Here is a 72,089-nt window from a genome sequence, read left to right as displayed (position 1 = left end):
AAATTTGCAATAAAGGACATAGACATAGGATATAACAGGGGGTGGAGGCTCAAGGTGGTGGAGTCCTTCATAATAATTCTAACTTTCACCCAGTTGATGTATCTCTCAATGGTTCGTGTGGGTCTAGTCAGCAGCAAGTACGGTCCGAGCTATCGTGATTCCAACTATGGCATCCCAGGCAATGACCCCTTGCAGAAAGGCGGCACTGGAGTTGCTGGAACTAGGGTCTGAGTACATAGGGTTCTTTCCTGGGTTCTATGTCGCAGATTTCTTGCAGAAGATGGGTTTAACCTCTTCTTAAGTTTACAACTTTTCTTCTCCTTTTTGCAACAGGCAAGGAGTATTCTATGATGCCAAACAGGAACAAGTCATTGGGTTGGTGTTTCCTAATTTTGGTCTCACCGTATTGGTTCCTAAGACCACCATTGGCAAGCTCGACAAGCTTCAGTTTTTGGATCTCAGCAGTAACAAAATACCTTAACTTGTCTAGAACTGGTCTCATGGGTCACATTCCCTCTAAATTCTCACAATTTAATAGCTTGAATACCCATGATCTTTCTAAGAAGCATCTCACTGGTAAAATTCCATTTTTGAGTGTAAATAGTTTCCAATTTTTTTATGTTTCTCGCAACAATTTAAGTGGAGCAACTCCACTAAAAAACCAAAATGGATTAAATAAATAAGATTTAATCTTCAAATTAAAAATAAAAAACAAACCCAAATCCCAAAAATTAGAACAGAAAAAAAAAATTCAAAAGCACAAGGTATTCTGTTTGTTGTCGAACGCAAATCTCCGTCGAACCTAGATCGCCATTGCATCTGCTTCACCGATCGCCAATGAAGAACAGAGAAAGAGGGAGATATCGAAGAGAGCAGCGATGAAGCAACTAAGTTTCCTTTCCTAAAGCATTTCTTTTCCACACAAACGTCAACGTCGTCCCAGTGAGAGAGATTCAATTGGGCTCCACATGCCACGTGTCAAATTATTATAGGAGAGGCTCATATCCATGTGGAGGGTCCGGCTCCCCTTATAATTTCTCGAAAGATAGGCAAATATTTAATATTGAAAATAGAGGACCATGACGTCTCCCCATCCGATGTCGCCGCAGGTGTCCTTAGTCGCTGCATCATGGCCATCTATTGCAATCACTCCACCATACCTTCATGGACCCATCGGCTGAGCCGGTGAGGACAACCCCACTCGAAATCGGAAGCAGCATCTGTTAGGAATTCTGGTATGGAACCGTCGGCAGCAGCACCTCCCCATGCAGCTTATGTTGACATTGAAGAATGACGGCCACCTGCTCTGCAGACTTTGCTGAAATTGCAAGCCATCGTCTTTGATTTTTCACTCCCCCCTTGTGTATATATATATATATATATATATATATATATATGTGTGAGAGTAAGCTGTGTGTGAGTAGTAGTGAGTTGTGAGAGGTGTGAAGTGTGTTGTGCAGAGAGTTGAGGTGTGATAGAGAGAGAGAGTAGAGTTGAGCAGTGTGGCTCCTCCTCGTTGTATTTATTCTCTAGTTTATAGTGCAGTGGTGTGTGCTCCCGTGGACGTAGGTCAGTTTGGACCGAACCACATAAATCCGGTGTTCCATTGTGGATGTGCTTGAATTTTTCTTCGTGTGTGATTGTTGCACTAGGTTTAATCCCCCAACAATTGGTATCAGAGCCAGGTTGGAGTAAAATCGTCAGATCGAGAAAAATTCTGAATTTTGACCCTCTGTTCAGTAGCTCGAAATTTGATTTTGAGGCTACCATCGAACTCCTCTCGACGAGACGAAGCTAACAGAGGTAACCGGAGCTCTAACAGAGCTCGGACGCCCTTGCACGCGCTAGCATGTGCCACCCACGTAAAGGACGTGTTTCCACTCGCCTTCACGCGTCGGTAGAGGAACGACAGGTTCCCGTATGCGCGCCCATGCGTCTTCCTCGCTCGGATAAAGTCAACCCGACCCCTTGGGAACTTGACCCGATCTGCATACACACTCACAACGGGTTGACTCGTGACCCGATCAGCCAGAACCGGATCCGACCCGCAGGAGAAACCCGCCACGTCAGCTTCGGGGCCCATGCCACGTCAGCAGTGGACCCATAGTGCCACGTCATCAGTGGGCCCCACAGTGCCACATCAACAGTGGGCCCACATGCCACATCAGCAGACTGTCCCACTGCCATGTCAGCAGGGTTGACCGAGTTTGATCAAGTTTGACCAAAAGTTTGACTTGGCTTTTCGAAGCCATTTTGGATCCGTTTTTCGAGTGACTTAAGCCATTTCTAGGGTTTTCGACCGTTCCAGATCCAACCGTGCTATCTGATTGAGCTAATTCCATCTCTAGATCTGAAAATCGAGATGTCAAATGAAAAGAGCTCTCACATCGAGATGTTTGACGGTACTAACTTCGGTTTCTGGAAAATGCAGATCGAGGACTTCTTGTTTGGTAAGGAGTTGCACTTACCACTGATGGAGAAGCCAGAATCCATGAAGGAGAGCGAGTGGGAGTTGTTTGACCGAAAAACTCTCGTAGCCGTGAGGATGACGTTGGCAAAGTCTGTTGCCTTCAACATCAAGCACTTGACAACCACCAAGGCCCTTATGGATGCGCTATCTAACATGTACGAGCAGCCATCAGCCGCGAACAAGGTACATCTCATGAAAATACTGTTTACAATGAGCATGTCTGCAGGTGAGAGTTTCAACAAGCATTTAAATAATTTCAACGAGCTGTTGGATCAACTCACCTCGGTCGGGATTACCTTTGATAGTGAGATCCATGCCCTATTAATTCTGAGTCAGCTGCCTGAGAGTTGGAAAGGTATTGTCACTGCGATTAGTAGCTCTGCAGGAAAATCGAAACTGAAATACGACGAGATTATCAGCATGATTTTGACAGAGAAGATCAGAATGCAGTCAAACAATGACTCCACTTCAAGTTCAGCTTTGAATATGGAAAGCCAAGGAAAGGGAAGCGGGCATGGACGATCTAATAATCGTGGCAGATCCAGGACTAGGCGGTCCAAATCCAGAGATCCCAGAGGTTCCTAGGGCGCAAAGAATGTTGAGTACTGGAACTGTGGAAAGACCAGACATTTCAAAAACCAGTGTAAAGGTTCGAGAAAGGAATCTGAGGCAAAGACAGAAGCAAATATTGCTTTCGAGAATGATGAGATGTTGATTTGCTCTTTGGAGAGCAAGTAGGAGTCTTGGGTCTTAGACTCCGGAGCCTCATATCATGCCACATGTTGCAAAGATTGCCTAGAGGAGTACACACCAGGTGATTTCGGTAAGGTGTACCTTGGCAACGATCAACCTTGCGACGTAATCGGCAAGGGAGTTGTGAAGATCAAAATAAACGGGTCAGTATGGAAGCTAAAGGATGTCAGATATATTCCAGACCTGAGAAAGAATTTGATCTCAGTTGGTCAGCTGGCAGATGAGGGATACATGACGAAATTCATTGGCGATGAATAGAAAGTTTCAAAGGGTGTACTAACGATTGCGCGAGGTAACAAAAGCAGAACACTTTTTTTAACCTCCAATGCCTCCATGTTTATTTCAGTTGCTGCAGGAAATGACGACAGCAACATCTGGCACCAACAACTTGGTCACATGAGGGAGAAGGAACTCAGGGTGATGCACTCAAAGGGAAAATTGAGTGGTCTACAGTCAGTGCAGATTGACATGTGTGAGGATTGCATAGTCAGGAAATAGAAGAGGGTCAGTTTCCAGATAAACACCTGTGCCCCAAAGAAGTGTGTCGGGACACAACAGCAGAATGCCGAGAATCCTCAGGCGGAGGAACCAGTGGAGCAGATCGTCGCACCACCATCTCCTACTCCAGCACTGGAGCTTAGGAGATCTACTTGGCCTCATATACCAGACGGAAGGTATATAGATTACTTACTTCCTACAGATGGAGGAGAGCCCGAATGCTGTGATGAAGCATGTCAGGCAGGAGATGTAAGCAAGTGGGAGCTTGCAATGAAGGACGAGATAAAGTCCCTCACCTCCAACAGAATGTGGAAGTTGCCCAAAGGCCTTCACAACAAGTGGGTGTATAGAATTGAAGAGGAGCATGATGGCTCCAAAAGGTACAAGCCTCAGTTGGTAGTCAAAGGCTTTGAGCAGAAGAAAGGGATTGACTACACCGGCATTTTTACACCAGTTGTGAAGATAACAACCATCAGATTAGTCCGCAGAAATCTAGCAGACAGGAAGGTGGTGACTAGAGAGAAACTAAAGTTGTGCTCAACTTCAGTTGGTTTTCATGCTTGAAGACAGACATGAGCACATCATTCGTCTATACACTGGTTGAGATGCTACCTCCGTCTCCAAGTGGGAGATTGTTAGGAATTCTGGTGTGGAACCATCGGCAGCAGCACCTCCCCATGCAGCTTATGTTGACATTGAAGAATGACGGCCACCTACTCTGCAAACTTTGCTGAAATTGCAAGCCATCGTCTTTGATTTTTCACTCCCCCCTTGTGTGTGTGTGTGTGTGTATATATATATATATATATATATATATATATATGTGAGAGTAAGCTGTGTGTGAGTAGTAGTGAGTTATGAGAGGTGTGAAGTGTGTTGTGCAGAGAGTTGAGGTGGGATAGAGAGAGAGAGTAGAGTTGAGCAGTGTGGCTTCTCCTCGTTGTATTTATTCTCTAGTTTATAGTGCAGTGGTGTGTGCTCCCGTGGACGTAGGTCAGTTTGGACCGAACCACGTAAATCCGGTGTTCCATTGTGGATGTGCTTGAATTTTTCTTCGTGTGTGATTGTTGCTCCAGATTTTATTCCCCAACAGTATCAGAGATGAACCCACTCAAAATTAGCGGGGTTGTGGAGGAGGAACTGAGGAGCCCGTCGTTTTCTTCTTTCTTTTTCCCATTTCGGCAGCCAGAATCATCTCTCCCCCATCTGTAACGTCTGACAACTCCCGCTCACGTTGTCGTCGCTGAGTCATTACGTCGGAATCATGGTTTCCATGGATAAGCAGTACTTGCAGACGGACTCAAATCCTTCAACCTCCGGGAACGTTAAAGCCATTGATCACCGGTGGAACCAGCATGAGACATCATTGGGCGATTTGGGTCCTCATATTTTGTGCTTCCGCTACTTCTTCTTCTTCTAGAATATGTTCTTCGTCCTCTGTGTGCGGTTGTGCTTGTGCAGGGGAATCATTCATTTGCCTTGTTTCAAATGATATTTTTGATTCGACGAGGTGAAGACTCATGGCGGAGATGGATTTGCTACCGTGGCGACGGGGGTTCGACGAGGACTTACGGTGGCTAGGGCTCATAGCAGCGGCGTCGGCCTACGTTAGAAAACACATCACCGGGGAAGTGTCCCATGCAAATCTGTTTTTTCAAAAATATTTCCCAAATCTCGCATTTGCAAGATCTGTTAAATCTCGCAGTCCCAACTTGCGAGATTACGTAAACCTTAAAATGAGAATTTTTTTTTCAAATAAAAATAAAATTTTATTTAACATTTTATAAAATAGTAAAATTAAAATGGAAAAAAACTTTATTTGGAAGGCTGTCAAATAACTCAAATGCCATCATTTTCTATAAGAATCCCAATTTCATTTAAATACTATCAAATATGAACGGTCACTAAATTTAAATAGGGATTTGAAATTAGGCAATAAAATTTACATATTAGAATGTCATTTAATCCGCAATAATCCTTTCTATTAATGATAAAATGGATAATATACTATTGTGTATTGAACAAACATACCCATTTACCATTTTATTTACTTTTATTGTTATTATGAGGTTAGATATTAAAATTTTGTTAAATAAAATTAAAATCACTATAATGTTGATGAATTTTCTTGCCTTTTATAATACTAAAATTAATTGGAGTAGCTAACTAAAATGGTAGGAGAGCATTCCATCAATTACAAAGTTGGTCGAATGAAAATTTAGTAAATAATGTATTAAAAGTTCAAGTAGCAATTTGAATTTGTCATCAAATTTTAGTGATTGTTAATGAAATATACTTACCCTATATTTGGATAGGTCTTAGATTTAGATTTGAATAAAATATGATATAAAATTATATTAAAATTTATCCAAATTCATCCAAATCCAAATTCAAAATTCGAAATCCATATTCTCAAACGCAGTGTTAATATGATCATTTAAAATTTTATTATGTATAGACTTTTGACAAAATAAATTTTTTTATGCATCATATTTAATGCCTCCTTGCATTTTTGTGAGTAAATTTTTTCATTCAGAGTAGCATGGAGCTCTAATTTCATGCTTTGATGCTCAATTAATCAAGAATGGAAGCTTATCCTTATTTTAATTTAAAATTAAACAAAAATAGGGTAAAAAATAAGGCCCAACCCCATTGGACATGCAATGAAACTTCTTTTAAGTTTAAAGGGGGGTGGGGTGCAAAAAAATCCTAACCTTGCTCTCTTTAAAGAGCTTATGGCTCAATGCAAGGGAAGGAAAAGGGAGCATACACATTCAACAAAGAAGGGGCTTAGGTTGTAGGCCAAGTACTAAAGCCCAAGAATTGCCCTTTGGTCCTCCTAATCATTGGGATTTTGTCAACAAGTGTGAACCTAAAGTCCACGCCTTGACAACGATGGTCTATGTAAAGAATGTATTTATTGACATTTATCTTGTGCTTTGTAGGTTCATAGAATCACTATTAACCTTTTTTCTTAGTCTATCTAATTACTATTGATTAATTAGTCTTTAACAAATCTTAGGGTCCAATAAACTAACAGTTTCTAATCTACATTTTAGAACCACATTTAGGAGTTTGGTTATATGAAGGGAAGATACTAGCATCCCCTACATACTCATCCTTTTGAATTGTATTATGATAGATTTGGGTTATTCATACATTAATCAAGATTAACTTTTAAATCGTTATTTATTAAGTTATCTTTCCTTTAAATATTATTCCACCTCACAACCATTGAGTAACCCATTAATGTTGTAAGACTTCTCGTACCTCCAAAACCACACGAAAAACTATGTCTGGACCTTAAATAAAATGTAGTGCGGTATTATATTAAAATTTGTCCAAATCTATCCAATCCAAATTCAAAATTCGAAATTCGTACTCCCAAACGTAGTGTTAATGTGATCATTTAAAATTTTAATATGCATAGACTTATAACAAAGTAATATTTTTTATGCATCATATTTAATGCTAAAATTTAGCAAACATATTTAAAAGTATTTTTGTTTTGCAATTTAAAATTTAATAATATTAGAACATTATTTCAGAAACCAAGGACTCAATCGTATGGATATGTAAAATATAGGATTTCTATTCTTAGTAGGAAAAGGAGGGATGAAATGAAAATTGAATTCATGTAGTAGGAGAAAATTTTCATTTAGGAATTTTAAATCAAACTTCTAAGAAACTTTGATTTTTGATTAGTCCAACACAAACTCTTTTTGACTGACTACAATAATGATCATTTTTCGAATTTGGTTTATCATTTACGAGGCACAAATGAAGGACAAAATTCTAAAAATGCTCATTTAATATGTCCAATTATATACCTTAATTGCATTAAACATAAAGCAATTAAAGAAGCTTCACTTTTTCACCCGAATGCTATTTGAAGCAAGTCTAAAATATGTACAATAATTTCAAGGATTAATGGCATGATAAGAGTTTTTTTTTTTTTTTTGGAGCAATGATGTAGACTTGTAGTTCATGAAATTTGGTTAAGTGGGGGCTACTGTCAAAATGATGGGTCCCTTAGAAACTTTTTGATTTTGAATTTATTTGTACTGCTGATAAGTTGGTTCATATTGGAATCTTTTAGAGGCCATTTTTCATTTTTGTCTCTTTCAATTTGTTTCCATCCATTAAAAGCTCTTAGGGTACCAACTTGTTAGTCTATTTTCAATTCTCATATTGTTACAAAGTTTTTTTTTTTTTTTTTTTTTTCAAATAAGGGTATGTGTTAGGAGGTTTGTGAGCTCGATTGGAACTTTTTAGCGGCAAGTTTTTATTACCACTAAAAATTGAAAGGTCCTGTTTGGTATATTGTCAAAAAAATATAGAAATGAAAATAAACAATAGAAAGTAAAAATTAACGATCTAAATATTTTTAATAAAAAATTTAATTTTAATTAAATTCATATTCATATTTATCTTTAAATCAAATAAAAATTAAAAATAAATAATTCAATCTATAAATGTCAATTTTAGATATTAAAGTACTATAAATATAAATTTCCTTAATAAATGAAAACCATGTATTTTTAATCTATAAATGTCAATTTTTTAACAATGAAATCACTTTTCACACTAATGAAAACTACTTATATTTGTTTGATGTTTTTGCAATTTATATTTATTAAATTATACTAGTAATAGTTTAGTTATTTGTATGCATGTATTATAAGTTATAATATTTGAATAATAATATTAATATTGACAATTTAATAAATTAAATATACCATTTTATTATGCTATAGAATCTCCCTCTCTCTCTCTCTCTTTTTTTTTTTTAATAAAGGCTTTGTCCAGACTAATCTGTAGCCTATGTCAGTCGTGCCCTCAACTGGCACCTAAATCTCTTTCATAAATTAGATAAAAATAACTTTAATATTTAATATTTAGAAATATTTAGTTATTTGTTTTCATATATTATTAGTTATAATATTTGAATAACAATATAAATCTAGACAATTTAATAAACTAAATATATCATTTTATTATTTTTAGATAATATATATATAGCTAGGGGCATTTTAGTCTATGTATATATATATTAGGTTTACTATATTCTCTTTCTCTTGTAAGTGTGTAATGGAATGGATTGCAGCCGACGCTCGTCTGCGTGCGGCTCTCTCTCTCTCCTTGTGATTGTATCTTGCATGGACATTATCATGGTATCAGAGCGGTCGATCCTCTTCGTGTATATTTGCCGCTAGGTCGTCATTGTCATCGTCGTTCAGTGGTCATTCTGCAGACGCCGTCGTCCTCCTGCAAGTTGTCGTCATCATCAGAGAAGGCCGATCTTCTTCGTGAATATTCGTTGCTAGGTGTTCCAGGACATCACCGTCGTTTGTCCGTCGCTGTTCGGAGTCATCATCGTCGTCTGTCCGCTGCCGTTCGGAGTCATCACCGTCGTCTATCCGTTGCCGTTCGGAGTCCTTCTTCCCGGCACTGAACTCTCCCTCGCTGCACCGTCATTGTTCGGAGTTCTTTCTGACAGCACGACTGCTGGTCTGATTTCAGTCGCCGTCGCAATCTGATGGCTCTTTCCTTCGCCCTCGATTTAAGTCTTCTTATTTGAAATTTTATGTAAAATTTTTGCGCTGTAATCGAAATTGTCTTTTTCCCTTCTCGTTGTGCGAGTCTCTCAGCTTTGATTCAGATATGCAGCTTTGGTATCTCGGGGAGTTAGAATTCAAATGTTATTGTTCGGGGGGCGGAGGTGCGGGAGTGCGGATCTGCTGGCGGTGAGCCTGTCTTTTGTATTTCTTCTGTGTTTGATCCTTTGATTCTTGGATTTTTATTCGAAATTCGGTTTCGTTGGTGGTGTTGTTGGTTCTGTGATTCGATGTTGGTGTGGAGCAGTTTGACGTCAAATTATTGGAGTTTGATTGGTTTGGTGGCTGTGATTCGATTTCTGACTCAATTTCAAACTTAATTTGCAGCGATTAAGGCTGTCAGCTTCACAGTTCTTTTTATTTGAAAATGGTTGTTGATTCGGTAGTTAGTAAACTAATGAAGTCTCAATTTTGGCTTGCCATTAATAAGTGTAGTTTTTGCAAGTAAAAGGATCATTGGAAAGCTCAATGCTCATTATTATGAAGGGACAACAACAAACTTTGAAGACTAGGCATTCTCACATTGCAGACACTATATCATCAGAAAAGTCGTCTTCCACCATGCCTACACTATCTTTTATTGCAGAATAGTTACAGAAGCTTCTTTCTACATCAGAGCCTAATGTCTTATCTGTTTTTTTCTCCATAGGTTTGTCCTCTTCATCCACTTTAAGTATATCTCTGTCTACTGGGGTATTTGACTCTGGTGCTACTCATTATATGTCAAGTAACATCCATTTATTTACATCAATATCCTCTACCTTGATACCTTCATTTGTTTTGGCTGCCAATGGTACCCTTATGCTATTGATCATTACTGGGTTTATCATTTCATCCTGTTTGTGTCTTTCTGATTTTTATTGTATTCCTCAACTTTCATTTAATTTGATTGTAACCAACTTTGTGATTCTAGATATAGTGTTTCTTTTACTCCAACCTCATGTTTTGTGCAAGATCTACATTCCAAGAAGTTGATTGGAACATGCCATAGAAAGGGGAGGACTATATGTGTTAGAAGAGCTTCGACTCAAGGAATTTGTTAGTTCTAGTGTTGACTTGTCTTCATTTCATTTAAGTTCCAATTCTTCTACCTTTTATTTATGGCATTCACGCCTTGGACATGTTTCTAGTTCTTGACTGAGATTTTTGACCTCCACAGGTGTCTTAGGAAATTTATCTTCTCATGATATTTTTAATTGTAGTGGTTGTAAGTTTGCAAAATTCTCTACTTTGCCATTTAATAAAAGTACATCTGTAGCGATCCGAATAATTATAATATTTAAATAATAATAGAGAGGGAGGAAATAGAGATTGGAAAGGAAAAGAAAGAGGCAGCAGACCTCGTCGACGAAGGTACGTTTCGTCGACGAGAAAATACCGAGAGAGGTTTTGGGAGATTTTGAATTTTGTCAACGAGGAGAGATTTCGTCGACGAATTTTCTATTTACCTCGTCGACGAGGTGACGTGGCTCGTCGATGAAGGCTAGTGCATAAATAGTGTTAAACGCGATTTTTCAGCTTAATCTTGCAGAAACTCTCTCTTTCACTCCCTTCAGTTCCCCAACCTTCTCTCTAGTTTTTTGGGTCCATTCTTCACCGGATCGACGATCTGAAGCCACCACGACACTCTTGGGAGACTTTTCTTCAAATCTGTTGGAGTGAATCGTTGGTGGGGCTGAGTTGGAAACCATCCCAAATCTAGGGTAAGACTTTCTACTCAGTATTTGGTTTTTTGACAGTTATAGAAAGCGTAGTATGTGTAGAAATACTAAACTTTAGTTCTGAAAAATGTCGTTTTCAGGGTGTTGAGCGGGGAACCCTGCGGGTGCAGGAGTATTTCTCTTAGGGGATTTTCAGGAATCAGATAAGAGGATAAACTAAACTAATCATATTATAAAAATGAATGTATGTTATTACATCATTTGATTTCAGGAAAATAAATATATTTATATATGCTTTATATTTGGTAAATACTGCTGAAAATGATGGTATGTTAAATATATGAAAAACCTATTTCGTGTGTCATGAGTGGAAATTATTATGAAATACTGTTTTCTAGAAATATGATAAAGATATGGATTTTAATAATGGAAAATCGGTGTACGGGCCGAGATTTTTATATGTTTGCCGACGTACGGGCCGAGCTATGTGTATGAATTGCCGATGTACGGGCCGAGCTATGGATATGTTTTGCTAGCGTACGGGCCGTGCTATGTATATGTTTTGTCAGTGTACAAATGAGCTATGAATATAATTTGCCAGCGTACGGGCTGAGCTATGGATATGATTTGCCAACGGATGAGCCAAGTTATAGTAAAATGTGAAATACCGGCATATGGGTCTATGATTTTCATGATATACGTATATATGCAAAATGATATGATGATATTGATATGGTACTAATGGTATGCAATATCCATGTATCACAGTTTCAGTGTATGATATATGTTATCAGAACCTGGTTGGCTTGGTCTAGGCTAGCACTTACATGGTGCCAATGCTATGTGTTCATGATTTATCATGATATTTGTATTAACGCCACTATAGAGAGTGGTGTGATATTGGATGGTCGATGTGGTTTTAAGAAGTGTGAGCGCCCCTAGAGTACGAACCAGGTCTGGCAAACCCATCGGACTTACAGACTGTACTTTTGACTTGGTAGTGATCGGCCAACCATTGTCAGGTCCCGCCTTCGGGCCACACAACCCAGTCATGTGGGGGTAATACATGACAACAGTCAACTAACCTACTAGGATTATTTTTATATTATTATTATATGAGATAGGTTATGCTATGAGAATACATTATGTTCTGTCATGTTTTGATTATACATGTTTTTCCCAGAAATGATATATTTACAGTTTTATTGGTTATGTTTATGATTATATGTATATCACAGAAATGCTAATGTTGCCACACATTAGTGTTAATTTATTTCCCTTACTGAGAGGTGTCTCATCCCAAAATTTTATAAACATTTCAGAAGCCCCTGATAGGAGAGCGGGTAAAGCTCCGCTGATTTAGTACTGTTGATCTACCCTCTCTGAAGGGTAAGTTTTGGTAGGGACGGTTGGATTTTGTGGAAATGTCCCTAGATCTTTCTTTTGGGATATATATACTTAAATACAGTGGATGTAGTGACTCTAGTATTATGATGAATGATTTTATATTTATGATATTATAATTATATGTTTCCTATTGTTTAGGCTTCCGTTATGTGTTCTGATGTATCCCTAGTACCCACAGGTCTAGGTGGATTATGATCAACTAAGGTTTGTGATATTGGTTTTAGTATAATGTAAAAAAAAAACTATGGAGATTAAGCAGGTCGTCATAGTTTAGTATCAGAGCCTAGGTTGTTAGGTTTTGTAGACTTTAGAATGCAGCGGAAACGATTCCAGAGTATAGGAAATGATTTAAGGTTATTCTACAGTCTAGAGGTAGGACTTCCGTGATAGTTTTTGTGTTTTTCTTAAGGTGACAATTTCAAGAAAATCATAATAAGCTATTGTTGGATTGTGTTCCTAGAATGTAGGACTGGGGTTAGAAATAAATTAGAAACGTTAGAATAAAAGGTTAGGTTAGACGGGTAAATTATAAGGATAGAATTTCTAAGTTGTGTTTGTTGTTTTCAGGATGGATTCAGGAGGAAGTAGTGTCCATGTGAGTGGCAGTGATGGAGTAGGGCCATCAGGTGCAGCTAGGACCGACTCTGAGGTGGTATTACGTAGCATGGCTCAGCAGGTTATGACTGAAATCGCTAGGAGCTCCAGAGAGCAGGGTGGTCTGCTGGCAGGCCATGGGTGCACTATAGAAAAGTTTACGAAGATGAATCCTCCGGCATTTTCAGGAGGAGTCGATCCTGTAGCTGCTGAGAATTGGATGCAAGAGACCGAGAAAGTCTTGGCCGTATTACAATGTACCGAAGAACAGAGGGTTCTCTTTGCCACCTATAGACTGACACGAAAGGCTGAGAGGTGGTGGACTGTAGTGAGACTGCTGGAGCAGCAGAGGGCGACTCCGATAGCCATGATATGAGACCGGTTTAAAGAGTTGTTTTTTGATAGATATTTTTCAGCTACTGTTAGGGAGGCTAAAGTGGAAGAGTTCCTGAATTTGAAGTAGGGACAACTATACATCCAACAGTATGTGGCGCGTTTCATCAAGCTCTCTCGTTTCGCCTCGTATATTGTTCCTAATGAGGCGAAAAAGGCGAGGCAGTTTGACAGAGGTCTAAGGCAGATTATCTTCAAGCAGGTAGTAGTACTTTGGATCCAGAATTTTTCTGAGTTAGTCGATAGAGCAGCCTTGGCAGAAGTTGGTGAGCGTTTGGATGTAGAGGAGCAGAGTCAGAGGAAGAGATCTGCATCTACGGGCTATCAGTAGGGTCCTAGATAGAATCAGTGGAGGAGAGGAAATCATGGCAAAGGACGGAGATAAGAGACTGGAGGACGCGAGGTTCAAGCAGTGCAGGGTCTCCCTGTTTTCCAGACTTGTGAGAGGAGACACTAGAGAGAGTGTCGCGCAAGTGGAGTTGTCTGCTACCGCTGCAGTAGGTAGGGTCATATGGTGCGGGACTGCCCTACCCCACCAGATGCAGTTTCAGCTCCCAAACCATACTGGGAAGGTTATCAGGCGCCACGTGGGGGCCAGCAGAGGAATATGACTGCAGCCAGGGTGTTTACTCTGACGTCAGGTGAGGCTGAGACAGCAGGTGACGGGATGACAGGTATGGTTATTATGCTTTCTTTTAAAGTTATTATAGTGACCCGAAAAATAATAGCATTTTAAAAATAAGAGGGAGAAAAAATAGATACAAAAATAGAAGGAGGCCGTAGACTTCGTCGATGATATTGCATTTTAGAGATAATATTAAATAATCAAAATTTCAGAAAAATTTCCAAGCTTCGTCGACGAATATAGGGTTTCATCGATGAAGGCCTTAAGGATTTCGTCGACGAACACAGGGTTTCGTCGATGAGAAAATACCGAGAGACGGTTCGGGCTGCTCTGAATTTCGTTGACGAATTTTGTGAAGGGCTCATCGACGAGGTGACGTGTCTCGTCGACGAATCTAGCAGTATATAAGGCGAGAAACCGGAATATTTCTTATTTCTCTCGCCGCTCTCTCTCTCCTACGACTCTCTCTCCCTTCTCTCTTCATTTTCGGCCCCACCAATCGCTGAACCGACGATCTAAAGCTACCACGACGCTCCTGGCGGAGTTCTCTATGCATTTACCGGAGCAGATCATCGGGAAATCGGAGTTGGAAATCATCCCAAATTAAGGGTAAGGCCTTTTAGTCTCCTTTTGGCCTTGTGGTAGTTATAGGAAATGATACAGGCAGAAAAATACTTATGTTTAGTTCTGACAAATATTGGTTTCAGGGTGTTTTGTAGGAGGCCCTGTGGGTATCGGACTAGAGTACAGTAGAGGTTTTTCAGAAATAAGGTAAGGGATATATACTATGCTAGGAAATTTCTAAATATTATGTAGTGTATTTATTTATGAAAATTATGTACTCACGTATGGTGTGGCTTGAGAATATGTATGTAGTATGAGAGTATGTTTTATGAATTGTAGTTTCATGATTTTATGTATTTCAGTGCTATAATTATGTGAGTTACAGTACCATGATTTTACGAATTTTAACACCATGATTATACGAATTACAGATACAATATTATGATTACGTAGTTCTAGTACAGAGTTTAAAGCATGCCATGTTTTCTATTACCATAACATTCAAAGTATACAGACAGAGCATTTACAGAATATATAGACAATTATACAGAGATAGCATCGAGATGCTATAGTTATAGTATATACATAACAGAAAGATAGCGTTATGGTAATTTTGAAAACATGATGAAAACAGTGAAAGAGTATATATATGAATATGTATATAGTATTAGACCCTGTTGGACCATACAGTTTACAGAGTATGGTACCGTAGCTACATGTAGTATACAGTTTATAGAGTCCAACTGCCTATTCAGATAATAGGCTGTAGGTCGATTATATAGTGCCCTTGACGTGGACAGGCTCTCCATCAAATATAGGTAGAGGTGGGAAGATTGACCGAGGGAGTATAGTGATTTACCTGGTCGGCCAGCCAGTGTAGATCCCGCCTACGGGCCGCACAACCCTGTCATGAGGGGTTAAATCGTAACATATAGATATCCACAGGGGAAAGTTTACAGTTATTATTATGTATATTCTGATTTATAGAGACAAGGGAATTACTTATGTATGTTAGAAGTATTTTGAATAGTAACTTAAATATAGATGTGTTAAATGATATGAAAATGATAATGAATATTATGATTTGTACTGTATTTATAGATCCAGATATACATGATTATATGGAAACGAATTTTTATGATATGATGACTCATTTGCCACACACTAGTAATAACATATATCGTCTTACTGAGCGTTGGCTCATCCTAGTGTTGAAACCTTTTTCAGGTGATTCAGGTAGGCGAGCAGATCAGGCTCGCAGGTAGAGGGGCGTCTGTAGTGCCCTGATAGCCAAGTGAGTACAATGGAGGGTTTTGTATTTGCCCTAGCTAGATAAGGGCAATTTTGGGGATTTAGTAACACATGTATATATTCTTTTGGGAAACATGATAACACTCTGGTATTGTACAGTATGGTATATCATTATGTATAGAAATGTTTATTTGTATTATGCTTCTCGCTGCTTCGGATAATGTTATGGTATCAGAGTATGATAATTATTACAGTGGAAAAAAAATCATGTTAATTAAGCAAGTTGTTACAGTTATTGCATTGTTTGATTCAGGAGCTACACACTCGTTTGTGTCTTCGGAGTGCACTAGACTATGTGGGTCAGAAACACAGTTGTGGAATACTGAACTGTTGGTATTTACACCGATTGGGTCGGCAGTGAGGTGTAGTAGGGTGCTCCAAGGTTGTTCAATTGATATTCAAGGGAAAATTCTGTCTGCTGATCTGATAGTGTTAGATATGCATGGGTTCGATGTGATCCTCGACATGTATTGGCTAGTAGCTAATTTTGCCAGTATAGATTGCCATTCACGAGAAGTGATATTCAGACTCCGAGACAAGAAGAATTCAAGTTTGTCGGGTCGCGAGTGCACTCCTCGCCTTAGCTAGTTTTAGCTATTCAAGTGAGGAGACTACTACTGAGTGGTTATTAGGGGTTTGTGGCAGTTGTGAAAGAGATGTCAGAGAATGAATTGAAACTTGCTAGCATGCCTGTAGTAAGGGAGTTTACAGATGTTTTTCCAGATGAGTTACCAGGCTTGCCACCCGATTGTGAGGTAGATTTTACTATTGATCTACTTCCAACTATAACGTCGATTTCTAAAGTACCTTACCGGATGGTGCTAGCGGAGTTAGCAGAATTGAAGAATCAGTTGCAACATTTGCATGATAAAGGCTTTATACTACCCAGTGTATCTCTGTGGGGAGCTCCAGTTGTAACGCCACGAACCCTTAAACCCGGGTCCGATGCGTTATACCTGATCATATCCTAATAAATCATAATCCATAACATACGCAGCGGAAAACATAATCATAATCTCCATATAACATAATACCAGAGTTTACTAATTCTAACTATAATCCATATTAAATCACTCATCACCTGCATTTTCATAAATTTACATAACTTCCAAAACAATTCAGTATGTTTTCAAACATTCTTTACTCAACAACCTTAAAACATAAGGATATAAAATATAAATATTTACATTCCCCAAAATTAACATAGAAATATACTATTTTCTTTATCTATTTCTCAATAATGTTATAAAAACCTCGAGCTCTCAAAGCTCGACCTCGAGGATGTCCTGAAAAAGAAATACATTTATATTCGGGTGAAACACATCTTAGTAAGGGAAGAAATAATATATTAAACTCAGCATGTGGCTAACATGAGATATACATATCATTTTATAATATTTGCAAATCATTAACATAATGTTGAAGTCAATTTCTGTACCTAACAATCACGTGCAAAGGTTTACCCACGAGACTACCCAAGGATAGGGGTGATTACCCGTCCATACAAGTAGCTCCCCTCTGCTTTGATACTTAGGTAACCTGAAGGTCACTACTGAAACATACCAGAGCACTCACCTTACTCAGTAAGCCCTCAAGTGTTAACTTGATCTCGTACTCACGCATTCAACAACAGTTTACCGACAAAGGCCCTAAGGATAGGGAATTCTACCCGCCCATACAAGTAGGTTCCCTCTGCCCTAGTACGTTATGTGGCTACTGCCACATCTGTAGCTACTAGTGCACTCGCCTTACTCAACAAACCCTCAGGCAAAAGGTACACCTCGCCCAATCGTAACATGTTCTACGTACATACATATTTTTAATATCATAATACACCATTCTTTCTATCGTTATACAATCATTCACATCCTTTCATGTTCATAACTTAACATTTCATTGTGTTTCACTTTAAGTGACTCTTTCCCATTTGTATCATTCACATTTCACATTCTTTCATTGCATTGTCATTTCATTGCATTGTCATTTCATTTCATAACATTTTCATTTCATTCCTTTATACTACAGTCGCTCTTTAGCCGTCATTTGTTAGTCCACATAGAAATGCGTTAGAATCTAACACAGCTCCTTTTAGCTATCATCAGTTAGTCCACATAGAAATGAGCTAGATCTACTAACCCGGCTTTCAGCTATTGTACCTTTACATGGTTGCATTTAACATACACAGGCAACATTGTCCATATCATATTTTATTCTCATTGCTTTACTTACTTAGCATGCATCTCATACATTTAACATATATTTGCACAGAATCTCATGCCACACAATTTAATACTAAAATTTATACATTGCCTGTAAAATAAGTCAACCCACATTTAACATTTAATTACTGAAAATATAATTTCTATTTCTTACATAATTATCCCAGAAATTCCTTCCACTTTGTTCAGTTCATTTCCACAAATACATAACTAAATAAGTGGTCATAAGCTTAGAAATCATAGTTTTACATGGTTGATATTTCAATAATTCACACCAAAACATGCATATAATATAACATAAATTATTACCTTTAATTTCATAAAATCTGATTTAATATATAATTTTTCCTTACCTGGTTTCTTGAATTACGCCAACAGGGACTCCGAAAAATACCTGCGGCGCTCATCCGGACCCTGAATCAAAAATCCTACTTCCATTAAATTAATCCTAAATAAAATATTTATTTAATACTTCCTAGGCCCTTAAATAGCCAATAAATAATTATCTCCTTAATTTAGCAAAATTTCCCAAATCCCACTCTCGCTTTGGAGTAGGGCCTAAAAAATCCCAATTGGAAAATTACCTACGCCAAAATGACGACAACGACGACTAGGACCCCGTGGTGGTGTCTGATCATCAATTTAATTGCATATTAACAGCGAAATTGAGAAAATGGAAAAAATTCACCTTTCCCCAAGAGTAGTGCCTAAGCCGTTCCCATGAAAAATCTGCTCCTGTAGAAATGTTGGCAGTGAAACCAGGATTCTAACGGTACCTTCCGTTTCCCAATACGTCGCAAACTCGCTGAGAAATTGAGAGAAGGAGAGAGACGGAGACGAACGTGCAGAAGAATAAAAAATATTCAGAGGGGGGGTTGCGTGCCTCAGTAATCCTTCTTCTTCTTCTTTCTTCTTTACTTTTCAGTTAACTTTACATATATATATATATATATATATATATATATATATATAATAACTTACTATATATGTATATTTATATATATACTTTTATTTCAGTTAGTTTTTTTTTTCAAAATCAATATAAAAATGTTTAATTTAATTACTAATTATTTAATTATTTAATTAATCTTAATTTAATTTAATTTCTTTAATTTTAATTTTTTTTCTTCTTTTTCCCATGTCATTCCTTTTATTTATTTATCTGTTATTTTATTTATTTATTTATTTTTCTAATTATTTTAATCATTTAATTTATCGAGTCTTTACATTCTCCCCTCCTTAAGAAATTTCGTCCTCGAAATTTATTACTCGATCTTTCATTCCCATAATTCTATGATTTACCATATCCCACACCATAATCTCAACAATACAATTATATACTTTAAATCCAATACACATCCAAATTCTCCATATAAGGACCAGTCTCACGCCTAAGAAAGATCACCGTCGATGGATTTACCGTGGTTTTCAGAAACTTTCGAATGAATCAGAAAATCACAGAAGTTCGCCAAGGGATTTCCGCCTCCAAGTTATAAGACAAAATCCTATACTTCCCTACACCATACCTTCTTCTCAACACCTAACTTAACCCATCCATTTAGCATCCTTATCCTAACTGTTTTCTATACTCTAGTATAAATCATCTCTAACCTAATACTCTAACATTTCCATATCCAGGCCATGTGAAATTAATCACACTTTCAGCTAGACATTACTCTACTACCATAATGTAACGTCCCGAACCCTTAAACTCGGGTCCGGTGTGTTATACCTGATCATATCCTGATAAATCATAATCCATAACATACGTAGCGGAAAACATAATCATAATCTCCATATAACATAATACCAGAGTGTATTAATTCTAACTATAATCCATATTAAATCACCCATCACCTGCATTTCCATAAATCTACATAACTTCCAAAACAATTTAGTATGTTTTCAAACATTCTTTACTCAACAACCTTAAAATATAAGGATATAAAATATAAATATTTACATTCCCCAAAATTAACATAGAAATACACCATTTTCTTTATCTATTTCTCAATAATGCTATAAAAGCCTTGAGCTCTCAAAGTTCGACCTTGAGGATGTCCTAAAAAAGAAATACATTTATATTTGGGTAAGACACATCTCAGTAAGGGAAGAAATAATATATTAAACTCAGCGTGTGGTTAACATGAGATATACATATCATTTTATAATATTTGCAAATCATTAACATAATGTTGAAAGTCATTTTCTGTACCTAACAATCACGTGCAAAGGTTTACCCACGAGACTACCCAAGGATAGGGGTGATTACCCGTCCATACAAGTAGCACCCCTATGCTCTGATACTTAGGTAACTTGAAGGTCACTACTGAAGCATACTAGAGCACTCACCTTACTCAGTAAGCCCTCAAGTGTTAACTTGATCTCGTACTCACGCATTCAACAACAGTTTACCGACAAAGGCCCTAAGGATAGGGAATTCTACCCACCCATACAAGTAGGTTCCCTCTGCCCTAGTACGTTATGCAGCTATTGCCACATCTGTAGCTACTAGTGCACTCGCCTTACTCAGCAAATCCTCAAGCAAAAGGTACGCCTTGCCCAATCGTAACATGTTCTACGTACATACATATTTCTAATATCATAATACACCATTCTTTCTATCGTTATACAATCATTTACATCCTTTCATGTTCATAACTTAACATTTCATTGTGTTTCACTTTAAGTGACTCTTTCCCATTTGTATCATTCACATTTCACATTTCATTTCATTGTATTGTCATTCCATTGTCATTTCATTTCATAACATTTTCATTTCATTCCTTTGTACTACAGCCGCTTTTAGCCGTCATTTGTTAGTTCACATAGAAATGCGTTAGAATCTAATATAACTCCTTTTAGTTGTCATCAGTTAGTCCACATAGAAATGAACTAGATCTGCTAACCCGACTTTTAACTATTGTACCTTTACATGGTTGCATTTAACATACACAGGTAACATTGTCCATATCATATTTTATTCTCATTGCTTTACTTACTTAGCCTGCATTTCATACATTTAACATATATTTGCACAAAATCTCATGCCACACAATTTAACACTAAAATTCATACATTGCTTGTAAAATAAGTCAACCCACATTTAACATTTAATTACTGAAAATATAATTTCTATTTCTTACATAATTATCCCAGAAATTCCTTCCACTTTGTTCAGTTGATTTCCACAAATACATAACTAAATAAGTGGTCCTATGCTCAGAAATCATAGTTTTACATGATTGATATTTTAATAATTCACACCAAAACATACATATAATATAACATAAATTATTACCTTTAATTTCATAAAATCAGATTTAATATATAATTTCCCCTTACCTGATTTCTTGAACTAAGCCAACAAGGACTCCAAAAAATACCTACGGCGCTCATCCGGACCCTACATAAAAAATCCTATTTCCATTAAATTAATCCTAAATAAAATATTTATTTAATACTTCCTAGGTTCTTAAATACCCAATAAATAATTATCTCGTTAATTTAGCAAAATTTCCCAAATCCCACTCTCGCTTTGGAGTAGGTTCTAGAAAATCCCAATTAGAAAATTACCTACGCCAAAATGACGACGACGACGACTAGGACCCCGTGGTGGTGTTCAATCATCGATTTAACAGCATATTAATAGCGAAATTGAGAAAATGGAGAAAAATTACCTTTCCTCAGGAGCAGTGCCTAAGTCATTCCCATGAAAAATCCGCTTCAGCAGAAATGTCGGCAGCGGAACCAAGATTCCAACGGCACCTTCCGTTTTCCGATCCGTTGCAAACTCACCGAAAAATTGAGAGAAGGAGAGAGACGAAAATGGACGTGCAGAAGAATAAAAATATTCAGGGGGGGTTACGTGCCTCTGCAATCCTTCTTCTTCTTTACTTTTCAATTAACTTTATATATATATAAATATATATATATATATATTAAACTTTATCTTATACTTATCCTATATATATATATATATATTTATATATAATAACTTACTATATATGTATATTTATATATATATTCTCTTATTTCAGTTAGGTTTTTTTTTTCAAAACCAATATAAAAATGTTTAATTTAATAACTAATTATTTAATTATTTAATTAATATTAATTTAATTTAATTTCTTTAATTTTAATTTTTTTCTTATTTTTCCCACGCCATTCCTTTTATTTATTTATCTGTTATTTTATTTATTTATTTTTTCTAATTATTTTAATCATTTAATTTTTCGAGTCTTTACACCAGTTCTATTTGTAAAGAAGAAAAATGGATCGATGAGGATGTGTATAGAATATAGGGAGATTAATAAAGTAATAATCAAGAATAAATATTCTCTATCCCGCATAGATGATTTGTTTGACTAACTCTAGGGTACATGGGTGTATTCGAAGATTGACCTCAGATCTGGTTACTATTAGGTAAAAGTGAAAGCAGAAGACGTCTCTAAGATGACCTTTAGGACCAGGTACGAGCATTATGAGTTTCTTGTTATGCCGTTTGGTTTGACGAATACTCCTGCAGTATTTATGGACTTGATGAACAGAGTCTTCCACCAATACCTAGACCAGTTCGTTGTTGTTTTTATTGATGATGTACTGGTCTATTCGAGGAGCCATAAGAAGCATGAGACGCACTTGAGGCAGGTTCTACAGACGCTTCAGGAAAAGAAGTTGTACGCCAAGTTCAGTATGTGAATTATGGCTTAAGAAGGTCGTGTTCTTGGGGCATGTTGTATCTGGAGACGGTATTTCTATGGATCCTAGTAAGGTTGAGGTCGTAGTGAATTGGGATAGATCGAGGAATGTCTAGGAGATCAGGAGTTTCTTGGGGCTAGCTGGGTATTATCGTCGTTTTGTTGAGGGATTCTCAACGTTATCGGGGCCGTTGATACGACTGACTAAGAAGAATGTCAGATTTGAGTGGGACGACAGCTGTGAGCAGAGTTTCTAGGAATTGAAGTAAAGATTAGTCACAGCACCAGTATTGATCATCCCATCAGGGGGTGAGGGGTATGTCATTTACAGTGATGCGTCATTGAAGGGACTTGACTGTGTATTGATGCAGCATGGCAGGGTGGTGGAGTATGCGTCCAGGCAGTTGAAAACGTGGTAGCTGATGCATTGAGTAGGAAATCGTAGGAATCAACATTGGCGACTATGGAGATCCAGTATCCGATCATGATGGATCTGAAGAGATTCAGTATAGAGTTGGTCGAGAGTGGTTCTCAGGCTCGTATTACTAGTTTAGTGGTGTAGCCCACTCTGCAGGAGAGGATTAAAGCTGCTAAGAGAGAATACCCAGAATTAGCAGAGGTGATGGACAGAGTGTAGAGTGGTCAGGGGGAGGAATTCAATATTGCAGATGACAGAGCTTTGTGGTTCCGTTCCAGATTATGTGTTCCTGCCAATGTGGATATTAGGAGGACCATTCTAAAGGAGGCTCACAGATCTATGTATACAGTTCATCCCGAAAGTACGAAGATGTATAGGGATTTGCGAGAGTCGTTCTGGTGGAGTGGTATGAAGAAAGAGATCGCCAAATATGTAGCCTAGTGTCTGACGTGCCAATAGGTAAAAAATGAGTACCAGAGGCCGGTAGGGTAGTTGCAGCCGCTATTTATCCTAGAGTAGAAGTGTGATCATATATCTATGGATTTTGTGACAGGACTGCCGACAACGTTACATGGTCAAAATGCCATCTGGGTGATTGTTGATCGTTTGACTAAGACCGCTCACTTCTTGCCTATCAAGATCAACTACTCCCTCAACCGTTTGGCAAAGATTTACATTTAGGAAATAGTTCATTCTCATAGGGTGCCAGTATCTATTGTGTTAGATCGAGACCCTCGTTTCACGTCACGTTTTTGGAGGAGCTTGCAGGAAGCACTAGGGTCTTAGTTGTCTTTTAGTATGACATTCCATCCTTAATTAGATGGGCAGACTGAGAGGACGATACAGATATTAGAGGGTATGCTTTGAGCGCATGTATTAGATTTTGGGGGTAGTTGGACTCAGTTCATGCTGTTGGTGGAATTTGCGTGTAATAACAGTTTTCAGACTAGCATTGGAATTTGAGGCTCTTTATAATAGGAGATGTCATTCTCCTTTATTTTGGGATGAAGTGAGTGATCGACGAGTAATGGGACCAGAGCTTGTTCAGCAAGCGTGTGCAAGGTTCGGCTTATCAGAGATAGAATTAGTGTAGCTCAGAGCCAACAGGAAAGTTATGCTGATAATCCTCGCAGGAATCTGGAATTGGATGTGGGTAATCATGTATTTTTAAAAATAGCTCCATTGAAAGGGGTTAGGCGATTTGGAAAGAAGGGTAAACTTAGTCCTAGGTTTATCGGTCCATTTGAGATTCTAGAGAAAATGGGGCCAGTGGCCTATAGGCTAGCTTTGCTACCTACATTATCCAGGATTCACGATGTATTCCACGTGTCTATGTTAAAGAAGTATGTCCCAGACCCTTCTCATATTATCAGTTATGGTGAATTAGAACTCAATGATTCACTGGTATATGAGGAAGTACCAGTGCAGATTTTGGATAGAAAAGTACAGGAATTACGTAACAAGGAGATTCCTCAAGTAAAAGTTTTGTGAAGGAATCATACAGTTGAAAAGGTTTCTTGGGAATCCAAGGAGTAGGTGAAGCAGAAGTATCCACACTTATTCCAAGAAGTTTAATTGGGTAAAATGTAAGTAGTTAAGTAATGTTTCTTTTGCAGGTACATGTAATAATTTAATTAGTAAGTGGTATTTTATTTTGGGAGAATTTTATTTTGTATATGTAATCTCCTAGAACTCGGAATGTAACCATGGTATTCCTCCACCAAGTGAGGGTAGGTAATAAAATAAGTAGACCACTTTTCTTTAAGGGAGGATGAATTATATGGATAGCAAATTTCGAGGACGAAATTTTATAAAGAGGGGAGAATGTAGTGACCCGAATAAGTATAATATTTAAATGATAATAGAGAGGGAGGAAATAAAGATTGGAAAGGAAAAGAAAGAGGCAGTAGGGTTCTAACTCTCTACCATATAGTCGTATTATAAATAGCTCTTCCGTTATTTTCCAGCGAAATCTCTTCTCTCCTCTCATTTTCTCTCTCTACCCTACGGTCCTAACTCTCTCTTTCTCTCTCTCTTCGATTTTTGCTTCGTCTGAACCCATTTTGATGATCAAAAGCTACCACAAGGTTCGTGGGGGAGATTCTCTACAACTTAGCCGGAGCGGATTATTAATTTGGAGTTCTTGGGCACCACTCCAAAATCAGGGTAAGTAATGTATTTTAGAGTCTAAATGTTTATTTGGAGTATATCGGGCGTAGGAAGTTCTAAATGAGTAATATTTTGGGAGATGAGTTGATTGATTTGAGAAAAATGTAAATTTTAGGGGTTTTAAGTTTCAGATGCCGCGGGTATAGGATTTAGGTTTTTACGGGTCTCTCAGTAAGTCAGGTAAATGGAATACATTATACCAGTTATTTTGAGAATTACTGATTGAATTAATACGTGAAAATGAGAATATGATATTTTGCTTGAAATTATTATGATAAGAATATTAGATCAAATTGTGTGGCATATGAATCATACTGAATTGTGATGTTTTGGGATTTGAAAGATATGAAATGATAAATTATGTTTTATTGAGAAATGTTGAAATATGTGAAATGAGATATATACTAATATAAGAATGGAATGTGTATTGAAAAGATGAGAGAGAAACATAAAATGATGAGAATATTGAAATGTGATATATACCATTATGATATGAGATATGAATACTGAAATGTGAATATGAAAATATGAATATTGTAATGTGAATACTGCTGTGTGAATGTTGAAATGTGAATACTAGAATTGTGAATAGGAAAATGTGAATATTGTAATGTGAATACTGTAATGTGAATGTTGAAATGTGAATACTGGAATTGTGAATATGGAAATGTGAATATTGCAATGAGAATACTAAAACGTGAATACGAATTGTGAATGATGAAATGTGGAAATGAGAACCTTGATGGACGATTGTTGATAAAGAGCACGATACCATTGCTAGTGAGGTGTTAGTGCAACTACGCGGTCTCATGAAGAGCGTGACATGACAGTCGATTGGGCCTTTGGAGAGATGTTGACTGCCTTTGGCTCCGAACCACGCTACGGTAGGTCAATTGTACTACAGATGGACAGATAGAGTTCTTATTTTGATCTAATTGCGTAGGCCAACTGCGGTTTAGATCTAGCCTTCAGGCCGCACAACCTTGACCATGGAGGAAAACATGACGTGAAGAATATCCTTAGGGTAGCCATAAGTTATAGACGACATATGGATTGGTTACAGAGGACACTCATGAGCTAGATGTGAAATGGAAAAGAGAAATGAAAGAACGTGAGTTTAATAACATAAATAATTAGGGCAAAGTAAAACTCTCCACATAAGGGCTTACTGAGTAAGGTGAGTACCCTGATAAGTATCAGTTGCAGCTTCACCCAAGTTAATCGGGTAAGGTTACAAACGATATCAGAGCAGAGGGGAGCTACATGTATGGGCGTGTAAGCTCCCCTATTCTCGGGAACTTTCACTAATAAATATGGGTTGCATGTGAATAAGTTTGAAAATGGAATTAAAGCTTATAAAAGTTTATGTTTTATATCTATATGATTATGAATATAATTGATATATTTTTCTCAGATAGTATTATCACTGAAATGAGTATATTATGATATAACGTAACTCATATTGCCACACACTATAAATAATTTATTTCGTCTTATTGAGATGTGTCTCACCTATATATCTAAATATTTCAAGGAGCCGTGACAGACCAGGGGATAGAGCTCCGAGATAGAGAGGAGCTGGTACCCTAACAGGGTGTGTGTTTTGAGTTAGGGATATATGATTCCCTTAGAGTTTTTGGTTGATTTTTGGGGATGTGTTGGATATGTATATATATGGATGGTTAGAATTCTAGTAATTTGTATTCCGAATGGTTTATAAATTTTGACTTCCGCTGTTAGGGGTATTTGCATGACTGTTTACCCGGCACCCACTTCGGGTCGGGTTGTGTTGATATGGTATCAGAGTTGTGACGTGGCAGGTGTTGGCCATAATATTTTATTTTTACTTGAAAAAAAAATGATACGAAAATCGGGGCATCACATGACTAACTGAAGGAAATAGATTTCTCATGGAAAGCACTCTAGAACCTCCAAATTGATGAACATTTGAAAATGATTGTGTGGAGAGGCAATGAGAAAAAAAAGTTGCTTACACATTAAAATTGACAAAATGAAATGGAATGGGAAAACTTTTTTCTAAACAAATCATTAGGCCTCGTTTGGAACTCCAAAAAAAAAACAAAAAAGAAGGGAAAGTAAAGAAAAATATCAAAAAATTCACATTCATGTTTGGTTATCAAGAAAAAGTAAAAAAGAGAATAAAAAAAATAAAAAAATCTATGAATAAAATTTTAATTTTACATATCATTAATATTTAATTTTAAGTCATATTAAAACACACTTTCATTTATTGATAGTATTTAATAGAGAATGAAAAATAAGTGAAAATAAATTTTCTCCTTATTTTCCTTTCCTTTTCCTTTTCCTTTCTCCAAACAAAATCCTTATTCCAAATTAATGATTCCAAATTAAAACTTACAAATTTTCCAAATTGCATTATAGCATACCAAACAAATTTTTCCTACCTTTGTTCTCAACTCTTCTCTTGGTAAAAATTTGGTGAGGGCCTCCCCTCCTTCCCAGCAACTTTCCCTTCTCTTGCTTTTGTTCTTCTTGTGTTCCTTTGGTCAAGAATTTTGATAGGATAAAGTAAAAGAAAATTTATTTTTCATTACATTTTCTCTCCATACCAAACAATACTAAAAATAAAAAATTATTTTAATAGAACTAAAAAATTAAGAAAAATGAAATTTTAATCATGCATAAAATTAAAATTTTATTCATTGATTTGACACATTTCTTGTTTTCTTCCTGATATTTTTTGATAATGAAATATGAAAAAATGGATTGGTCCATATTTTTCTTTCATTTTCGTCATATTTTTCAAGTTTCAAACAGGACCTAAGAGAAATTAGGTTTAAAAAAATAATTTCAAATTTTATTGATGATGTATGTTTTCTTATACTCTCGGAGAAATTGTGTTAAAAAATATAATTTTAATGTCTAGTTGCAAAAATGTTGTCACTAAAAGAGATGATAAAAAATGTTGTCTCGAAAAGAAATTTACTCTTATTTTAGAAAGTATGCTCACAACCTTTTACAAAATGTTACAATTACTTTCCCTTTTTAAAAAATTATTTTCAAGAGTAATTTGCGCTTATAAAACATAATTTTCATACTTTAACCTTATGTTTTTGAGAGATCTTAGATTTGATTAAGATATAATACAAAATTATATTAAATTTGGTTTAAATCCACCTAAACCCAAATCCAATGCATGAAATTCATGCTCTCAAACACAGAATAAGAGAGATAATATTTAAAAGCATATTTTAATTTCAATTTGACATATGTTTTCAGTACAAGAGATGAATTTATTTAATTTGACAAAAAAATGTTTTTCTATTGACCTTTTCGACAAATATCAGTCAATTTTTATTTTTTTTAAAGTATAATTTTTTTAAAATTTTTAGAAATCTTGTGTTTATTCAACACAATTTCAATTTTTTGTAGTTATAAATATTATCAATAAAAGACATTTATTTTTTCCCCTTATATTTTCCTTTTCTATCAAATACTATCAAAAATAAAAATTTATTTTAATATGACTAAAAATTAGAAAATACCAAATATTAAAGATGGTTTTGTTTATAGATTTAGTGTGTGTATATATATATATATATATATATATATATATTTATTTATTTATTTATTTATTTATTTTCTTTCTTATTTTTCTTGATAATCATACATGAAAATAAGGATTCCATCATATTTTCATTTTCTTTTCGTTATATGACTAATTTTTTTTAAAAAAAACCTAAATATTAATGATATATAAAATCAAAATTTTATTCATGCATTTGATATGTTTTTTATTCTTTCTCACTCATAATTAAATATAAAAAATATAAATTTCTTAATATTTTTCTTTCGTTCTCTAGTATTTTTGAGTTCCAAATGGAACCTTAGCATCCTGGAGCAATGATTCTAAAAAGTATTGCCTATGCAATAATGCAAGAAATAGAGAGATTCAATATTCAAGACACTTTATTCAATATTCAAGACACACCCAAGTGTCTTATCCATACATTAAATAAGCAGGACACAACGATAACCATGCTGACCAGAAGAAAAGACACTCCTATGTGTCTTCAACATCATCATCAACAACAACAACAACTAAATGCAAAGTGGCACCATTAAGGATATTTATGGGTCCTGGGAGCTAGTAAGACAATTACAAGACAACCCAAACCACAGCCCCAACCAACACATACCCTACTTCAACCCAAGTTCCTGTCTCACTTGGGCAATGAAGCCACTGACCTTGTCCTGGTCAACAAGGGACATGGCCACACTTTCCCTGCCCAGGCACCTCTTGGCCCATGCTATCAGCTTGGGGCACTCCGACTCCACGCTTAGGTTGCCGTAGGTTTCGTATGCCTTGAACCAGCTGTAGAATGTGATCAGAGCAATGTCCACGAACCCAAAGGTCTCGCCACCGAAGAAGGGCTCATCTCCGAGCTCTCCTTCCAGCACCTTGAGGTATCCAATGAACTCCATCCCCGCATCCTCGTGTTCTTCTGGCGACCAAAACAGCTTCCTCCCTGGCCCGTATAGCTGCAACTCAAAATGCAGAGTTTCAACCATTTGATCATTTCAGACGAATCAAAAGTCCAAACTCGGAACACTGCAAATATATAACAAGTGAAATGCAAAGACTTGCCACTCAGTAATCACAGTGGTGTTCAACCCGCGTGGGGTGTGCGACCAGAGTAGGTCCAGGGGGAAAATCCGAACAAGTAAGTCTAAATTTTTTTTTTTTTGGGGTGGGGGTGGGGGGTGTTGAGTAGAATCATGAGGTTATCATAGTCCTATGAATAGATTAGTTATAATATGTGAATTTAACAGTTTACATAAAAAAATATATATTATCATCATATTCTCTTTCGAAGTAGAAATGGACTAATACTCAACGAGTGACCTGTTTAGAATTATATCAACCCAAACCCAACCTATTTGTTCAATGGGTTAAACAATTTCAAGTTAGGCATCCCATAGGTTGCCTATTTTACCCATAGATGCTATGTTTTTTTTTTTTAAAAAAAAATTTAATTCAATTTTTTTTAAAATACTAAAAAATATAATAATAAATAATCCAAATAGGTACTATTTATAGAATTTAAACTCACATTTTTCATTGAAATTTAAAGAGAAAAATAATAAATATGTATTTTTTAAAAAAAATTAACTCATTTGTTGAAATATAAAAGAAAATTTTAAATACAATATTATATATTTATTAGTTGGTACTCCTTTACAGTCCATTAACTAATTGGGTAGGTTTAAAGTTATGTTCTACACACCTATTTATAAACTAATCAACCCAAGCCCAAACACCCAATTGCACCTGCTAACAACTGGATCTACACCCAACCCCTTCACAAGTTTTTCCTCCACAAAAAATAACTACTCTCATATTTCATCTTCCATTATTTATTCCTTCTTGAATAAAAAAATATACAAAAATAACTATTTATATTCTATTTTGTTCCTAAGAATTGCTACTCAAAGAAGCAAAAGTGAACTAAATTTTATAAATAATTATATTTGTCATTCAAATTAGATCCAATGACATCCATGGAACTTGTCAAGGTGCACACGGAATGCTGATCAAACATTATACTTTATTATGTTAGTATTAATTTATACAAGTCCTAATCTTCAAATAAGGAAAAATAAAATCGTACAGCAACAACGTCAACTGTATAAACTTAATCTTTTTAAGTGGGCAGAATATTTTTGTTTGGAAGTCTGCCTCTGACGGTAATTTTTTTATAAAAACGGCTTGAGAGGCAGTGAGGAGTAGAAGTGATAATTTTGTATGGAATGACTGATTTTGACATTCTTTATTACCCAAAAGAATTTCAATGTGTTTATGGAGAGTCTGGTTTAGATGTTTGACTGTAAATGATAGAATTCGGGCAAAAAAAATATCGATGACTTCGGCTTGTGATTGTTGTGTTCAAAAAGTCAGGAAAACATTGATCATATTCTTTCTTTGGGCGAGGTGGCCTCAGAGGTTTGGCGTCAGACTAGTGTGGTGTTGGGGATTCCTTTCCAACAATCCCTTTTCTGGAAAAATAAAATAGCAAATTGGCTCCACTATACTCAAAAATCGTCTATTAAAGGTATTTTAATCGAACTGATTCCGTGTTTGATTATGTGGTACCTCTGGAATCAAAGATGTAAAGGTAGAATGGAAGGAACTTATCAAAGTGCAGATCAGATGTGGAGAAGTGTTTGATTATGAGTTAGTTTTATTGATGTGAGTACCAATTCTTTTCAAAAATTGAAAAAGTAGACATTACGATTTTGAATGAGTTTCAAATTAAGCATCAGGGAGTTTGCGACAGGCCTGGAAAAATTATTTCGTCAGTTAAACCTCCAGCGGGGTAGATAAAACTTAATTGTGATGTAAGTTGTAGGGACAATCCAGGTACTTCAGGAGGTGGAGAAATTATTCAGAATTGCCATGGCATGGCAAAAGCGGTTTTTTCAAGTTATTTTGGCAATGATACGAATAATAGTGCAAAATTAAAAACAATCAGGGAAGAAATTTGTTTGTACAAACATTTGCATTATTTTAATGTGATTATTGAAAGTGACTCGTGAATTGTATTTGATTGATTTCAGAAAAGTAGATGTACTTTGTGGTATTTTTGGGATTTTTGGGAGGAGCTTGTGGTAGAGTTTGAAGGAGTGAATGTCATGGTGATGCATCAATATAGGGAAGACAATAGTGCGACTGATTTTCTAGCAAAAGAAGGAGAAATGAGAGACAATGTAATTTACGAAAAACAACACCTTCTACCACGTTATCTGAAAAGTATTCTTCGGATGGATAGGTGGAGTCTCATTTCTGTTCATCGTTAGTTCAACTCTAGAGTTTTCGTTTGGTGTATTTTGATTTGTTTTTAGTTGTGTTTATGTTTTTATCTTCTTTGTTAGTTATGTTTAGTTTTGTTGTCCTGATTTTGTTGGTTGCTGGTGTTATTTTTTTTGGGAAAGTTTTTCTGTAATCTCCCTTTTACTTATCTTGTAACTACAGTATTCTTCCGTCAAAAGTGAAGGTATATTAATAAATAAATGGAGGTATCGTCCTCTTTTATTGGAAAAAAAGTATATTAATTAAAACTATAGAAATTAAAATAGATTTTGCTAAAAGAAATAACTAATGATTACACCCACTTTAAAATAATAAAGGGCATGAAATTGGGAAAGCACAAAAAAGCAAAAAACAAAAAGAGAAGGGAGAGAAAAAGGACAAGAAGAGACAACAGAAGTCAACAAAGCAACAAACACAATCATACAAAAGAAACACATCTAGGGGCTTTTTCCTTCCCCTTCTTATACAATTTGGCTGGTGAGAAAATGAAAGAAAATTAGAGAACATTTATTATTGTTATATATGGCTCACATGTTAATTGGAATGCTTGTACAAAGAGAAAATATCGTAGAAAGTAGGAATGCCGGCTTGTAGGAGGAAACCGTCGACAGTTTCGTCCAGGTGCAAAAACAGTCGACAAATTTGGTCATGTTACATCGACTATTTGGTCTTGGAATTAAACCGTTGATGGTATGTTTGAAAACATCGATGGTTTGACTCGATTACACAACTAATTTTTGAAATTTAAATTGGGAAGTTGTATAGGTTGCGTTTCGGAGGGAAAACCTCAGAGAGAGTTATATATACATGTTGTATGATGTAACTCTATGTCTTTTTGACAAAAGATAGTGAAAATCACTGCAGTTTTGCTCCCATGGATATAGGCATTGTCGAACCACATAATTCTTTGTGTCATTGTTTTATTACTTTCATATAATCTGTATGATTGTATTTTTTGTATATTTCATTGTTGGTTGCTGCATTGTAAGATCATTTGTATTTGCTGTGCATTCAAATTTTCACAACACTTATTAAGGTAAAAAACCATAAAATGAATTCAAAAATTATGACATTATTGTACTATTTTTGTTAGAAACCCTATTTTGGAATTGATTCTCTTCCTTTTTTGCCAATGTTCCTCCATTACAAGGATATCATTATTGTGAGGAAATAAAAGAGAACAAAATGAAAAATTGGGAAGAGAAAAATGGTTACAGACCATAGTTGTCAAATTGAGATTTGAATCAAGAGTCGAAATCCCAATTTCATGAATAGAGAATCGGGAATTGCATTGTAAGATTTGGTATAAAATTTGAAAAGTCAATTCCTAATGACTTGCATATATGTAATACAAGTAAAATAGTAAAATATAATAAAACTTCAACAAATATGGATCATCCATGTTGATAATTGGAATGTTGCCTGCCCTCGAAGCAAATTTTATTGGTCTAAATCCTAACATGATCTATTGAACTCATACATATATTGATATAAAAAGAAAATTAGACATATAAGCAAGAAATACCATGATCTAACCATTACAACTCTATCAAGAATCAAGTTAAGCTATTTGCAGATGATCTAATGCTTTTCTCAAGGGGTGATGCTGTCTCTGTAAGAAGCCTAATGGAATGTCTTGAAAACTTTTCCAAATGCTCAGGCCTTACTGTAAACTACCAGAAGTTAAATTTGTTCTATGCAGGAATTAAAGATCAGGATCTGGAGCAGATTCTGAATATTACTGGTATGAGGATTGGGGAATATCCATTTCGTTATTTGGGAGTTCCATTGGTGGCTTCAAGATTAACTTCGGCTCACTATAGTCCCTTAATTAATCGAATCTCAGAACAACAAAAGGTATGGCCAGGCCACACATTATCATATGCAGGGAAATTGGAAATTCTGAATTCTATCATTCAAGGGGTGGAATGTTTTTGGCTTGCCATTTTTCCTATCCCCTTAAATGCGCTTAGACAGATTATTAAGATGTGTAGGGTCTTCTTATGGGGTGGAAAGAAGAAATCCCTGGTGGCTTGGCACGACATCTGCCTGCCAAAAGATGAGGGAGGGCTCGGCATTATTGATCTGGGCTCTTGGAACAAAGGTTTACTGTCTAGAACTCTTTGGAATATACATTCCAAGAAGGACTCCCTATGGACTAAATGGATCCATCATAATTACTTAAAGAACAACAATATTTGGGGGATTATAGCAAAGAAGGAGGATTCCCAGCTCTTTAAGAAAATTCTAGAGATTAGAGATCCGCTTCTTGTCAAATCTGGGAGTGTTGGATGTGCCATTGAGCTGATGGAAGGGTGGGATCTATGCTCACACAGATGCTACGAATTTTGGAGAAAAAAAATGCCTAGAGTTCCATGGAGAAAGGAAGTTTGGTTCAACGGATCCCTACCAAAACATGCTTTTTGTTTATGGTTAACTCTGAAAGGAAAACTACGTACTTGTGATAAGCTGGTAGGAGTGGAAACAGACCAGAGATGCACCTACTGCAATACAGAAACAGAATCCATTGACCACCTCTTCTTTAAATGCAATTTTACAGGTGAGGTTTGGAGGATCATTAAGGAATGGCTAGGCTTAAAAAGGAGTATGACCACCATCAAGGCTGCAGTCAAATGGATGCACAAGGAGGCAAAGGGCAGAAACATCCAAGCTGTTGGACGAAAAATTGCCTTGACTGCAACAATTTATTATATTTGGAACTTTAGGAACAAGTTCAGATTTGAGGGACATTCAATCTTTCTTTTGGAGCTAGTCAAAGTAATTCAAAGACACACTTTCACGGCAGTTTTTAACAAATATGATATGTTTCTAGTCAATATGTAATTCAATTGTTAAAAGTTGTCTTGTTTCGGTTATGTAAGGAAGAAATAGTATGTTTTCTTCTAGGGATTCCTAGACTTGAATGTATTGAGATTGGCTGATTCTCTTTGGATCCTGGGTATGCCTGGGTTTTTGGATGTATTTTTGATTTGGTGTAATACCTTGTTTGTTTGGCTTGGGTATGCCCAGAGTATTTGTACATACGTACTTTGATCAATATACACCTTTACCATTTGATCAAAAAACAAAAAAGTTAAGCTATTTTCCTGTTATCAAACTAAAACACCAAGTCTAAGAGTTCAAGATACACTAAAAAGTAAGATAAGGACACAAAAAATTTTAAAAAATTGAACTTCATGCTTATGGTGTAAATTTACATATTTAACAATAATACTTCATGTGCATACTTTCTTTTTAAAAACAATAACGAGAGGAAGCAAGAAAAACTTAATGAAAATTGAACTTTATGGTTTTTTAAGTGAATGAATCAATCAAATTTTTTTAAAAAAATATTTTTATGGTGTCTAATAAGAAAAGTCATTTTTAATGCATGGACTTGCTCTAATAAGTAAAACAAGAAGAGAGAGTAAATAAAAAACATAAACAAAACTTACTAAAATTTAGAAACTAATGAAAGTCAGATCTTTAAATCTAGAGGAGTGGAGAGGGCAACGATGCCAACTAAAACCTCACCAACCTAGTTCACTTTGGTTTTTTTCTCAAGACAGGTTTCCTTCTCTAACTTTGGTTTTCTTCTAATCTTATGTAAGGGCAGAAAAATGAGAGGGCCAACATATTTTTTTCTTCCCTCATAGAGGCTACGTAACGGCCGATATGTAGCGGAAATAGGAGGGCCCGAAACCGATACGGGCCGATAATCATTTCGGAAAAAATTCACGGCCATAATGGCCGTTACGGAGGCGTAACGGCACGTAACGGCCGATACTCCAACGTTACACGTCGTAACGTCCGTTACGGACCGTTACATGGCCGACAGGTCGCAGATTCGCTGAAGGATTTTTGCTGCAGGCAGCAGCGCTGCTTTCCCCCTCTCCCCAGTCCCCACACTCATCTGCCATTCAAAGGGTAAAATGGAAAGTTACAAACTGACCTTGAAAATTTGTTGGCCTTCGGCAATAAGAAGGCTTCGAAGCCTGAGAGTGAGCACACCGAGGCTACCGAGCAGATCTACTCAGAATTGCAGACTTCGCAGCCTTCCAGGACTCAGAATTGCAGACTTGCAGTTCCAGGCTTCCAGCAACTTGGCGAGTCACCGGCGACGGCGATAGGTCTGCAGCAGCTCCGCCAGTCGTCGCAGTCGGCACCTTCCTCCACCAGTCGTCGCAGTCGCCACCAGCCAGCCTCTCGATTTCAGCTTCGGAGGCTCGGAGCTTGGAGTCATCGCTGCTTTGTGCTTTGCTCCTTCGACTCTTTGAGGCTCCTCCGAGTTCCCTCGAATCCCTCCCCTCTCTCGGTCTGACTCGACTACCAGGCCTTAGCGTATGAGACACTCTAACACCCACAGCACTTTTCATCATGTTTTTTTTTTTTTTTTTAAATTATATTTTGTTGTACCACGGCCCTTTTCATTCTGTTTATTTTTTTAAATTATATTTTGTTGTAAAATAGGTTTATTAAATTGAATTAAAAAAAAAGTAATTTAATAGAGTAAAAAATTAGAAATCATTAATAATTATGTAAAATAAAATTTTCTTAATTTATAAATATTTTAATTGTATTATATTTTTTGAAAGATAATTATGAAAATTAATTCCATGACATAGCAAGCAATTATTAATATTATATAATTAATATTTTTTAAGGTTAGTAAATAATTAATATTTACCAATAATAATTGAAGCCTTTTTTATAATAATATCTGAATATCAATAATCCACTACTGCATTCACCATCTAAACAAAGCATTAAAATAATGTATGTACACAAGACATCCATGTGATGGCATTTTATATTATCTAGGCTTAATTAAGCTCTATTTTTCACCATTCTTAAAGAATTCCAAGGAATACTCTGCACAATTATTATAATATTTAGTCTTAGGATTTGCCAAACTTATAGAAATAAAATTAATTCATGGCACCAATTGGCTAACATACTATTTATGTCAGCTGGACAAAGTGGTCATTTTGATAAAGAAGATATCATATTCACTCCCATCTATTGAAAAAATATTAAATAATATTCATATTATAAAAGAAAATTAAATAACATCTGTCACCCATTTTATGTTACATGTGTATCTATTTGCCATTTCTTGAGTAGGGTGACCCTGTTTATTAATATTTTTTAAGTTTTAAAACATTATTTTGACCTTAAATTTAAAATTAGGTAAAATAAATGTTTACATCTATTTTTTGTATTTAGTTATCAAATAAAGTAAAAATTAATAACTTAAAAAAAAAAAAAGTAACCTAATAGTTAATACATTAATAAATTTGATTTTTACTAATTACTACTGGAATTTGTAGAAAAATTAATTTTAATCCATATACTAAGAAAATGCTTAAAAAATTAAATAATCAATTTGTAATGTATGAATCTCTATTTGTGATGCTATGATGTATATGAAAGTAGAGCAAAAATCTTTTTCACCTGTTAATTTCTTATAGTTATAAATGAAAATAAAATCAAGCAATAAAAAATAAAGAAAATATCTTTTTAAAGATAAAGGAATATATTTTTTTTGTAATAAAATATCTAATATTTTATAATTTTGTTTATTTAAATATAAAAATAATAAACATTACTTCTTATTTTTAATCAAATATTATACTTATTTTTACGTAATAAGTATTTAAAATTAGGACTATTTAGTACTTATTATTTAATATTTACTAAATTACTAATTATATTATTCCTGTCATTGTAGGAAGGTTGTAACTTTGTATTTTCTTTATATTTTGTGTAGAGATCATCAAATTAAGTCTATCAATATGTCACGTGATAGAGGAAATGAAAACTTACCTAGTGAGGATATTGGATGACATTTTGGTACTGCGGTAGACGGTAATAGACATGTTATTATGTGTAAGTTATGTGGGAAGATAATCAAAGGGGGCATTACACGCTTGAAACAACACTTGGCACATAAAAAGAGTCAAGTAGCTGGATGCTCAAATGTGACCACACAAGTAAGAGAACAAATGATGAAACATCTACAACAGTATGCTGAGAAGAAAAGAGATAAACAAAAAAGGCAAGAAGAAGCAGAAGCCCAAATTAGAGGAGATTTTGAGAATTTGAGCGATGAAGAAGACTTGGAAGAAGAAAGTATGAGATTTGCTCGACAAGAAAGCATACGATCACAACAATAATGGGAAGAGAGACAAAGATTTCGAGCAAGAACAACTGGAAGGGGTAATATTTATGAAGAGGGAGGTGACTCTGGCAGTGGTGCTACCAGTGGTTTCAATAGAGCAGGAGCTCGATCTTATAGTGGTCGAGAAGCTGGAGGTAGTGGACGACAATGGATCAATCCTGATGCCCCTGAAGTTAGACTAAAGGCAATGGATCCTATTTTAGAAAGAAGCAAGAGTGCGAAACAACCAAAACTCAACACAAAGTTACTGAAAGGTTTAAGAAGTAAATTAAGAAAAGCGGTTGGAAAATTCCTAATTTATAATCGGATTCTAGTGAATGTAACTGACTCTCCATTTATGCAGCCTATGCTTGATTTTGCTGCAGAGGTTGGAAAGGGGGTTAAGGGTCCATCACCCTATGAGATATCTGAAATTTATTTGGAGCAAGAGCATCAAGAAATGAAAAATTATATAACTTCTTTTGCTGGAATTTGGAAGGAAAGAGGTGTAACACTTATGTGTGATGGTTGGTCAGGACCAACTAGAAAACACATTATAAACTTTTTAGTTTATTGCGATAGAGGCACCGTATTTCATAAATCAGTTGATGCCTCTGATGTGCCAAGCAGAACAGCTGAATATTATTTCAGGTAATTTTCTAATTTTAATTGTATATACAAATAGTATTATGGACTTGCATGTTTTTAATTAAATAGTAGTAATTATTGAATCTATAATTTCATTTCAGATTAATGGATGAGGTGGTTGAAGAAATTGGGAGAGGAGAATGTTTGTCCAAGTAGTGACTAATAATGAAGCTGCAATGAAGGCAGGAGGAAAATTATTAATGTAGAAGAGGTCCAATCTCTATTGGACAGCATGTGCAGCTCATTGCATAGACCTTATTCTTGAAGATATTGGTAAGAAAAGGTAACGTGAAGAAGGTCTTAGAATATGCCAAGAACAATAATCCTCATTTATTTACAACCACACATGGACGATGACTGAATTTGACTGAGACATTCACCAATAATGGAAGAGTTACTTCACCCTGCCATCACTCGATGTGCCACAAATTTCATTGCTTGGAGACTATTGTCAGGCATAAACAGCTTAAGGGCAAATGGTTACTCTAATGCTTGAGAAACCAAGTTTGGAATGGCAATCAGGCCCTAGCATATATTCAAAGAAAATTATCTTAGCAAGAGTTTTGGCAAAGACCTCTGTATAATTAAAGTGCAAGAACCTTGGTGAAAGTTCTTAAATTTGGTTGATGGTGATGAAAAACCACCCATGGCTCATATACTAGGCAATTGATAGTGGCTAAGTTGGCCATTCAAAAGATTGCCGTTTTACAAAGACTATTGAAATTTTTGACACCGGTGGAGTTTTCAGTTCCCCAGATTTGCACGCTGCTGTTAAGTGTAAATTAAATACAATTTCCTTTATTAATTTAAAACTTTTAAAATTATGCATAGTTTTTTGCAAGTAGAAAACATTTTGATAATATGTTTCGAATTTTAAATTGTAGGGTATTTTTTGAACCCATAATTTCTTTAATGGTGCCCCCCCTCTCCTGAGCTTGCTAGAGAAGTCCTGGAATGGGAGTTTAACAAGTATAACCAAAGTTTGGTACCCCGATTATAGATAACTCAAATGTCAATTCGGGGCTATTATCAAGTAGTATTGGGTTTCCCTTAAATTGAATGAATGAATTTGTTTTTCTAAGTATTCTTAATTACTTTTCAAGAAAAAAAAAAAAAAAAATTTAATTTATTAATTACATCTAATTAATTATTATATTTCACCAATCAAATCATCCCTTTTTTTAATTAATATGTTGGCTATATCGAGAATAGGCAGGAGACTTTTGGAACCCGCGTTGGCTCAAAGGCCAGTGAAAACAAACAATCCTGGTAAATATGTTTATATGCTAATAATGAGAAGAATTACTCTATTTTTTCCTTCCCTCTTTGTGTTTCAAATTTGACTTTTGAATATGCCTATAAAAACTACAAAACTCCTTTTTAATTTTCATAGCAGCTGAATGGTGGATTTTCATATGGCTTGTGTGCTCCTTTGTGTGCTCCTGACTCCAAAGAATTAGCAATTATATTCTTAGTCAGACCCACATTCCCACCTTCCGAACCGTGAATCCGTATTGGAGCACCTTTAGCTCTCAGCCATACGAAAACAAGAAAAATAAGTTAAAGTACATAGACTACAAAAACTTGTTTCGTACATTTTCCAAACAATGAGGTTAAAGTTTAAGACCGTACAATGAGAAGAGCCAACGATAAAATTGAAGAGGTTTTTCAAATCCTATCAATTTGGACTCATTTTTCTAAAGAAGATGATCCTTTAAGTCAGTGGTTAGAGGAGAGAGAGACACCACTCCTCTAACGGTCAGGACAATTCCAAAATCAAATTTGGTTAATGAAAGGGTTGGTTGTACTACAGAAAGGAGGTGATCAACCACCTAATTAAAAAAAGCGCATATGATTCAAGTTTCAAGCCCCTTGAACCGGACACAAAGTGATGACATTCTTTGGTTTGAAGCCCACCAAGTGAATGATGTTGGTAATATTGGTGCTGGAGGTTTGCTGGAGCCTGGTGGTGGGGGGGTGGCAGTGGTGGTGTTTAAGAGGCGCGGTGTTAGAATATAATTATGGATAGATACAGGACATCCCCATTTGGAAGGGATATAATATCCTTCTGAATCCGTATGGAATTAACATGACATAACCTGAAAATTAATATTACTTTGGTATTCCCTCAGGGAACCAATCTCACAAACCCCAGGATAGGAGTGCTCGTGTGGACCCTAGCCTTTCACTGAAAGATTCATATGGTTGTGGTTGTAGTTTTTTGGCGACTTTGGTTTAGATGTTCATCATCACAATCATTGGATCTTCATCTACCAGCATATCCCACATTATGCCATCTCGTGAACGTCACATTTTTAATCCCAGTGGATCAGGATCTCAGAATCTAGTTGGTCTTCTTCTACAACAACACGTATACCCAGAGCTAGCCCCCGCCCCCATTTATAGACATTAATTTCAGGAGAATTTTCATCACCATACATTTTCAAAGAGCCAACAACAAAATGACGCAAACTTGGGTTCATTCAACTATGTTATTCCACAAGGATGGGGAAATATTTTCCCATCCCAATCGATCAAGATACCAAGATGCAAATTTAGGAAAAGACCCTCCCACGCCATTCTTTTTTGGTGGTGACATGTGTTTTTATGTTATAAATGTAAATATTGTATTCATGTATTTTCAACGATTTTATTGATATTTTTGATATTAATCACTTTTTTTAAAAAAATTCAATGTTGTGTGTTAATGTGGTTATATTGAGTATTAAGTCTCTTTGAGTTATTGATTCATTTTTTGTAACTTTTATGACTTATTTAATGTGATTCTACCATTTCTTTTCTACATCTTTTTAACTCATTAAGTATGTGAAACTAATAAAAAAATATGCTTTTTTTCTTTTTGTAAACACCCGCACTAAAATTAATAATAAAAATCATAATGCTATTAAAAAAAAAGCAATTTGGGTTTAAGGTTGAATGAAAAAAAGCCTTCAATTCTTAAAAATCATGTATTAATAGATTTCATGCCTTTATTTTTTTTTTAATTTTGGCATGGTTGTGCAATGCGTGAAAAAATTCACGCCGTTACGCCCCTCTTATTCCCGTTTTATGTAACAAACCCGCGTCTCCCCGCGACAACACCCCACCGACGTTTCGCGACGTTATTAACCCCCCGCGGGCCCACCACGATTTTCGAAACCATGCCATATAGGGGGGCAAAAACTCATGTAAATAGCAGACTAGAAGGTTCCACCATGGAAAAAGAAAAAAGGTTGTAGAAATCTTTTAAGTAAGTTTTTTTAGGGGAAGTTTGCATCAAATCTTACGATTTGGTACGATTCAATTCAATTTCAATCATCATTCACCCGAATTCACCTTCAAAATCAATTTATATATATTTTTATATTGCCTTCCCCCCCTCGATAAGATACGAAATTCGTACAATTTCTAAAACAACTATGTTACAAACCACCCTACAAACACTCTTGGGAATTTATTCCATATATAATTGAAATAGTGAAACCAATTAAAAGTTATTGACTATTAATAAAAAATTTTGCAAACCATAAATGTGTGATTGGTTATGGTCCTTAATTTTTTTTTTTATAAGGAACCAACAAGTAAAATAAGTAAGGGTCCACTTAGTCTATGAAAATAGAATGTTTCCCATTTATCAATTTGTTTTAAGTTTCTTTTTTTTCTTCAAAAAATATATTAATATTAAGTATATTAATAATTAATTATTCATATTTAAAACATTAGTATAAAACAAATAAACGACAATAATTAGTTTTTGCATTACTTGTCCTTGAAAATAGTTTTATTTTTTGAAAATTTTAATTACTTACAAAATTGCCACCTTATATCTCAGATTTTTTCAAATTTAAATAAAATTTTTTGAAAAACATCTTTTTATTATTTTTATAGTTTTCTGACTCTTAGTTTACATATGGGAACATGCAATTTGGATCTTACAATTATATTTTGTGTTGATTATATATAGAGTTTCTTCTAAATGCATGAAGTCTAAATTGAAGCCCCAAAATCCTTAATCCCAAATATATAATTCTTAAAAAATTAAAAAAAAACGTTGTTTTTTTTAAATTATTTTGGAATCTATAAATAAGAAAAAGTAAAACCATGGTCTTAAATTTCCACGAAATTGTCGAAATTTCCGTCGAAATTTCCGATTTCCGTCACCCTCGAAATCGAAAAAAAAAAAAAAAAATGAAATAGAAATGGCAAGTCATTTCCGTCTTGCATAATTTCCCGTCGAATTAATCAACGAATTCATCCGAAATTTATCGGAAAAAACCTCGAAATTTTATAAAAGCGAAATTGGTCCGAAATTTTAACTATGCAAGAAATTTTTGTCGAAAATTCAAAATCTAGTAGATTCAAGAGTGAAGTGAAATTTCCTCTTTTTAATTTAATTTTCTTTCATTTATTTTTTTATAATTGAACAAAAGGTTAATTCACCAAGTGCTTTGGAAATGATAATGAAAAAAATAACTTTATAAGTAACATTTTATTTTTAAACCAATTCCATTTCATGTCCTAAATTAATCAATATTTTTGTATAATAAATATTGTTAAAAATGATTTTTAATTATATATGAGAATTTCATTTTATTTGCATTAAAACTGACTATGTTTAAATGTCCATTATCTTACCAGCATGTTTGATACACAAACTAGTTTTTTACGACTTTTTTTTTTCCACATCATACAAAACATAGATGTTATTTAAATATTGTAATATAATTTAGTTTAAAACTAATATTATTAGTTTTTTGTTTTTAACCATGTCCTTAATAGTTTCAACAATAATTCCTTTTTTTAATTAAAACTTTTATTAAACGACTAGGTTTTCCTCCGTTATTTTTTTTTTTTTTTTTCAAATCGAAATCGAAATTGACATTGAAATCGAAATTTCCGTCGAAATTTCCATACTTTTGGAGCTTCGAAATTTGAGTCGAAATCGAAATTTAAGACCTTGAGTAAAACATTCCTTTGCACATTTAAACAAATTCTTTTATTTTTTATTTTTTTAATATAAATTTTGGAAAACTAAAAAATAAGTAAAATTTTTTCTTTACAAAAAAATAAGAATAAAAATAAAAAAAATTCCCTACAATTAAACGAACCGTAAATATTAGTCATATGTAAAATTTAAATTTTCTTCATTAATTTAATATTTTTTATTTTTATAATAACCAAGCATGAAAGAATATAATTCTTTATGTTCAATATTTTTCAAGTTTCAAACATACAGTAAAGATCAGGTTATGATTTCACTTGGTCAGAAAAAACATAGGAAATGAAATTGGGAAAGCAGCGAAAAAACAAGAAGAAGGGAGAAAGTCGCACGGTGATGGAAAGATAAGAGGCGACCACAAAAGTCAACAAAGCAATATCATGCAAAAAGAAACACATCATCTAGAGACTCCTCTTCACCCCGGATGGACCATTTGGTCGCCGAGAAAATGACAGAAACGTAATGGAAAACATTTACTAGGCTGTACAGATTCAGAAATCATGACTTATTTTACTTTTTTGGTTTAGACTGCCCGCTCTGAAATTAGTTTTTTTCCTTTTATCCCAATGTTTCTCCATCACAAGCAGATCATGGTTGTTTAGATCCTATATTAATTGTTGCGACGGGAAATAAAAGGGGAAATGAAAAACAGAGAAGGAAAAAAAAGTTTGCATTTTCTGTCCTTCACGTTCTCTTCCTTTCCTTTCATATTTTTGGGTTTGAAAGGAGTTCACTCTCCCCAATCATGAAATAATAAGACAAAACAACACAAGAAGACCTTCTCTGACCAAAAGAGTGCATAAAAGACGCCTGTGAACCACAAAATTAAAAACTGAATTCAACCTACATAATCACTATGACTGAGTCATGGGCAACAAAAATCTCCAGCTTAATTTCATATTAACCCCAAAAAGGGCAAGAAAATCAACATATATAAAAAACTCTCCAAGAGCAAAAAAATCGACCCAGAAACAGAAACACGAATACCCAGAAACAACCCCACACGATCTCATGCAAAACAGCGAATATTCATTATCAAAAACAAAAATCCCATCCAAAATCACGAATACCCGAGAAACAACATACCGTCCTGGTCGACCATAATCGGCCCAAAATCTAGCGTGTAGCCCTCTGGTTAGGGATCTGAGGGGCAACAATGTGGCACCTTTGTTTGGTCCCCCCCCCCCCCCCCCTTCCAGAAACCACCTCGTCGATGTACTGAAGGAAATAATGAGGATTCGCAGACGGGTTTACCATTGGGATGAGAACTGGGGATTTTCTGTGATAGGGTTTCAACTCCAACAGCAAAGACTCTTGTTTTGGTAAATATCTCTTCGTCTCTAACTCCGTACTTCCATCCCAATACTCCCCACGCCCTTTCTCAGCCAGGGCGATTCTGACTCTCATCCCGAACATGCTGGGCCAGAAATCTAGCAGAACTACCTTATCCGCCATTTTTTTCGGGCGAGCAAAGAGCTACAAAGAGGGCACGCCAGCTGAAGTAATGCGAGCGGAAGAGCTTTCGTAGCAATAATATAATGCTTGGAATCTATGAGAAGAAGCTGGAGTTTTTTCCCGTTTTAAATTTTTTTTTTTTAAATATATATTAAATAATAACTCATTCTGGGAAGTATTTCCCAGAATGACTCTGACGTAATCTCGCTACTCCAAGAGTGATTTTTTTAACTCAAATCTTTAAAACTAACTCTACGTAACGAGTTTTCCTCTTTTCATAAATGGCTCCCGTGGTGATGCGTAGGGGGGGCAATTCTCGTAACTCAAAGTAGCGAGATTTTAAGATTTATTTTAATATATTGGGAGAAGTAACACTCTAAACAGCCACGTTTCCGAACGCGTGTAACTGTCTGCGAAAAAAAAAAAAAAAAAAAAAAAAAAAAAAAAAAAAAAAAAAAAAAAAAACAACCACAATTTGTGACGCGTGATAAATCTCCGCTACTTGGAGTTAAGCGAGATTTTTAAGTGTGATAATTAATTGCTCTGCCATCATTCCTTTTTTGAATTATAACCTCCACCCGATTTCCGATTTTTTTGGCAGAGCCAAGCCCCAAGGTGACTGTTGAAAAGGGAAGACAACCACCAGGTGACCCGTTGCGGACTTCATCACATTACAAGTTATATATAAGGAGATGAGGTAAGTTTATGTTTTCCTTCCTGTGGTAAAGAGAGAGAGAAAGAGAAAAAGTGTTTAGATTTTTTTTAATTGTTCTTTTTTATTTTTCAAAATCGAAGCTTTGAATAATCCGAGAGAGAGTTTGTGAGTTGTGTTAAAAAGATTCGTGCACAAACACTAACTCTTAAGGTTTGTTATTTCATTGTTTTTTGTATTTTAAATTTAATTTTTTTTGCTGATAATATTTATTTGTATTTAATACTGGCCGGTACTTTGAATTTATTTATTTGTTGCTGATGATAATATTTGCATTTTTCACCAGTTCAAATTGTTGTTCAATCTTTATTATTTATTTGGAGTGTTGTTTCATTGTTCAATGCCTTCTCTTTCCTGCCCTAAAAGACCTTTTTTGACACTAGAATGAACTTATATCGCGACATAACTAAATCACGTAGTCCCTCATTGCTAGGGAGAGAGTGAATATGATCAGGAGAGCGTCGCGTTCGATCGCTACATTGAGGAGTTTCATTGATCTCGATTCGGGGATTCCAATCTCTTATAAGAATGTTTGGTTGGCAAACAGAAAGCAATCGCCCAAGCTTCGTGATTGGGAGAAATCGTATGAAACGTTACGAAGTGGATGGAATCGAGGCGCGCGTACAATCTTGGGACTCATCAGGTGGATGGTCAACTCCGGTTCCAAGTAGCACTAACAGCGTAACCTTCGTATCCTGCATATTTTGGTCATTTGGCGCATCTATTCAGCCGTTTTCGTCACTGCCTCCTTTTATATGTTGGACCACGACACAGTTGTCTACGGTACGTACACGGGCAAACTCCTTATTGCGACGTGCCCCGACATAGACTCAATAGGCAACAATAATTTCCCCTTGGCATTCGCTCAAACAACCAACAAAAACAAAAATCCAAAAAATTTATGTGCAGAGGAGAACTCGCACATGGATGGGTTTCCACAGTATTCGCTCTGACTTTCGATTACCAACAGGACGCCATTGGCCTCATATCAATCGACATCCATGGATTTCGTTGCGGTGCAGCACAATCCTGAGTGGCAACCAACCACTGCGCACCACCGATTTTGCCTTCGACATGTCTTCAGCAACTTTATACGAAAGTGGCGGAGTGTCAATATGAAGCGATGGCTTGAGCGGCCGAAGGGAGCATCAGGTGAGAAATTTGACACCTGGATGGAGAGGATATTCGACGAGGGTGGAGAGCTAGCCAAGTCATTCTTCGATCTGAGCCTCCTCATTGTGGACTCCGTGCCACGACGGTGAAAGAGGTATGGAAACATGACACCAACCTGGTCGAATGATTTCAATGCCGTCCTAAAGGCGCACGTAGCCTGCCCATAACGGCTTTCGTGTACACTAACATTTTATCGCGTTGCACATTCTTAATAGCCGACGAGAGTACTGCTCGTAACGCAATATCTGGATGAAATACGTTTAACTCCCGCATATATTGCTACGGCGATGCGAAAGAAGGAAGCGGCTGAAGGCGACACCGGACAAACCGAGTGCATGAACGTTCGACCGTTCTAGCAGCTAATCTTCTTAGGGGGGTCGGGTCATCACGGACCGGCAACCGCGGGGGGGAACGCCCATAAGGAAATCAACGTCCAACACTTTTGAGCAAAATAAGCACAATGCAAGGCGCGGCGAATGCCTCCTGGCGGGTGCTGGCAAATCTTCTTACAGTGCTTTTTATGTCTATTCCTGGCTCCGCCGACGTTTCTTTGGTCAGACCGTGTGCTCTGAGACCACGACTAAATGCGAGCCAGTGCAATTTTGAGCCATATTGGAAGCACTGCCGAGCACTATCACATATGCTGCGAATTTTATCTCACTCATGCATGAGGCATAGTTGGAACAAACATTGCTCGTTGCCAACTTGTAGGCACATCCCTGCATATGCAGACTAAAGGTCGGCCTATGGAGCTCACGGTATACATTAAACGAGATGGATGCTCGGGAAGGTCGGAAACATATCACGGGTAAGGCATATGCCTCAAGAAGGACATAACCGCACAAAGATGTCCGAGAAGGACCCAACCTGGGGATGCAGCGGAAACCTTCGTGCACTGACCGATAAACTTATAGGTGATCCGGATTTTTGCGTACTCTTACTTATCCTCGCGTCTCACGACAAGTTTTCACCTGCTAATTCCTTATGAAAAATTTGTTTCCAAATGTTAAATCCTCAAACCGCTTTAATTTCTCGGTAGACACGCGAAATGCCTCCATGCTCAATTTGTCTCTGAGCAATTGAGTCACTGTGTCCATCAATCGAGAATAGTGTATGTTCAGATGAAAACTTGGTGAGACATTTTCATTTGTACACATATAGGATAAACCTTGAGATTTTTGTTCGTTTCCACCATACAAAGCACCGGGGACAGATACTCAATTCTTATGCTTTCTATGTTAATGCTTTCAATATTCTGGCTTGTTTGCAGGATCGATTTAGGGCCGTCCGATACTACTGTACTGTGTATGGGCGATCGGCACCGGTCTAGTCGGGCGTGGACCGATTCGCATGCTGACGTCTTATATTACCGAGGGGGCTGTCAGAGCGTACAGGATAGGATAGGCGCAGACCCTCGCATTATTGATTGGATACGTGACGCGGGTTTTTATGGGATATATCAGATTGGCTATATCCAGTTGGATTGGCATCTTGCGACCGCGTTGGTCGAGCGATGGAGGCCAGAGGCACACACTTTCCACTTGCCGCACGGGGAGGCGACTATCACATTACAGGATGTCGCGGTGTTGTTCGGGCTACCGATTGATGGGTTGCCCGTCACTGGTCGTACAGCTGGACCAGTACAGGATGGAGGCATCGGTCAGGGGGGAGGACTTCGCCGCATGTGCGAGAGATTGTTAGGAGTGGTGCCCCTAGACACTGAGCTTGTTGGTGCCCGCATTCGCATGCGGTTTCTAGAGGGGGAGATGTTTTGCCAGCTTCCGGCTGATGCTGATGATCAGACTATAGCGTGTCACGCACGTGCCCATATGCTGCGATTGATATGTGGGACGCTGTTCTACGACCTATCGGGGAGTTACGCACACTTGATGTTCCTTCCACTGCTCGCAGAGCGAGCAGAGATACGCCATTATAGTTGGGGTGCTGCGACGTTAGCCTGGCTGTACCGGGAGATGTGCCGCGCCGCTAACGTGTCGCACTCATAGATCGGAGGAGCACTCCGCTTATTGCAGGTTTGGGCGTGGGAGAGATTCACGTCGTTAGCTCCTACGCGCCGCGGTGTCTGACGTCTTATTCAGAGGGATGAGGACGGACGACCGATTGACCCAGCTCCACTCGCGTGGAGGTTAGTAACTCAACTGAAAATAATTTGCTTCAGTTGTAGTACGTAGTAGTGGTTACACCTTGCTAACTTACGTTCTATTGTGTACAGGTGGAGGGATCAGTTATTGGCGCCTAATGTTGCGCAACACATGCTGCCCTGGTACAGATTCGAGCTGGACATGCACCGGGAGCACGAGGTAGTCTCCGTTATGTGTATTTAGGGCTATTTCAAGATTTGCATGTATTCCCGTCCCACCTCTGACATTTACTATATGTCTACGCGTAGCTTGTATGGGCGCCCTACACGGATGACATTGTTGCCGACCTACCACCTGGTTATGCAGTTGGGTCGGACCTCTGGGTTGCCCGAGTGCCACTCATATGTTTTCATATTGTCGAGTGGCATCTCCCAGACCGAGTGATGTGCCAGTTTGGCTTTCGACAGGGCATTCCTGGTCGCTTCTGTACCTCGGGGGTCGATGTACGTGGGGAGGACTTGCACGAGATTGATGGTCGCGGTCGGGGGAACACAGATTGGGCAGCAGAGCACGCCATGTACGTGAGTATGTGGGTACATAGGCGCAACTACATTGTCGAGGGAGTCGGGGCAGATGGCCCGATGCGTCCGGAGGGTCCATATTACGCATGGTACAGGTCGATCACACGTCGCTTCGTAGATAGGACTGCGGCGGTCTACATGAGCCTCGTATGCTTACTCAAACGTATACCTAATTTGTTACCGTGATGATTAGTAGTTCAATGTTTTAAACACTATTTTCGTATGCTGCAGGCTGACGTATTACACCAGGTCGACTCGCTATCATCAGACCCCGTTGTGAGCGATTTAGCGAGAGTTGGTTTGGACATTGTCTACGAGGACGGGCGACGGATCCCTACCCCACGCCGGACGCCGGCCCCACGAGGTGGTCGAGCAGCTCCAGTACGAGGGGGTCGAGCAGCTACCTCCAGCCGTCCATCGAGTCCGACCTCCTCACCGCCCATTGTACATGAGGAGTATGTGTTTAGGCCGTCCGCTGCTGATTTTGCGGGACCCTCCAGTAGATCGGCGGATTATTGATCTGACTCTACCGTGACGCCGTCGATGTCGTACTTACTAGACGACCCTCTCGATGCGGAGGAGGTGGACACACCCGGCTTGCCAGCTCGGACTCATCCAGAGACTACATACGACATAGCTCCCCGTCCGCTTCACCTAGAGAGGGATTATCCAGTAGGTATGGGCAGAGATGACAGACATGTAGCCCCTCGACGTGACCGGACGCCAGACACGGAGGAGCAGCCAGGTGAGGGCAGACACAGACGGCAGCCACCCTGACACCGGAGACGACCTCTATGCGGTACCGAGTAGCCGATATATGTAGTTGTTAATTAGTTCATAATTTGATTTGTACATCAGATATATGTTTACAGTTTCATTTGTACATAATGTATTTATTCATGATTCATTTGGGCATAATGTATTTAGTAATGACTTCATTTGTACAGCATCTATTTGTATAGAATATATCATTTCTCCTTTATTTCAACTTGTTTGGAGTATCATTTGTACATAATGTAATTGTTTGGAGTATCATTTGTACATAATGTAATTTACTTAATTCTGAATCTATAGAGCAGCAATAGGTAAAGTGACAAGCAGGTATCATTTAGTGTACTAATTTGATATGTTGAATGTATACGAATCTGATGAATGTAACGTTCTGAACATACTGGTATCAACTGTATTTCAAGAATGTTTTATTTGCACAGGTGCGTGGATGGATATGCTCAATTTGTAAACAGGACTCTGCCGAAATTAGTATACTATTTTGATAGGTTTAATGTATACGATTCTCGTGAATGTAATGTTGTGAACATACTGGTATCAACTGTATTGGAAGAATGTTTTATTTGCACAGGTGCGTGGATGGATATGCTCAATTTTTAAACAGGACTCTGCCGAAATTAGTATACTATTTTGACAGGTTCAATGTATACGAGTCTCGTGAATGTAACGTTGTGAACATACTGGTATCAACTGTATTCGAATAATGTTTTATTTGCACAGGTGCGTGGATGGATATACTTAATTTTTAAACAGGACTCTGCCGAAATTAGTATACTATTTTGATAGGTTTAATGTATACGATTCTCGTGAATGTAATGTTGTGAACATACTGGTATCAACTGTATTGGAAGAATGTTTTATTTGCACAGGTACGTGGATGGATATGCTCAATTTTTAAACAGGACTCTGCCGAAATTAGTATACTATTTTGATAGGTTCAATGTATACAAATCTCGTGAATGTAATGCTGTGAACATACTGGTATCAACTGTATTGGAAGAATGTTTTATTTGCACAGGTGCGTGGATGGATATGCTCAATTTTTAAACAGGACTCTGCCGAAATTAGTATACTATTTTGACAGGTTCAATGTATACGAGTCTCGTGAATGTAACGTTGTGAAATATAATTTAGTCTCTCTATGTATGTTTCTTAGGTTTTATTTCTACTTTTAATTTCACAATATTGAAAGTAACACCAAACGGCCCCCGACGAAAAAGGAAAGAAGTCAATTAGGTGCAATTCAACTTGAATAGGGTTGAAATGTATACTCAGTAAAAGAGCTATATGATATGATGATTTATCTTTAGAACTACCAAATAAAATATAATCCTAAAAAGTGTATACCGAGCCATTTGTATTTCTACAACAGTTGGTTCGTGGCATCATTGTATCCTTCGACTTTCGGATGCTTCAGAATTGTGTTACGAAATATACAAAATTTTCATGAACATAAGAATTTTAATGTTTTGACCATAAACATATTGCTAAGAGATTCCTTCGCATGGAGCATTAATCTTTTGTTCATAATAAGATTGATATGGAAAGGAGGGTATGTCTTCTTATTTTACATATAAAGTAAGAGTTGTTGTTAATTAATACCAGGTTGCGAATTTAGATATGAATGAAAAGCTTCGAAGAAATGGAATTCGAACTAAACGAGGGAAAACATTGGAATACTTTGGAATCATTGAATGCACAAACCAAATGCTAAACAAAGGCACAATAGAACCAATCATTAAATCAGAAATGTAATGACAATCCAAAATGTAGAAAGTTAAACATAAGCCAGACGAAAATAATAACCTATGATCTGTAAAGGAGGAAGTTGTATTAACTCCTATCGATAATGGATACATATATGATGAAGAAGTAAAAGTTACAAAACATTAAATGTAGGACAGTGTTGTCCCAACTCTATATGCTAGAACATGTAAATTTAAATGTGGAAGGTAAGAGCAGATCAATCTCAATAATTTAGCGCCATTAATCATCATGCATGGGACTGGTGCTTAGAAGCTGCAAGTCTTGGGGATTATAGGTTGCAGGCTTATTCTTGATTTTATCATGATATGTGATGGGGCTATCTCTGAAAGGCATGCATGCAAGACTCCATGCCATTTATCCTTTTTATTATGTCATTGGTCTAGTCTAAAGTCTGAACTCTTAAAGATTTTAGGTTGACACTGAATGGTCTTCAATTTAACATTCTATATAGTTTAATATGTCCATGAACTCAAGTCTAACTTCATGCTTCTAAAGTAAGAGATAACTTCATGCTTGTACTATGGGGGGGGATATAATACAAATTTGATATGAAAAATATTAAATTCAAAATTTTGAATAGTATATGAAACAATTTTGAAATGAGATACACTTCTTAATTTTGTTCTCTTGCCTGATCTTAATAAACATTTAAATGGATCCAAAAACATAAGGGGGCAGCAATACAATATTAATGAATTTTTTGTAAAATAATAATTGCATTATTATTATTATTATTATTATTATTATTATTATTATTATCCCCAAGATCCAGCACTATCTATGATAAGTATTTTTGTCATTTGACTTAATAAATGAAACTGTCGGATCCTTCTAATTTAAATATTAATATGAGTAAAGATATTTTTTAAAAAATAGGCTAAAATAAACAAAATTATATTTAATTTTTTTATTTTTATTTTTAAAAGTAACTAAGACTTAAAATTGGGACTAAGGAATTGTGTTACAGATGACCTCCTCTTCCTCTTTCTTAATTATTCTTAAGCGATAACCACCCTTAGGCCTCCCTATTAAAGAAACTTTTTTTTTTTTTTTCAGAAATGAATTACTAAAAAGGAATTGCATTTTCCCAATTAATCTTCTATAGGCTGAAGGATCCTCATAGAAATCAGCATCTGCAGTAGTAAGTTTTAAATTGGAATCCATGGGAAAAGCCACTGGTTTAGCACCAATAACTCCAGCTTGTTCAAGTGTATCCAGAATAAATTTCCTTTGACAAATAGATATACCAGTTCTACTTCTTGCTATTTCCAAACCGAGAAAGTATTTGAGTTCCCCCAAGTCTTTGATTGTAAACTTGTCATGGAGAAAAGATTTAAGCAACTGAATTTCATTTAAACTATCACTGGCCAAAAGAATATCATCTACATAGACTAATAAAGGTATGAAAGATGATGTAGACTTCTTGATAAACAAAGAACAATCAGAAGTACCTTGAGTAAAGCCATAAGCAAGCAATGCTATGGATAATTTAGCAAACCACTGCCTAGATGCTTGCTTCAAACCATATAAACTCTTTAAAAGTTGACAAACTTTATTTTCTCCTTTGGCAACCGAACCAGGGGGTAAGTCCATGTAAACTTCTTCATTCAAGTCACCATGTAAGAATGCATTGTTAATATCCAACTGGTGAAGATGCCAATTTTTAATAGCAGCTATAGCAAGTAATAACCGAATAGAAGTTATTTTTGCTACAGGAGAAAAGTGTCGAAGAAATCTAACCCTTCTTGTTGAGTGTAACCTTTAGCTACTAATCGAGCTTTGTACCTTTCAATAGTTCCATCTGCCTTATACTTAATTCGAAATACCCACTTACAACCAATAGTCTATTTATGTTGAGGAAGAGTTACAAGTTCCCAAGTTTTATTTAATTCCAAGGCATTTAATTCATTTTGCATTGCAGCTTGCCATTCAGGTATTTGAGCAGCTATTTTGTAAGTTTTGGGTTCTTTAGAAGCTGAAATGGAGACTAGAAAAGCTTTATGAGAAGGAGATAATTGTTTTTCATAAAGATAATCAGAGATGGGATATAGAATACCTTTATTAGAAAAACAATTAGCAATATCAGATGAAGAAGTTGCAAGTGAAACCTTGGAAGCTGTACCACAGTAAAAATCCTGCAAATAGCTTGGCCGTCGTGTAATTCTTGAAGATTTTCTGAGTTGTGGTGAAATAATATCTGGGATGGGAACATTGTTCAAAGATGTTAGATGATTGTTGGTTGAATGTGAAGAGGATGGAGGAGTTTGATTAGAAGAATAAAAAAATCAGATGTAGAAGCTGATGGAGGGAATAAGAAAGAATGTGATTCAGGATTAGGTGAAAAAACCTTAAAAGAAAAAATATTTTCAGAAAAAAACTACATTTCTTGAGATGAAAACTTTATTAGTATTAAGGTCCATTAATTTGTAACCTTTTATGTTAGAAGGATAACCCAAGAATAAACATTTGGTAGATCTTTGATCAAATTTATGTCTATGGGTTGTAAGTGTTGATGCAAAACAAAGGCAACCAAATACTTTGAGATGAGAAAGATTAGGAGGTTTATCAAAAAGCATTTCAGATGGTGTTTTTTTGTTAAGACTTGGAGTTGGAATTCTGTTTATAATGTGAGCTGCAGTTAATACACAGTCACTCCAGAAAGGTAAAGGCATATTTGCTTGAAACAGTAAGGCCCTAGCAGTGTTTAACAAATGTTGGTGTTTTCTTTCCACAACTCCATTTTGTTGTGGAGTTTCTACACAACATATTTGATGTATAATGCCATGGTCATTATAGAATTGAGTTAAAATAAATTCAGGACCATTATCTGATCTCACTATTTTAACAGGAACATTGAATTGGGTTACTACCATTGTGCAAAAATTTTTAACGATAGAAGAAACTTCAGATTTCATCTTGAGCATGTATACCCAAGTACAACGAGTATGATCATCAACTATAGTAAGAAAATACTTGAAACCAGAATAGGAAACAAAATTGAATGGTCCCCATATATCACAATGGATCAAATCAAATTTGTTATTTGAACTAGACTAAGATACAGGAAATGAGAGTTTTCTTTGTTTTGCTAAATGACATACATCACAAACATGTGTGGTATTAAAAGATATCGATGACTCCAGCTGTTTAAGATAAGGTAACCTTGAGTTGGAAACATGACCAAGTCTGTAGTGCCAGGTATCTAATTGATTTTGGGTAATGGTTGAAGCCAAAGATGAAGAATGAAACTTGGCTTGATTGTGAGTAGCAGCCTTTGAAGGAACGTGAGATAAATGGTACAGTCCATGTTTCTCAAATGCAATCCCAATCATCTTCTTTGTTAATTGGTCCTGTAGAAGGCAATATGAGTTAAAGAAAGAAACACAAATGTTAGATTGTTTTGTTAGTTTAGAAACAGACAACAGATTGAATGAAAAACTGGGAACACACAACACATTATGTAAAGACAGTATATTTGAAATGCAAATACTGCCAATGTGTGAAGCTGGAAAAGAGTTTCCATTTGGCAAATTTATGGAAGTGTTGATTGGTGTAGGTGGAGAAGAATATAATGAAGGTGAACATATCATGTGATCTGTTGCACCTGTATCTAGAATCCATGAATGTACATTCTGCAGAGATGAAGAAATTGAATAACAAAAATTTGAAGGGTTACTAGAAAATTGAGAAGTAACAATGTTAACAGCCGGAGAAGATGTTTGATGAGATATTGGAGATGAAGTAGAATTTGCAAGTGCTAGCAATTTATTGAATTCCTCAGAAGTAAAAGAAAACTTTGGATCCTCATTACTCTGTTGAAGAGAAAGCTCAGGAGTTGTCATGGCAGCATGTGTAGTAGGTGGCTTCCTTTTTCCTTTTGGTCCAGTCCAGCCAGGAGGAAAACCATGAAGATGAAAACATTTTTCTATTGTATGCCCATTGTATCCACAATGTGTACAGTATAGAGAAAATCTCTTCTGTTTATCCTTTGAGAATTTCAAAAAACTAGATGGCTGAATGTTTTGTTTAGCAATCAAAGCATGAGTTTCACCGTTGACAACATTATTTAGTTGTCTTTGACTTTCCTCTTGAACTAGTAAAGAAAATATTTTGGCCATACTTGGTAATGGAGAAATCATAAGCAATTGACTTCGAATTGGAGCATAGAAATCATTCAGACCAATCAAAAATTTCAACACATAATCAGATTGCTGTCTAACCAACAAAAAATCAAACAGGTTGCAGGTACAAGTTGCCATTTTACCACAGCTACATGTAGGGAATGGTCGGTAGTTAATATATTCATCCCATAATGATTTGAATGAATTAAAATACTCAGTAATTGATAAACAACCCTGAGTAATAGAACTAAGAGATTTTTCAAGATGAAAAACTCTAGGACCATCACTTCGTAAGTATCTTGTTTTCAGCTCATTCCAAAGATCAACAGCAGATGTAACATAGAGAAGACTATTTCTTATTTCCTTGGAAATGGAATTCATTAACCATGAAAGAACTAGATTGTTTGCACGCAGCCATGCAGTATGGAGAGAACACTGATTTATAGAAGGAGCAAGAATTGAGCCATCAATGAATGCTACCTTATTTTTAACTGTTAGAGCAATGGTGATTGACCGACTCCATGCAATGTAATTATCACCACTAAAAATTTCAGAAACCAGTAATGCACCAGGATTATCACTTGGATGTAAGTAATATGGACTGGATGAATCATCAGAAAGATTGATCATACGATGACAATTTTGAGAACTGGTAGAATTATCAGCAGAAGTCATATCTGGAATTTCTCCAAGAAATATAAAAAATTTGCAGATCAAAGAATTTTTCTTTGTAAAGACCAGAGATAAAAGCAATTCACTTGAGGCTTTGCAATTTGATACCAGAATAATGCCGATACAGAATACTAATCTATCAGTTTCTCTTGATCAGCGTCAGAATTTTTCTGAATATTCGTACTGCTTAGAATTTGGAGGTGCAGTGTGGCTAAAAATAGAGCTTTCATGGTTTCTTGAAACTTAAAAAAAATTGTGGAAGGGAAGCAAGTGCTCTGATACCATGTGAAGTTTTTACATAAGCTGAAAAATTTTTCTCTATTATTTGCTTCAAATACAGAGTATATGTTTGTATTTATATAATACAAGAATCAAGAATAAAGAAAACTAACTAATCAGGCTAACTAATTAACTAATCTTCTCTTCTTCTAATTTAACTTGCGTAGCTTTGGATTTCAGTTCCAACTGTTCAATTCTTGAAGCAATATTCCAACACTTATTTATCTTATTATTGATCTTATCATGAATGATGGAATCATTATATTCAATATAGTATGCATGGGCCAATCCGCATATTTTTTTTGTTTTACGCCTTGTAACTCTTCCTCAGCCAGGCTTGGGCTGAATAGCGGAGCAAGTACAAGTATTAGTATAAAAAATGCGTCCTTTGTCATTAATATTTACTCGCGGTAATTGCGGCCTCTCGGGAGAATCGATGACTGCATCTTTATTTATCATTTTTGGGGCTGTCCACCCGAGACAATCCATTCAACGAACCAAAAAACACCACAACACAAGGAACCGAGTTTTTTCTTTTTTTATCATTTTTTAAAATATAGATATTAAATAATATTTTTTTACAACACATAATCAGATCTGTGTTTTACAAAAAATAATCTCCAATGACACATGGTAAATCTCGCTACTCTAAGTAGCGAGATTTGGTTAAAAATCGCTACTCCAAGTAGCGAGATCTGTGTTTTACAAAAATAATCTCCAGTGACACGTGGTAAATCTCGCTACTCCAAGTAGCGAGATTTGGTTAAAAATCGCTACTCTAAGTAGCGAGATCTGTGTTTTACAAAAATAATCTCCAGTGACACGTGGTAAATCTCGCTACTCCAAGTAGCGAGATTTGGTTAAAAATCGCTACTTGGAGTAGCGAGATTACGTCAGAGTCATTCTGGGAAATACTTCCCAGAATAAGGTATTATTTAATATATATTTTTTTAAAAAAAGTTAAAACGGGAAAAAAACTCGAAGAAGCTATTTCAACCGATGCCAGCGGAAGAGCTTTCGTAGCAATAATATAATGCTTTGAATCTATGAGTTTTTTCCCAGTTTAAAAAAGAAGAAGCTATTTCAATCGATATGACTTAGGCACCGCCATACATAACATAGAAATCATATTTAAAGAGGATGGACAATTAGCTAGAGTAGCAGGTGTTGCAGTAAATATGATTACAAAAAAGGAGAAATCAGTCACATTAAAATTACCTTATGGGAGTTTCGTTTGATATCCAAAAACTGCTTAGCAAGAGTTGGACAAGTGGGGAATGTTGAGGTAAACCAGAAAAATATATTAAATAATATCTTATTTGGGAAAATAATTATCAGAATGACTTTGATGTAAATCTCACTGCTTGGCCCAGCGAGATTTACTGTGCACTAGTGATGCTGTTTTGGATGCATGGCAAATCTTGTTGGTTCATCTAGCGAGATTTGTTTAGGAATACTAATCGGCCATCCATCCGGCGTTGGACGCGTGACAAATCTCGCTAGTTTATCCAACGAAATTTGCTTCGGAATACTAATTCGCTCATCCATCTGGCGTTGGATGCGTGGCAAATCTCGCTGGTTTATCCAACAAGATTTTCTTCATCCCTTACACAGCCTTTTTGCCTTCCATTTTGTGCGTGAATAGAGAGCAGGATCTTACGGCTACGCAGACGTTGTAGAGAGATGGAGAGGAGCAGGTGATCGTTGCTAAGGTAGAGGGCAATAGAGGCCGGACGTGTTGCAGGTGACCATTGCTCTTTGGGAGGCTGCTAACGTTGAGGTGTAGCTATATAAACTCAAGGAGATGAGGTAAGTGGATTTCTACCGTTTGCTCTGTTGATAAAATTGAAATTCATTTTTTTGATCGAAAAGTTTGTTAGTTGGATTGATAAAAGTTTTAGTGTGCCTTATAAGTTGTTATGTAGCTCTTTGAATTTGTTGTTTGAAGGTTTCGTTTGGAAACACCCAAATTTAAGGTTAGGGTTTTTCTTGATTCATTTCATTTGTTATTATTTGTTATGTGAAATTTACTTTTTAGTATGCTGTGTATGCCGAAATTCGAAATTTGTATGTGAAATTTACATTTCAACTAGTGTACTGATTAAACATTTTTGTGGAGATTTGGCTTAGTTTATTTTGAATGTGTTCATAGAATTGTTCTACTAAGAATATTATACCTGAAAAATAAAATTACTATCTCATGAAAATAATTGAAAGCAATCTGAAATGACCATGATTATTTGAGAAAATATTAGCATAGTTGATTGTGTTCTTACCTATCATGCAGTACAATCAACGATGTTCATTAAGGAGAATTTTTTTTAAAAAAAATCTAGTCATGTAAATTTGTTCAAGATTGCTATTGGCACTGGGAATTTCATCAGTATGTCACTAGTTGTGAAATTTTTTGTTGGAATAAAGAAAGTGAATTGGGTACCATACACTTGAATATGTAGATACCCTATTCGTATTATTTTTTAAATGTATAATATTCAATTACTTTGCTTTATTCTAAGATAAATTATTTTAAAATTGTAGTCCAGGACTCCTGCGCTAAACAGAAATGGTAAAGGGTTTGGTGTTGCCTAATTTTTGAATATGACATAGAAGATATTGTTTGTATAGCATGCCTTCCATTGTTTGTATGCATAATGAATATGTTTATTTTCTATTTCCTCAACTACCCTGCCTCCACAATTATTTGCCATTAAAATGTTGTATGAAACCAATTACGCTTGCTCATCGTTATGTCATTAATTTTATGGAGTAAAATTTATACATATGTAACGCCCCGAACCCGCCAAGTGGGGCCCCGGGTGTTATGAGACCAATCAGGTGTCTCTGATACCATTCACGTAGTAGAACTAATTAAACAACCACAAACAAAATGCCAGAGTTCTATATATATATATATATATATATATATATATATATATATATATATATATATATATATATACAAACCCATAAATGTCATGCCCCGAACCCGGTAATGGGACCCAGGGGTGAATAAGTAACCTAACATGTCCCTGTATTATACCAATTATCAATAACACATTACAATGAATGACGGTTCGACCCCATGGGGTTCCCAAACACCATATACACATTCATATACATTACATAAATATAAATATATATATATATATATATATATATATATATACAAACCCATAAATGTCACGCTCCGAACCCGGTAATGGGACCCAGGGGTGAATAAGTAACCTAACCTGTCCCTGTATCATACCAATCATCAATAACACAGTACAATGAATGAGGGTTCGACCCCATGGGGTTCCCAAGCACCCTATACACATTCATATACATTACAGATACACAACAGAAAAATGTCTTTCTATACATATTCTGTGTCATATTAGAGTTTATACAAAATGAGTCTAGGCTTTATAATACAAAACACAAGCCCGGGTGCCAACCATACCCCAAAATGACACCATGGAAACAAAAGTCCTAGCACTTACACAAGCGCTATCCACAGTACACCGACTACTACGCTCCCAACACAAGGACGCTAATTCTGGTTACTTGAAGGGCCTGAAAATATGTACGTATAGTAGGGGTGAGACACAAGACAGATCCAGGTTATATCGGTGTGTGGCATATGAGTGTTATCATGACATAAAACATACACAGTTCAATGCAATTCCAGTATTTTCACAAAACAGTTCAGTACAGTGCATCACACGCACACACACATGATCAAGTAACCTGGTGTCGTCATACCCTTCGGATCGAAGCCGACCCGCATTACACGGCGTTCCCGGTACATGGCGTAGCCCTAGGATCCCATGACATCGTACCGGTACAACTGGTGGATCCACACCCTTCGGTGATCAGTCGGCTAGGTTCACACCCTCGGATATAGAGACGGACACTCTTGCCAAACATGGCAGGTGATATTTCACACCCTCAAATATGGAGCTGGACACTATTTCAGTAACTAGAACAATTTGGAACCCAGTTCTTATTGCATTTCAACAAAACACAACTCATACATGTTCATATAACCAAACGAATCCACACCCATTTGGTAATCTAAAATCATGATTTTCCAAAAATATACAGTTTAAACAAGTCAAGGCACGACCATCCCCATAACATAATATATATCACAATATATTCACGGTTTTCCAAAAAAACCAGAGATGCAGCCCATTGCCCAATTTTTTCCAAAACTATAACATGAAAAACCTATAAATTTACTCGTTAGATTCCCCAAAATAAGTAACCAAAACGCACACAGGACCGTGAACCTTAGTTCTACCGAGTCCAATTTTGAAAATAACTAACATAAACAGAATCCCCTTACCTTTCCCCAAATGACCAATCCGGAACTCTACGGCTCCTAAACAGCGAACTGAGTTCTCAAAACTTATAAAACACATTACAGAAAGTACTCACGATTCCATTCGCTGCAAAACTACCAAAACGGAATTGAAAACTAAGCCTTACCTCAAATTTGAGCCCAAAACCTGAAACACTCGGAACGAAGATCCGTTCTACTTGAAGAGAATCCTTCCCTGATCCTCGTGGTAACGTCAGATCAACGATACTAGCAACATATGATGAAGAAATCTAGAGAGAGAGAGAGAGAGCCCTTCGAGTTCTATAGAGAGAGAGAGAGAGAGGATATGTAGATTTCTTAGCTAGGAAGCAAAAGAAAAGGATATTTATAGCCCTTTAACTCGGCCAACCTCATCGACGAGCCGATGTAGACGGTTCATCGACGAAACAGTGGCCTCGTCGACAAGCCTAAGATTTCCTATTTCCCTAAACCTCTCGGCTTCTCCTCATCGACGAGCACCTGAAATTCGTCGCTGAGTAGTAAAGGGCCTTCGTCGACGAACTCTGGGTTCATTGACGAAGCCTACTCAATTACCATTTTACCCTTCACTTTATTCATTAATACATATATCACGGTTCTGGTTCTTACATCCTCCCCTCCTTACAAAAATTTGGTCCTCGAAATTTGCAATTCTCTCATTCACGAACTCATTCATACATTCAAACACACTTGACTCTAGAAAGAATCAGCAGCTATTACAACGAAGCTCCATTACAATACATATATACATACCCTCACTTATGGTAGAGGAATACCATGATTACATACATAAACTGTAATGACCTGAAGAATAATGGTATTTAAATAATAAAAGAAAAGGAAATGGAAACCGAAAACAAAAGGAGGCAGTCGACTTCGTTGACGACATTGCATTTTGGAAAGGATAAATCCTGAGAAATTTTTCAGCTTCTCGTCGACGAATACAGGGGACTCGTCGACGAGGGTATAATAGGAGCTCATTGACGAGGGTTGGTGTCCGTCATTGAATTTTCTATAGGACTCGTCGACAAGGTGACGTGGTTCATCGACGAGGAAATACTGAGGGGTGATTTTGGGGTTTTTGAATTTTGTTGATGAAGGGGAGAGTTTGTCGACGAATTTTCTATTGACCTCGTCGACGAGGTGACGTGGCTCGTCGACGAAGGCCACAGTTTAAATAGGCCTAAAATACATTTTCGGTCAAAATTTCTTGCGCAAAACTCTCCTCTCTCTTACCCTTCGGTTCTTCCTCCTTCTCTCTTTGATTTCGGGCCGGATTTTCACCGGTTTGAGGATCTGAAGCCACCACAACGCTCTTGAGAAAGTTCTCTACAAGTCTGCCAGAGCGGATCGTCGGTGGGGCTAAGGTAGAAACCATCCCAAATCCAGGGTAAGGCTTCCTACTCAATATTTGGATTTTTGGCAGTTGTATAAAGTGTTATACGCTTTGAAATACTGAACTTTAGTTCTGGGGAATGTTGTTTTCAGGGTGTTGAGTAAGGGGACAGAATTTCTTAGGGGCTTTTTTAGGAATCAGGTAAGGGGATAAATTAAGCTAGTATTTTATGAAAAATATGTATATTGTTATAGCATTTAGTTTCAGGAAAATAAATATATTTATATATGATTTATATTTGGAAAAATACTGTTAAAAATGATGGTATGTTGAATATGCGAAAAACCTGTTAGTGTGGCATGAGTAAAAATTGTTATGGAATACTGTTTTCTAGGAATGTGTTAATGATACGATTTTTATAATGGAAAACCGGCGTACGGGTCGAGATTTTTATATGTTTTGCCGACGTACGGGCCGTGCTATGTGTATGATTTGCCAACGTACGGGTTGAGCTATGTATATGATTTGCCGGCGTACTGGCCTAGCTATGGATGTGATTTGTCAGTGTACGGGCTGTGCTATGATATGATTTTTTGGTGTACAGGCCGAGCTATGGATGTGATTTTACATCGTACGGGCTGTGCTATGATTTGCCGGCGTACGGGCTGAGCTATGGTAAAATTTGTAACATCGGTGTACGGGCCGATGATGTTCATGATATACGTATATATGCAAAATGACATGATTGATTTGATAATTAATGATATGAAATATCCATGTATCACAGTTTCAGTATATGTTATATGATATTAGAACCTGGTTGGCTTGGTCTAGGCTAGCACTTGCACAGTACCGTTGCTATGTGTCTATGGTCATCATGATCATGATATCTGTGTTAAAGTCGCTGTACGAAGTGGTGTGAAATTGGATGGTCGATGTGGCTTTTAAGAAGTGTGTGAGTGCCCTTGGTGTACGGACCAGGTCTGGCAGACCCATAAGACTAACAGACTGTACTTTTGACTTGGCAGTGGTCGGCCAACCATTGTCAGGTCCCGCCTTCGGGCCACACAACCGAGTCATGTGGGGGTAATACATGACAACAGCCAGCTAACCTACTAGAAATTTTTTTGTATTATTATTATATGAGATGAAATATGTTTATGAAAATGCACTATGTTCTGCTATATTTTGATATATATATATATATATATATATATATATATATGTTTTCCTAGATTTGACAAAACAGTTACTGAATATGTTCTGTATGGTATATGTATAACACATAATATTCATGTTGCCACACACTGGTATTAGTTTATTTCTTTTACTGAAAGGTGTCTCACCCCAAAATTTTATAAACTTTTCAAGAGCCCTTGATAGGAGAGCGGAAAAAGCCTCGCTGATCTAGTGCTGTTTATCTGCCCTATTTGAAAGGTAAGTTTTAGTAGGGACAGTTGGTTTTGTGGGAAATGTCCCTAGATCTTATATTTGGGATGTATATACTGAAATACAGTGGATATAGTGACTCTGGTTTTTATGGTAATGTGATGAATGATTTCATATTTATAATATTGTGATTGTATGTTTCCTGTTACTTAGGCTTCCGTTATGTGTTTTGATGTATCCCTGGTACCCACGAGTCCAGGTGGATTATGATCTATTGGAATTTTTAATATTGTGATTTTGTAATATGGAAAAAAAATGTGAAAATTAATAGGAAATGATTTAAGGTTTTGTTCTACAGTCTAGAGGCAGGACTTCTGTGGTAGTTTCTGTGTTTTTCCTGGGGTGACGATTTCAGGAAAATCATAGTAAGCTATTGTCAGGTTGTGTTCCTAGAATGTAGAATTGGGGAGTAGAAATGAGTTAGAAGTTTTGAGATAAATGGTGAGGATATGTGGGTAAATTATAAGGATATAATTTATAAGTTGTGTTTGTTGTTTCCAGGATGGATCAAGGAGGAAGTAGTGCCCATGCGAGTGGCAGTGATGGAGCAGGACCATTGGGTGCAGCTGGGACCGACTCTGACGCGGTATTGTGTAGCGTGGCTCAGTAGGTTATGGCTGAGATCACTAGGAGTTCGAGGGAACAGGGTGGTCCGTCAGTTGGCCATGGGTGCACTATAGAGAAGTTTAGAAAGATGGATCCTCCGACATTCTCAGGTGGAGTTGATCCTGCAGCCGCTGAGAACTAGATGTAGGAAAGTCTTGGCTGTGTTGCAGTGTACTGAGGAATAGAGGGTCATCTTTGCCACCTATAGACTGACAGGAGAGGCCGAGAGGTGGTGGACTGCGGTGAGATTGCTAGAGCAGCAGAGGGCGACTCTGATAGCCATGACATGGGACCGGTTTGAAGAATTGTTCTTCGATAGATATTTTCCAACTACTATCAGGGAGTCTAAAGTAGAAGAGTTCGTGAGTCTGAAGTAGGGAGAGCTATCCGTCCAACAGTATGCAGCGCGTTTCATCGAGCTCTCTCGTTTCACCCCGTACATTGTTCCTGATGAAGTGAAGAAGGCGAGGCAATTTGAAAGAGGAATATATTCAAGCAGGTGGTGGTGCTGCGGATCCAGGACTTTGCTGAGTTAGTCGACAGGGCAGCCTTGGCAGAGATTGGTGAGCGTCTCGATGCAGAGGAGTAGGGACAGAGGAAGAGATCTGCATCTACAGGCTTCCAGTAGGGTCATAGGTCGGGTCAATGGAGGAGAGGAAATCATGGCAGAGGTCGGAGGCGGGAGACGGGAGGATGCGAGGTGTAGACAAGGCAGGGTCCTCAAGTCTGTCAGACTTGTGGTAGGAGGCATTAGGGAGAGTGTCGAGCTGGTGGTGTGGTGTGCTATCGCTGCGGTAGGTCGGGGCATATGGTGCAAGACTGCCCTACCCAACCAGATGTAGTTCCAGCTCCCAGACTATACCAGGGAGGTTATCAGGTGCCATGTGGGGGCCAACAGAGGAATATGGCTCCAGCCAGGGTGTTTACTCTGACGCCGGGTGAGACTGAGACGGCAGGTGACGTGGTGACAAGTATGGTTATTATGCTTTCTTTTAAAGTTATTGCATTGTTTGATTTAGGAGCTACACACTCGTTTGTGTCTTTGGGGTGCACTAGACTATGTAGGGTAGAAACACAGTTGTTGAATACTGAACTGTTGGTATCTACACCAACTGGGTCGGCAGTGAGGTGTAGTAAGGTGCTCCGAGGTTGTTCAGTTGATATTCAAGGAAGGACTTTGTCTGCTGATCTGATAGTGCTAGAAATGCACAGGTTTGATGTTATATTTGGCATGGATTGGTTAGCAGCTAATTTTGCCAACATAGATTGCCGAGCACGAGTGGTGATATTCAGATCTTCGGGGGAAGTAGAATTCAAGTTCATAACGTCACGAGTACAATTCCCGCCTCATCTAGTTTCAGCTATTCAGGCCAAAAGACTACTGTTGGGTGGTTGTCAGGGGTTTGTGGCGGTTGTGAAGGAGATGTTAGAGAATGAATTGAAACTTACTAACATGCCTGTAGTAAATTAGTTTACAGATGTTTTCCCAGATGAGTTACTAGGCTTGCCACCCAATCGTGAGGTAGATTTCCCTATTGATCTACCTTCCGGTACAGCGCCGATTTCTAAAGTACCTTATCGAATGGCTCCAGCGAAATTGGCAGCATTGAAGAATCAGTTGTAAGATCTGGTTGATAAGGGCTTCATACGACCCAGTGTATCTCCGTGGGGAGCTCCAGTTTTATTTGTGAAGAAGAAAGACCGGACTATGAGGATGTGTACAGACTATAGGGAGATTAATAAAGTGACAATCAAGGACAAGTATCCTCTACCCCGTATCGACAATCTGTTTGACCAGCTCCAGGGTACACGGGTGTATTCGAAGATTGACCTCAGATCCAGCTACCATCAGGTAAAAGTGAAAGCAGAAGATGTCTCGAAGACGGCCTTTAGGACCAAGTACGGTCATTGCGAGTTTCTTGTTATGCTGTTTGGTTTGACGAATGCTCCTGCGGTATTTATGGACTTAATGAACAGAGTCTTCCACCAATACCTAGACCAGTTTGTTGTTGTTTTTATTGATGATGCACTAGTCTATTCGAGGAGCTATGAGGAGCATGAGACGCACTTGAGGCAGGTTTTACAAACACTTCAGGAAAAGAAGTTATACGCCAAGTTCAGTAAATGATAATTATGGCTTGAGAAGGTCGTGTTCTTGGGGCATGTTGTATCTGGAGAGGATATTTCTACAGATCCTAGCAAGATTGAGGCGGTAGTGAATTGGCCTAGACCGAGGAATGTCCAGGAGATCAGGAGTTTCTTGGGGCTAGCTGGCTATTACCGCCATTTCGTTGAGGGATTCTCAGCTTTGTCAGGACCTCTGACACGACTAACTAGGAAGAATGCCATATTTGAATGGGACGACAGCTGTTAGCAGAGTTTTCAGGAACTGAAGCAAAGGTTAGTCACAACGCTTGTAATGATCATCCCGTCTGCGGGTGAGGGTTATACTATCTACAGTGATGTGTCCTCAAAGGGACTTGACTGTGTACTGATGAAGCATGGCAGGGTGGTGGCATATGCGTCCAGACAGTTGAAAGACTATGAAAAGAACTACCCTACACATGATCTTGAATTGGCTGCAGTGGTACACACATTGAAAATTTGGAGGCATTACCTGTATAGTGAGCAGTGTGAGATTTTCTCTGATCATAAAAGCTTAAAGTATTTCTCCACGCAGAAGGAACTGAATATGAGGCAGAGAAGGTGGTTGGAGCTGATTAAGGATTTTGATTGTACCATCCGTTATCACCCAGGGAAGATTACCTGCCCATACAGGTAGCTTCCCTCTGCCCTAACACGTTATGCAGCCGGGTATGACCACATCTAAAATCTATCAGGGCACTCACCTTACTCCATAAGCCCTCAGACGGAGAGTTTCACTTCGCCTCAATTATTTATATTATTTACTCACGTGGTTCCATTTCTCAATTTTATCATTCTTTATTTCTCAATTTCCATTCTTTCTTTTATTTCTCATTTTAGCCAATTTTATCATTCTTTCACTTTCATTTCCACTTTACTTTTCGGCTTATGAGTATCCTCGGTATCAAATACCAACATCGCGTCTGTAACTCACGGCCACCCTGAGGACCTTTCAATACACACCATGCTTCCCCCCCATGGTCAAGGTTGTGCGGCCTGAAGGCTAGATCTAACCGCGGTTGGCCGACTTGGTTAGATCAAATATCATATCACATATCGTGTCTATAGTACGACTGGCCGGCCTATAACCTTGATCTGGACTCAGGGGGCCCAACAACCCTACATAATGGCACAGTCGACTGTCACGCCACACGCTCCAAGAGTCCGTGTGGTTGCACTAACACCACTAGCAACGGTACCGTGCTCAATATCATAACCATCCAACAGGGTTTACTACCACATACCCACAATCATTATGCTATATTGACATTTTATCATTCATATTTCACGTATTTTCACATTTCTCATTTTCATATTACAGAATTAACATTGCAATATTTTCATTTCACATATTCACATTTCAATATCAGTATTCTCAACACATTTCATCATTTAAATGATATTTTCTCAGTTCATAATTCATCTCATCTCATACTATCATATATGTCGCGACGTCCCGGTAGCGCGTCTGTCCCAGGCGGCGAAATAAAAATCAAAATTTAATTTTTAAGGAAAATATGGAATGTCGGAGTCGCCACTAATCTTTAGTGTGGTTAGAACACATGATAACTACCCCGTTAGGGGTAAAATAGGTCTACATTACCAGAGTTAGGCTCGGGAGTTCGGTTACGTGAGGGGAAGGTACGAGCACCCCCTACGCGCCCGTTTTTACGAACGGTACCTAATTAATTTGAAATTATCCCTAAGTTAATTTAATAAGTCTTTAAATTACTCCTTTTTATGAGTTTATAAATACATAGGGAAAATAAATAAATAAATAAATAAATAAATATATACATATATTCCCTCAGAGGTTAAGGTACGTGAAGCCCAAAGGCTTATACCCCTGCATTAAAATCATAGGAAATGAAAATCAAGAAAATAGATTTATAAAATACACTCCTAGGATTTTTTTTTTGAAATTTATAAGATTTTTCTAAGTATGAACAATAATACTCCAGGAGGTTTTGGATAATAAACATAATAATTTAAACATATAATAAAGATAAAAAAAATAATAAACTAAAATATTAGAATACCACAATTCATGCTAGTCAATGTACATAACACAAACTAAAATGTTAATATTAAAATACTACATGCGCGTTATGAACTAAAATGCTCAAACATACCTTTATACATATAATAATAATAATAATAATAACAACAACAACAATAATAATAATAATAATAATAATTAATATCTACAAATACTATAATAAATAACAAATTACCATAATACTATATATACTAAATATATAATATAATAGCATGATACCAAAACACCAAATATACATTATTAACTAAAATGCCAAACTTACCATAATAAATAATACCTTGTATATTAACATACTAAAAATATAATAATAATATATAATATTACCTAAAATGCTATATTACTAAATATACACGGTCACCTAAAATACTAAATTAAATGTATAATGTTACTTAAAATACTAAGTTGCTAAATATAAATATCACTTATTCAAATAAATATTATAGCATTAAAAATTCCACAACAATATTATGAACACGAAAAAATAATAATACAATCATATACAAGAAATAAATAAATAATAAACAATAATGAACATAAATATATACGCAATAACAATATAAAGTAAATTAAATAAAACACTACTCAAAACCCTAATAACGTGAAATAGCCAAAACCCTAAAATAAAACAATAACCCAAAACCCTAAATGGTCGTATTATGAAAATAATGTAAATAATCAAGAATCCTAGATGTGCATAAATATTACAATCCTAAATAATAAACAAAATCCCTAAATATCGTATGAAAAATAAACATGATAAATATCCTAAATACACCAAAAACCTAAATAATATCTACACAACAACATGATATACGAACCCCTTAGATATATATAACAATAATAAAAAATTCTATGATAATATACCCACCATAATATATAATATACCACAAATATGTAACAATGACAAAACTATATATCATAAATACATAATAACAATAAGGCACTAAAATGATAAACTATATACATGATAGGACAACAATAATGAGAGCAAACCGGGTAATATTTATAATAATTATCACAAAAAAATTTAAACAAACATCACCGCGATTAAATAAGATCGTGAACACAATATTTAAAAATTTATCATATATATAATAGAAAACCTAAATGCGAATATTTACATACTACGATAAATAACATATTAATATAAACACCTATACAATGAAGTCTTAAGCTTTAAGTATTAAAACAAGTCAAAATAAGAAAAGAAACAGAGAAATAAATAAATTCATTAATTAACAAATAAACAAATGGACATCAAATATATATAAAACCTGCCTAAATATTATTACACAAGATGAAAAATAAATAAATAAAAAATCCTGCAAAAAATAAATTAAAGTTAGTGTATATATATAACATCAATTAAATGTATGATAAAAAATAAATAAAAAAAAAAAGAAATTAAACTTTACATATACACGTGCGCGTGTGTGGCTTGCATGAAAAACACTCACCGAGGGGGCTGCCGGAGAACAAAGCAGATGTGGCTGGACTGTGGGGATCCGCCGGAGCAGAGGGTGAGGTTGCAGTGGCAGAGATGAGCAATGTGATGACGCCGGGCCGTGACGCTCGGCACTGGTGAGGGAGGATCGCCGGAGTTGAGGCTGTGCTGGTGTGTTGCTGCTGCTGCAGAGGGGTAGTGCCGGAGTTGGGCGGGCAGCACTGCTGCTGATGGAGATCGTGGCTGCTGCTGGCAACAAGTCCGATTGGGAACTTGTGGAGAGGTGACCGTGAACAGTGCTCACGGCTGTTTGCAGGCTAGGCGATGGCAGCAGGTCCGGTTGGGAACTTGTGGGGAGGTGGCCGTGAACAGTGCTGCTGCTCCAGGCCGGGGCTGCTGCGGCTGTGATGTTGAAGATAATTGGAGCTCTGCGTGAGTGAGGGAGGTAGGATGACAGTGGTGGTGTTAAGCTGCTGGGTGCCGGGAGGAGCCGTGAGGGCTGCTGGAAGGACAAGGTGAGGGGGTGAGGGCTGCGCAAGGTTTTTTTTTTTTTTTTTTTTTTGTGTTTGGCTCCGAGCCCGCCTTTTGCTTGGCCCCTTGCCTCTCTTTTATAAAAGAATTTTTTGAAAACCCTAAAAATAAACTTCCTTTTTTGATTTTATTTTTCTTTTCCCTTTTTTTTATGCTTTTATTCTTATGGTAATAATGAAAATGGAAATAATAATAATAATAATTATCATAATAATATTAGTATCAATAAGGTAATAATATTAATAATACTACTACTAATAGTAAATAATAATAGATAATTATAGTAAAAATAAAAATTAAGATACTATTGGTAAAATAATAATAATAATAATATTAATAAAAATAAAGTAATAATACTAATATTAAAAGTAATAAATAATGATAATAATAATAACATTACTAAAAATAATAAAAATAATAATAGCCAAAATAAGATACTAATGCTAATAATAATAATAATAAT

The 72,089-nt window shown here is 36.6% G+C and overlaps 1 protein-coding gene across 1 annotated transcript; it reads right to left on the bottom strand.

Moving 5' to 3' along the window:
* Positions 1-29,316: 29,316 nt before the first annotated feature.
* LOC131151202 (probable glutathione S-transferase parC) lies at positions 29,317-45,515 on the bottom strand. Its single transcript, XM_058102449.1, has 2 exons — positions 45,315-45,515; positions 29,317-29,963 (listed from the first exon to the last, which is right to left on the bottom strand). The coding sequence occupies exons 1-2, from the start codon at positions 45,513-45,515 to the stop codon at positions 29,583-29,585; spliced, it is 582 nt and encodes a 193-aa protein (XP_057958432.1). The 3' UTR covers positions 29,317-29,582.
* Between the last annotated feature and the right edge of the window lie 26,574 nt (positions 45,516-72,089).

Source organism: Malania oleifera, chromosome 3, assembly GCF_029873635.1.
Source record: "Malania oleifera isolate guangnan ecotype guangnan chromosome 3, ASM2987363v1, whole genome shotgun sequence".
Lineage (NCBI taxonomy): Eukaryota > Viridiplantae > Streptophyta > Magnoliopsida > Santalales > Ximeniaceae > Malania > Malania oleifera.
This window is presented reverse-complemented; position numbering and strand designations above follow the sequence as displayed.

What these genes read in the sequence shown, in the direction of transcription:
- LOC131151202 (XM_058102449.1), bottom strand. Translation starts at nt 45,515, where the DNA reads ATGGCGGATAAGGTAGTTCTGCTAGATTTCTGGCCCAGCATGTTCGGG. An exon ending in CCCCAGTTCTCATCCCAATG is followed by an intron (nt 29,964 to 45,314) that starts GTAAACCCGTCT and finishes TGATTCGTCTGA; the next exon opens with AATGATCAAATGGTTGAAAC.